Raw genomic sequence first — 72089 nt, 5'->3', positions numbered from 1 at the left:
AATAAGGTCTGCCATACACGGGATCATTTGTGCTTACTGTGACTACATGAATACATTTCTGTATCACACCGGCTAGACTAAGCATTTGTGTTGTCAGATGACAACACTACATATAAATAAGGGCTGCCATACATGGGATCATTTGTGGTTACTTTGACTACATGAATACATTTCTGTATCACACAGGCAAGACTAAACGTTTGCGTTGTCAGATGATAACACTACATATAAATAAGGGCTGCCATGCATGGGATGATTTTTGCTTACTGTGACTACATGAATACATTTCTGTATCAAACAGGCTAGACCAAATGTTTGTGTATTCAGATGACAACACTACATATAGATAAGGACTGTCATACACGGGAGTATTTGTGCTTACTGTGACTACATGAATACATTTTTGTATCACACAAGCTAGACTAAATGTTTGTGTTGTCAGATGATAACACTACATATAAATAAGGGCTGCCATACATGGGATCATTTGTGCTTACTGTGACTACATAAATACATTTCTGTTTCACACAAGCTAGACTAAATGTTTGTGTTGTCAGATGACAAAACTACATATAAATAAGGGCTGCCATACACGGAATCATTTGTGCTTACTGTGACTACATGAATACATTTCTGTATCACACCAGCTAGACTAAACGTTTGTGTTGTCAGATGACACCACTACATATAAATAAGTGCTGCCATACACGGGATAATTTCTGCTTACTGTCACTACATGAATACATTTCTGTATCACACCGCCTTGACTAAACGTTTGTGTTGTCAGATGACAACACTCCATATAAATAAGGGCTGCCATACACGGGATCATTTGTGCTTACTGTGACTACATGCATACATTTCTGTATCACACCAGCTAGACTAAATGTTTGTGTTGTCAGATGACAACACTTCATATAAATAAGATCTGCCATACACGGGATCATTTGTGCTTATTGTGACTTCATGAGTACATTTCTATATCACACCAGCTAGACTAAACGTTTGTGTTCTCACATGACAACACTACATATAAATAAGGGCTGCCGTACACGGGATCATTTTTGCTTACTGTGACTACACAAATACATTTCTGTACCACACCGGCTAAAGTAAACGTTTGTGTTGTCAGATGACAACACTGCATATAAATAAGGGCTGGTTTACACTGGATCATTTGTGCTTACTGTGACTACATGACTATATTTCTGTATCACACCAGCTAGACTAAACTTTTGTGTTGTCAGATGACAACACTACATATAAATAAGGGCTGCCATACATGGGATCATTTGTGCTTACTGTGACTACATGAATAAATTTCTTTATCACACAGGCTTGACTAAACGTTGGTGTTGTCAGATGACAACACTACATCTAAATAAGGGCTGCCATACACAGGGTCATTTGTGCTTACTGTGTCTACATGAATACATTTCTGTATTACACAAGCTAGACTAAATGTTTGTGCTGTCAGATTACAACACTACATATAAATAAGGTCTGCCATACAACGGATCATTTGTGCTTACTGTGACTACATGAATACATTTCTGTATCACACAAGTTAGGCTAAATGTTTGTGTTGTCAGATGACAACACTACATATTAATAATGGCTGTCATACACAGGATCATTTGTGTTTACTGTGACTACATGAATACATTTCTGTATCACACAGGTTAGACTAAAAGTTTGTGTTGTCAGATTACAACACTACATATAAATAAGAGCTGCCATACACGGGATCATTTGTGCTTACTGTGACTATATGAATACATTTCTGTATCACACCGGCTGGACTAAACGTTTGTGTTGTTAGATGACAACACTACATATAAATAAGGGCTGCCATACTCGGGGCATTTGTGCTTACTGTGACAACATGAATACATTTTTGTATCACACAGGCTAGATTAAACGTTTGTGTTGTCAGATGCCAACACTACATATAAAAAAGGGCTGCCATACACGGGATCATTTGTGCTTACTGTGACTACATGAATACATTTTTGTATCACACCAGCTAAACTAAGCTGCGGTAGCGTTGTCGCCTCACAGCAAGACATTGTCATGTTCGATTATCGGCTAGAGAGTCTTCTGTGTGGGGGCATGCGTGAATGGGTGTGCCTTCGTTGAAGGTTGTGCGTCAGGGCTGGTAACTCAGCATGTAAAAATGCACTACCAAACATTAGCGGGCCGGAGTTCCGCTGTGGTGACCCCTAACCGGGATAAGCCAAAAGACACAACAACAACAACCAGCTAGACTAAACGTTTGTGTTGTCACATGACAACACTACATATAAATAAGGGCTGCCATACACGGGATTATTTGTGCTTACTGTGACTACATACATACATTACTGTATCCCACAGGCAAGACTAAATATTTGTGTTCTCAGATGACAACACTACATATAAATAAGGGCTGCCATACAAGGGATCATTTGTAATTACTGTGACTACATGAATACATTTCTGTATCACACCGGATAGACTAAACGTTTGTGATGTCAGATGGCAACACTACATATAAATAATGGCTGCCATACACAGGATCATTTGTGCTTACTGTGACTACATGAATACATTTTGTATCACACCGGCTAGACTAAACTTTTGTGTTGTCTGATGACAACAATACATATAAATAAGGGCTGCCATACACGGGATCATTTGTGCTTACTGTGACTACATGAATTAAAATCTGTATCACACAGTCTAGACTAAATGTTTTTGTTGTCAGATGACAAGGTCTGCCATACACAGGATCATTTGTGCTTACTGTGACTACATGAATACATTTCTGTATCACACAAGCTAGACTAAATGTTTGTGTTGTCAGATGATAACACTACATATAAATAAGGGCTGCCATACATGGGATCATTTGTGCTTACTGTGACTACATAAATACATTTCTGTTTCACACAAGCTAGACTAAATGTTTGTGTTGTCAGATGACAACACTACATATAAATAAGGGCTGCCATACACGGAATCATTTGTGCTTACTGTGACTACATGAATACATTTCTGTATCACACCAGCTAGACTAAACGTTTGTGTTGTCAGATGACAACACTACATATAAATAAGGGCTGCCATACACGGGATAATTTGTGCTTACTGCCACTACATGAATACATTTCTGTATCACACTGCCTTGACTAAACGTTTGTGTTGTCAGACGACAACACTCCATATAAATAAGGGCTGCCATACACGGGATCATTTGTGCTTACTGTGACTACATGAATACATTTTTGTATCACACCAGCTAGACTAAACGTTTGTGTTGTCAGATGACAACGATGCATATAAATAAGGGCTGCCATACACGGGATCATTTTTGCTTACTCTGACTACATGAATACATTTCTGTATCACACAGGCTATACTAAACGTTTGTGTTGTCAGATGATAACACTACATATAAATAAGGGCTGCCATACATGGGATCATTTGTGCTTACTGTGACTACATGAATACATTTTTGTATCACACAAGCCAGACTAAATGTTTGTGTTGTCAGATGACAACACTACATATAAATAAGGGCTGCCATACACGGGATCATAGGTTCATAGGTTCATAGGTTGGTACTAGGATATCAGCCTTAGGGCCTATACAAGCCTAGCCATAACAATTCCCTGGCTATTTCTTCCCACACTATTTATTTCCCTGGACCCATGTCTTGCAGTGCGACTGACGTGATCCCCGGGGTGAATTTCCTTTTTCCCATCCAATCGTCAAGGTTCCTTTTGAATAGGGCCAAAGAGGCACTCTGCTTGACATGTATGGGCAATCTATTCCAGAGTCTGGGGTGTCTCTGGGTCAGGAACCCATCCTTCCAGCATGTTTTGTTTATTGTGATGACAAGGGTTAGATCCCTGGAGTGTGTGGCTCTGAGGGATTGGGATTTCTTTAAGTGTAGCATGTCCAACAGCTCTGGGTTTGACATGGCCTTGTATGTTAAGCAGAGATCGCCTCTGAGTAGACGATATGCGACAGAGTATAGCTGGAGTTTTTTAAGGCGGTCAGCATAGGGCATCTGCTTTAGGCCTGTGATTCTTTTATTGAGGTATTTCTTCGGCCTTTCCAGTTGTTGCAAATGTCTTGAGAGGTACATACCAAATGGGTTGTTGTATTCTATAATGGGTCTAATTAGGGATGAGCCTTTTTTTTCTGGATGAAAAGCCCTTAGTGATGAGGTGTGCCAGATAGAAGGATTTCCTGACTGTTGTGGCAATGTGGTTATCGAAGGTGAGACCTCTGTCCACCTGTGTCCCTTATTTGTTCTTACTGTGACTACATGAATACATTTCTGTATCACACAAGCTAGACTAAACCTTTGTGTTGTCAGATGAGAACACTACATATAAATATTGGCTGCCGTACACAGGATCATTTGTGCTTACTGTGACTACATGAATACATTTTGTATCACACCGGCTAGACTAAACTTTTGTGTTGTCTGATGACAACAATACATATAAATAAGGGCTGCCATACACGGGATCATTTGTGCTTACTGTGACTACATGAATTAATATCTGTATCACACCGGCTAGACTAAACGTTTTTGTTGTCAGATGACAAGGTCTGCCATACACGGGATCATTTGTGCTTACTGTGACTACATGAATACATTTCTGTATCACACAAGCTAGACTAAACCTTTGTGTTGTCAGATGACAACACTACATATAAATCAGGGCTGCCATGCACGGGATCATTTGTGCTTACTGTGACTACATGAATACATTTCTGTATCACACCAGCTAGACTAAACTTTTGTGTTGTCAGATGACAACACTACATATAAATAAGGGCTGCCATACACGGGATCATTTGTGCTTACTGTGACTACATGAATACATTTCTGTATCACACACCAGCTAGATCAAATGTTTGTGTTGTCAGATGACAACACAACATATAAATAAGGGCTGCCATATACGGGATCATTTGTGCTTACTGAGACTACATCAATACATTTCTGTATCACACAGGCCAGACTCAATGTCTGTGTTGTCAGATGACAACACTACATATAAATAAGAGCTGCCATACACAGGATTATTTGTGCTTAGTGTGACTACATGAATACATTTCTGTATCACACCAGCTAGACTAAACGTTTGTGTTGTCAGATGACAACACTACATATAAATAAGGGCTGCCATACACGGGATCATTTGTACTTACTGTGACTATATGAATACATTTCTCTATCACACAGGCTAGACTAAACGTTTGTGTTGTCAGATGACAACACTACATATAAATAAGGGCTGCCATACATGGGATCATTTGTGCTTACTGTGATAACATGAATATATTTCTGTATCACACAGGCTAGACTAAACGTTTGTGTTGTGAGATGACAACACTACATATAAATTAGGGCTGCCATACAAGGGATCATTTGTGCTTACTGTTAATACATGAATTCATTTCTGTATCACACCGACTAAACTAAACATTTGAGTTGTCAGATGACAAGACTACATATAAATAAGGGCTGGTTTAGATGGGATCATTTTTGCTTACTATGACTACATGACTATATTTCTGTATCACACCAGCTAGACTAAACATTTGGGTTGTCAGATGACAACTCTACATATAAATAAGGGCTGCCATACACGGGATCATTTATGCTTACTGTGACTACATGAATAGATTTCTGTATCACACCAGCTAGACTAAACGTTTGTATTGTCAGATGACAGCATTACATATAAATAAGGGCTGCCATACATGGGATCATTTGTGTTTACTGTGACTGCATGAATACATTTCTGTATCACATATGCTAGACTAAACGTTTGTGTTGTCAGACGACAACACTACATATAAATAAGGGCTGCCATACATGGGATCATTTGTGCTTACTGTGACTACATGAATACATTTTTGTACCACACCAGCTAGACTAAACGTTTGTGTTGTCAGATGACAACGATGCATATAAATAAGGGCTGCCATACACGGGATCATTTTTGCTTACTCTGACTACATGAATACATTTCTGTATCACACAGGCTATACTAAACGTTTGTGTTGTCAGATGATAACACTACATATAAATAAGGGCTGCCATACATGGGATCATTTGTGCTTACTGTGACTACATGAATACATTTTTGTATCACACAAGCTAGACTAAACTTTTGTGTTGTCAGGTGACAACACTACATATAAATAAGGGCTGCCATACACGGGATCATTTGTGCTTACTTTGACTACATGAATACATTTCTATATCACACACCAGCTAGATCAAATGTTTGTGATGTCAGATGACAACACAACGTATAAATAAATGCTGCCATATACGGGATCATTTGTGCTTACTGAGACTACATGAATACATTTCTGTATCACACAGGCCAGACTCAATGTTTGTGTTGTCAGATGATAATACTACATATAAATAAGAGCTGCCATACACAGGATTATTTGTGCTTAGTGTGACAACATGAATACATTTCTGTATCACACCAGCTAGACTAAACGTTTGTGTTGTCAGATGACAACACTACATATAAATAAGGGCTGCCATACACGGGATCATTTGTACTTACTGTGACTATATGAATACATTTCTCTATCACACAGGCTAGACTAAACGTTTGTGTTGTCAGATGACAACACTACATATAAATAAGGGCTGCCATACATGGGATCATTTGTGTTTACTGTGACTGCATGAATACATTTCTGTATCACATATGCTAGACTAAACGTTTGTGTTGTCAGATGACAACACTACATATAAATAGGGGCTGCCATACACGGGATCATTTGTGCTTACTGTGACTACATGAATAAATTTCTGTATCACACAGGCTAGATTAAACGTTTGTGTTGTCAGATGCCAACACTACATATAATAAAGGGCTGCCATACATGGAATCATTTGTGCTTACTGTGACTACATGAATACATTTTTGTTACACACCAGCTAGACTAAACGTTTGTGTTGTCAGATGACAACACTACATATAAATAAGGGCTGCCATATACTGAATCATTTGTGCTTACTGTGACTACGTGAATACATTTCTGTATCACACCATATAGACTAAATGTTTGTGTTGTCAGATGACAACAGTACATATAAATAATGGCTGCCATACACGGGATTATTTGTGCTTACTGTGACTACATGAATACATTTCTGTATCACACCGGGTAGACCAAACGTTTGTGTTGTCAGATGACAACATTACATATAAATAAGGGCTGCCATACATGGGATCATATGTGGTTACTGTGACTACATGAATACATTTCTGTATCACACAGGCTAGATTAAACATTTGTGTTGTCAGATGGCAACACTACATATAAATAACGGCTGCCATACAAAGGATCATTTGTGCTTACCGTAACTACATGAATACATTTCCATATCACACCAGCTAGACTAAACATTTGTGTTGTCATATGACAACACTACATATAAATAAAGGGCTGCCATAAACGGGATCATTTGTGCTTACTGTGACTACATGAATACATATCTGTATCACACCGGCTAGACTAAACGTTTTTGTTGTCAGATGACAACACTTCATATAAATAAGGTCTGCCATACACGGGATCATTTGTGCTTACTGTGACTACATGAATACATTTCTGTATCACACCGTCTAGACTAAGCATTTGTGTTGTCAGATGACAACACTACATATAAATAAGGGCTGCCATACATGGGATCATTTGTGGTTACTGTGACTACATGAATACATTTCTGTATCACACAGGCAAGACTAAACGTTTGTGTTGTCAGATGATAACACTGCATATAAATAAGGGCTGCCATGCATGGGATGATTTTTGCTTACTGTGACTACATGAATACATTTCTGAATCAAACAGGCTAGACCAAATGTTTGTGTATTCAGATGACAACACTACATATAGATAAGGACTGTCATACACGGGATCATTTGTGCTTACTGTGACTACATGAATACATTTTTGTATCACACAAGCTAGACTAAATGTTTGTGTTGTCAGATGACAAAACTACATATAAATAAGGGCTGCCATACACGGAATCATTTGTGCTTACTGTGATTACATGAATACATTTCTGTATCACACCAGCTCGACTAAACGTTTGTGTTGTCAGATGACACCACTACATATAAAAAGGTGCTGCCATACACGGGATAATTTCTGCTTACTGTCACTACATGAATACATTTCTGTATCACACCGCCTTGACTAAACGTTTGTGTTGTCAGATGACAACACTCCATATAAATAAGGGCTGCCATACACGGGATCATTTGTGCTTACTGTGACTACATGAATACATTTCTGTATCACACCAGCTAGACTAAACGTTTGTGTTGTCAGATGACACCACTACATATAAATAAGAGCTGCCATACAGAGGATTATTTGTGCTTAGTGTGACAACATGAATACATTTCTGTATCACACCAGCTAGACTAAACGTTTGTGTTGTCAGATGACAACACTACATATAAATAAGGGCTGCCATACACGGGATCATTTGTACTTACTGTGACTATATGAATACATTTCTCTATCACACAGGCTAGACTAAACGTTTGTGTTGTCAGATGACAACACTACATATAAATAAGGGCTGCCGTACATGGGATCATTTGTGTTTACTGTGACTGCATGAATACATTTCTGTATCACATATGCTAGACTAAACGTTTGTGTTGTCAGATGACAACACTACATATAAATAGGGGCTGCCATACACGGGATCATTTGTGCTTACTGTGACTACATGAATAAATTTCTGTATCACACAGGCTAGATTAAACGTTTGTGTTGTCAGATGCCAACACTACATATGATAAAGGGCTGCCATACATGGAATCATTTGTGCTTACTGTGACTACATGAATACATTTTTGTTACACACCAGCTAGACTAAACGTTTGTGTTGTCAGATGATAACACTACATATAAATAAGGGCTGCCATATACTGAATCATTTGTGCTTACTGTGACTACGTGAATACATTTCTGTATCACACCATATAGACTAAATGTTTGTGTTGTCAGATGACAACAGTACATATAAATAATGGCTGCCATACACGGGATTATTTGTGCTTACTGTGACTACATGAATACATTTCTGTATCACACCGGGTAGACCAAACGTTTGTGTTGTCAGATGACAACATTACATATAAATAAGGGCTGCCATACATGGGATCATATGTGGTTACTGTGACTACATGAATACATTTCTGTATCACACAGGCTAGATTAAACATTTGTGTTGTCAGATGGCAACACTACATATAAATAACGGCTGCCATACAAAGGATCATTTGTGCTTACCGTAACTACATGAATACATTTCCGTATCACACCAGCTAGACTAAACATTTGTGTTGTCATATGACAACACTACATATAAATAAAGGGCTGCCATAAACGGGATCATTTGTGCTTACTGTGACTGCGTGAATACATTTCCGTATCACACCGGCTAAACTAAACGTTTGTGTTCAGATGACAACCCTACATATAAATAAGGGCTGCCATACATGGGATCATTTGTGCTTACTGTGACTACATGAATACATATCTGTATCACACCGGCTAGACTAAACGTTTTTGTTGTCAGATGACAACACTTCATATAAATAAGGTCTGCCATACACGGGATCATTTGTGCTTACTGTGACTACATGAATACATTTCTGTATCACACCGTCTAGACTAAGCATTTGTGTTGTCAGATGACAACACTACATATAAATAAGGGCTGCCATACATGGGATCATTTGTGGTTACTGTGACTACATGAATACATTTCTGTATCACACAGGCAAGACTAAACGTTTGTGTTGTCAGATGATAACACTGCATATAAATAAGGGCTGCCATGCATGGGATGATTTTTGCTTACTGTGACTACATGAATACATTTCTGAATCAAACAGGCTAGACCAAATGTTTGTGTATTCAGATGACAACACTACATATAGATAAGGACTGTCATACACGGGATCATTTGTGCTTACTGTGACTACATGAATACATTTTTGTATCACACAAGCTAGACTAAATGTTTGTGTTGTCAGATGATAACACTACATATAAATAAGGGCTGTCATACATGGGATCATTTGTGCTTACTGTGACTACATAAATACATTTCTGTTTCACACAAGCTAGACTAAATGTTTGTGTTGTCAGATGACAAAACTACATATAAATAAGGGCTGCCGTACACGGGATCATTTTTGCTTACTGTGACTACACAAATACATTTCTGTACCACACCGGCTAAACTAAACGTTTGTGTTGTCAGATGACAACACTGCATATAAATAAGGGCTGGTTTACACGGGATCATTTGTGCTTACTGTGACTACATGACTATATTTCTGTATCACACCAGCTAGACTAAACTTTTGTGTTGTCAGATGACAACACTACATATAAATAAGGGCTGCCATACATGGGATCATTTGTGCTTACTGTGACTACATGAATAAATTTCTGTATCACACAGGCTTGACTAAACGTTTGTGTTGTCAGATGATAACACTGCATATAAATGAGGGCTGCCATACATGGGATCATTTGTGCTTACTGTGACTACATGAATACATTTCTGTATCACACCGGCTAGACTAAATTGTCAGATGACAACACTACATCTAAATAAGGGCTGCCATACACAGGGTCATTTGTGCTTACTGTGTCTACATGAATACATTTCTGTATTACACAAGCTAGACTAAATGTTTGTGCTGTCAGATTACAACACTACATATAAATAAGGGCTGCCATACATGGGATCATTTGTGCTTACTGTGACTACATGAATACATTTCTGTATCACACCAGTTAGACTAAATGTTTGTGTTGTCAGATGACAACACTACATATTAATAATGGCTGTCATACACAGGATCATTTGTGCTTACTGTGACTACATGAATACATTTCTGTATCACACCGGCTAGACTAAACGTTTGTGTTGTTAGATGACAACACTACATACAAATAAGGGCTGCCATACTCGGGGCATTTGTGCTTACTGTGAGAACATGAATACATTTTTGTATCACACAGGCTAGATTAAACGTTTGTGTTGTCAGATGCCAACACTACATATAAAAAAGGGCTGCCATACACGGGATCATTTGTGCTTACTGTGACTACATGAATACATTTTTGTATCACACCAGCTAGACTAAGCTGCGGTAGCGTTGTCGCCTCACAGCAAGACGTTGTCACGTTCGATTCTCGGCTAGAGAGTCTTCTGTGTGGGGGCATGCGTGAATGGGTGTGCCTTCGTTGAAGGTTGTGCGTCAGGGCTGGTAACTCAGACCGTAAAAATCCACTACCAAACATTAGCGGGTCAGAGTTCCGCTGTGGCGACCCCTAACCGGGATAAGCCAAAAGACACAACAACAACAACAACCTAGACTAAACATTTGTGTTGTCACATGACAACACTACCTATAAATAAGGGCTGCCATACACGGGATTATTTGTGCTTACTGTGACTACATACATACATTACTGTATCACACAGGCTAGACTAAATATTTGTGTTCTCAGATGACAACACTACATATAAATAAGGGCTGCCATACAAGGGATCATTTGTAATTACTGTGACTACATGAATACATTTCTGTATCACACCGGATAGACTAAACGTTTGTGTTGTCAGATGGCAACACTACATATAAATAATGACTGCCATACACAGGATCATTTGTGCTTACTGTAACTACATGAATACATTTTGTATCACACCGGCTAGACTAAACTTTTGTTTTGTCTGATGACAACAATACATATAAATAAGGGCTGCCATACACGGGATCATTTGTGCTTACTGTGACTACATGAATTAATATCTGTATCACACCGGCTAGACTAATCGTTTTTGTTGTCATATGACAAGGTCTGCCATACACGGGATCATTTGTGCTTACTGTGACTACATGAATACATTTCTGTATCACACAAGCTAGACTAAATGTTTGTGTTGTCAGATGATAACACTACATATAAATAAGGGCTGCCATACATGGGATCATTTGTGCTTACTGTGACTACATGAATACATTTCTGTATCACACCAGCTCGACTAAACGTTTGTGTTGTCAGATGACACCACTACATATAAATAAGGGCTGCCATACACGGGATAATTTTTGCTTACTGCCACTACATGAATACATTTCTGTATCACACCGCCTTGACTAAATGTTTGTGTTGTCAGATGACAACACTCAATATAAATAAGAGCTGCCATACACGGGATCATTTGTGCTTACTGTGACTACATGAATACATTTTTGTACCACACCAGCTAGACTAAACGTTTGTGTTGTCAGATGACAACGATGCATATAAATAAGGGCTGCCATACACGCGATCATTTTTGCTTACTCTGACTACATGAATACATTTCTGTATCACACAGGCTATACTAAACGTTTGTGTTGTCAGATGATAACACTACATATAAATAAGGGCTGCCATACATGGGATCATTTGTGCTTACTGTGACTACATGAATACATTTTTGTATCACACAAGCTAGACTAAACTTTTGTGTTGTCAGGTGACAACACTACATATAAATAAGGGCTGCCATACACGGGATAATTTGTGCTTACTGCCACTACATGAATACATTTCTGTATCACACCACCTTGACTAAATGTTTGTGTTGTCAGATGATAACACTACATATAAATAAGGGCTGCCATACATGGGATCATTTGTGCTTACTGTGACTACATGAATACATTTTTGTATCACACAAGCTAGACTAAACTTTTGTGTTGTCAGGTGACAACACTACATATAAATAAGGGCTGCCATACACGGGATAATTTGTGCTTACTGCCACTACATGAATACATTTCTGTATCACACCGCCTTGACTAAATGTTTGTGTTGTCAGATGATAACACTACATATAAATAAGGGCTGCCATACATGGGATCATTTGTGCTTACTGTGACTACATGAATACATTTTTGTATCACACAAGCTAGACTAAACTTTTGTGTTGTCAGGTGACAACACTACATATAAATAAGGGCTGCCATACACGGGATCATTTGTGCTTACTGAGACTACATGAATACATTTCTGTATCACACAGGCCAGACTCAATGTTTCTGTTGTCAGATGACAATACTACATATAAATAAGAGCTGCCATACACAGGATTATTTGTGCTTAGTGTGACAACATGAATACATTTCTGTATCACACAGGCTAGACTAAACGTTTGTGTTGTGAGATGACAACACTACATATAAATTAGGGCTGCCATACAAGGGATCATTTGTGCTTACCGTGAATACATGAATTCATTTCTGTATCACACCGACTAAACTAAACATTTGAGTTGTCAGATGACAAGACTACATATAAATAAGGGCTGGTTTAGATGGGATCATTTTTGCTTACTATGACTACATGACTATATTTCTGTATCACACCAGCTAGACTAAACGTTTGGGTTTGTCAGATGACAACTCTACATATAAATAAGGGCTGCCATACACGGGATCATTTATGCTTTCTGTGACTACATGAATAGATTTCTGTATCACACCAGCTAGACTAAACGTTTGTATTGTCAGATGACAGCATTACATATAAATAAGGGCTGCCATACACGGGATCATTTGTGTTTACTGTGACTGCATGAATACATTTCTGTATCACATATGCTAGACTAAACGTTTGTGTTGTCAGATGACAACACTACATATAAATAGGGGCTGCCATACACGGGATCATTTGTGCTTACTGTGACTACATGAATAAATTTCTGTATCACACAGGCTAGATTAAACGTTTGTGTTGTCAGATGCCAACACTACATATAATAAAGGGCTGCCATGCATGGAATCATTTGTGCTTACTGTGACTACATGGATACATTTTTGTTACACACCAGCGAGACTAAACATTTGTGTTGTCAGATGACAGCACTACATATAAATAAGGGCTGCCATACACGGGATCATTTGTGCTTACTGTGACTACATGAATGCATTACTGTATTGCACCAGCTAGACTAAACATTTTTGTTGTCAGATGACAACACTACATGTAAATAAGGGCTGCTATACATGGGATCATTTGTGCTTACTGTGCCTACATGAATACATTTCTGTATCACACCGGCTAAACTAAACGTTTTTGTTGTTAGATAACAACACTACATATAAATCAGAGCTGCCATACATGGGATTATTTGTGCTTACTGTAACTACATGAATACATTTCTTTATCACACCGGCTAGACTAAACATTTGTGTTGTCAGATGACAACACTACATATAAATAAGGACTGCCATATACTGAATCATTTGTGCTTAGTGTGTCTAAATGAAAACATTTCTGTATCACATCAGCTAGACTAAACATTTGCGTTGTCAGATGACAACACTACATATAAATTAGAGCTGCCATACACGGGATTATTTGTGCTTACTGTGACTACATGAATACATTTCTGTATCACACCGGCTAGACCAAACGTTAGTGTTGTCAAATGACAACATTACATATAAATAAGGGCTGCCATACACGGGATCATATGTGGTTACTGTGACTACATGAATACATTTCTGTATCACACAGGCTAGATTAAACATTTGTGTTGTCAGATGGCAACACTACATATAAATAACGGCTGCCATACAAAGGATCATTTGTGCTTACCGTAACTACATGAATACATTTCCGTATCACACCAGCTAGACTAAACATTTGTGTTGTCATATGACAACACTACATATAAATAAAGGGCTGCCATAAACGGGATCATTTGTGCTTACTGTGACTACGTGAATACATTTCCGTATCACACCGGCTAAACTAAACGTTTGTGTTCAGATGACAACCCTACATATAAATAAGGGCTGCCATATATGGGATCATTTGTGCTTACTGTGACTACATGAATACATATCTGTATCACACCGGCTAGACTAAACGTTTTTGTTGTCAGATGACAACACTTCATATAAATAAGGTCTGCCATACACGGGATCATTTGTGCATACTGTGACTACATGAATATATTTCTGTATCACACCGGCTAGACTAAGAATTTGCGTTGTCAGATGACAACACATCATATAAATAAGGGCTGCCATACATGGGATCATTTGTGGTTACTGTGACTACATGAATACATTTCTGTATCACACAGGCAAGACTAAACGTTTGTGTTGTCAGATGATAACACTACATATAAATAAGGGCTGCCATGCATGGGATCATTTTTGCTTACTGTGACTACATGAATACATTTCTGTATCAAACAGGCTAGACCAAATGTTTGTGTATCCAGATGACAACACTACATATAGATAAGGACTGTCGTACACGGGATCATTTGTGCTTACTGTGACTACATGAATACATTTTTGTATCACACTAGCTAGACTAAATGTTTGTGTTGTCAGATGACAACACTACATATAAATAAGGGTGCCATACACGGGATCATTTGTGCTTACAGTGACTACATGAATACATTTCTGTATCACACAAGCTAGACTAAACGTTTGTGTTGTCAGATGACAACACTACATATAAAGAAGGGCTGCCATACACGGGATCATTTGTACTTACTGTGATTACATGAATACATTTCTGTATCACACCAGCTCGACTAAACATTTATGTTGTCAGATGACACCACTACATATAAATAAGGGCTGCCATACACGGGATAATTTCTGCTTACTGTGACTACATGAATACATTTCTGTATCACACAGGCTAGACTAAACGTTTGTGTTGTCAGATGACAACACTACATATAAAGAAGGGCTGCCATACATGGGATCATTTGTGCTTACTGTGACTACATGAATACATTTTTGTATCACACCAGCTAGACTAAACATTTGTGTTGTCAGATGACAACACTTCATATAAATAAGGTCTGCCATACACGGGATCATTTGTGCTTACTGTGACTACATGGATACATTTCCTTATCACACTGGCTCAACTAAACTTTTGTGTTGTCAGATGACAACACTACATATAAATAAGGGCTGCCATACATGGGATAATTTTGCTTACTGTGACTACATGAATACATTTCTGTATCACACCGGCTAGACTAAACATTTGTGTTGTCACATGACAACACTACATATAAATAAGGGCTGCCATATACTGGATCATTTGTGCTTTGTGTGACTATATGAATACATTTTTGTATCACACAGGCTAGACTAAACGTTTGTGTTGTCAGATGACAACACTACATATAAAGAAGGGCTGCCATACATGGGATCATTTGTGCTTACTGTGACTACATGAATACATTTTTGTATCACACAGGCTAGACTAAATGTTTGTGTTGTCGGATGATAACACTACATATAAATAAGGGCTGCCATACATGGGATCATTTGTGCTTACTGTGACTACATGAATACATTCCTGTATCACACAAGCTAGACTAATCCTTTGTGTTGTCAGATGACAATACTACATATAAATAAGGGCTGCCATACTCGGGATCATTTATGCTTTCTGTGACTACAAGAATATATTCTGTATCACACAGGCTAGACTCCTCTGTTGTCAGATGACAACAGTACATATAAATAAGGGCTGCCATACACGGGATCATTTGTACTTACTGTGACTACATGAATACATTTCTGTATCACACAAGCCAGACTAAATGTTTGTGCTGTCAGATGACAACACTACATATAAATAAGGGCTGCCATACATGGGATCATTTGTGCTTACTGTGACTACAGGAATACATTTGTGTATCACACCAGCTCGACTAAACGTTTGTGTTGTCAGATGACACCACTACATGTAAATAAGGGCTGCCATACATGGGATAATTTCTGCTTACTGTGACCACATGAATACATTTCTGTATCACACCGGCTAGACTAAACGTTTGTGTTGTCAGGTGACAGCACTACATATAAATAAGGGCTGCCATACACTACATCATTTGTGCTTACTGTGACTACATGAATACATTTTTGTATCACACCAGCTAGACTAAACGTTTGTGTTGTCAGATGACAACACTACATATAAATAACTGCTGCCATACACGGGATCATTTGTGCTTACTGTGACTACATGCATACATTTCTGTATCACACAGGCTAGACTAAACGTTTGTGTTGTCAGATAACAACACTAGATAGAAATAAGGGCTGCCATACACGGGATCATTTGTGCTTACTGTGACTACCTGAATACATTTCTGTATCACACCAGATAGACTAAATCTTTGTGTTGTCAGATGACAACACTACATATAAATAATGGCTGCCGTACACGGGATCATTTGTGCTTACTGTGACTACATGAATAAATTTCTGTATCACACCAGCTAGACTAAACATTTGTGTTGTCAGATGACAACATTACATATAAATAAAGGGCTGCCATACACGGGATCATTTGTGCTTACTGTGACTACATGACTACATTTCTGTATCACACTTGCTAGACTAAACGTTTGTGTTGTCAGATGATAACAGTACATATAAATAAACGCTGCCATACACGGGATAATTTGTGCTTACTGTGAATATATGAACACATTTCTGTATCACACAGGCTAGACTAAACGTTTGAGTTGTCAGATGACAACACTACATATAAATAAGGGCTGCCATATACAGGATCATTTGTGCTTACTGTGACTACATGAATACATTTGTGTCTCACACCAGCTAGACTAAACATTTGTGTTGTCAGATGACAACACTTCATATAAATAAGGTCTGCCATACACGGGATCATTTGTGCTTACTATGATTACATGAATACATTTCTGTATCACACAGGCTAGACTCAATGTTTGTGTTGTCAGATGACAACACTACATATAAATAACTGCTGCCATACACGGGATCATTTGTGCTTACTGTGATTACATGAATACATTTCTGTATCACACAGGCTAGACTCAATGTTTGTGTTGTCAGATGACAACACTACATATAAATAACTGCTGCCATACACGGGATCATTTGTGCTTACTGTGACTACATGCATACATTTCTGTATCACACCAGCTAGACTAAACATTTGTGTTGTCAGATGACAACACTACATATAAATAAGGGCTGCCATACACGGGATCATTTGTGCTTACTGTGACTACCTGAATACATTTCTGTATCACACCAGCTAGACTAAATGTTTGTGTTGTCAGATGACAACACTACATATAAATAATGGCTGCCATACACAGGATCATTTGTGCTTACTGTGACTACATGAATACATTTCTGTATCACACCAGCTAAACTAAACCTTAGTCTAGTCAGAGCACAACACTACATTTAAATAAGGGCTGCCATACACGGATCATTTGTGCTTACTGTGACTATATGACTACATTTCTGTATCACACAGACTAGACTAAATGTTTGTGTTGTCAGATGACAACAGTACATATAAATAAGGGCTGCCATACATGGGATCATTTGTGCGAACCGTAACTGCATGAATACATTTCTGTATCACACAGGCTAGACTAAACGTTTGAGTTGTCAGATGACAACACTACATATAAATAAGGGCTGCCATATACAGGATCATTTGTGCTTACTGTGACTACATGAATACATTTGTGTCTCACACCAGCTAGACTAAACATTTGTGTTGTCAGATGACAACACTTCATATAAATAAGGTCTGCCATACACGGGATCATTTGTGCTTACTATGACTACATGGATACATTTCTTTATCACACAGGCTAGACTAAAGGTTTGTGTTGTCAGATGACAACACTACATATAAATAAGTGCTGCCATACACGGGATCATTTGTTCTTACTGTGACTACATGAATACATTTCTGTATCACACAGGCTAGACTAAACGTTTGTGTTGTCAGATGACAACACTACATATAAATAAGGGCTGCCATACACCGGATCATTTGTGCTTACAGTGACTACATGAATACATTTCTGTATCACACCAGCTCGACTAAACATTTATGTTGTCAGATGACACCACTACATATAAATAAGGGCTGCCATACATGGGATAATTTCTGCTTACTGTGACTACATGAATACATTTCTGTATCACACCGGCTAGACTAAATGTTTGTTTTGTCAGATGACAACACTACATATAAATAAGGGCTGCCATACACAGGATAATTTGTGCTTACTGTGACTACATGAATACATTTTTGTATCACACCGGTGCTAGACTAAACATTTGTGTTGTCAGATGACAACACTACATATAAATAAGGGCTGACATACACGAGATAATTTGTGCTTACTGATTCTATATGAACACATTTCTGTATCAGCACAGACTAGACTAAATGTTTGTGTTGTCAGGTGACAACGCTACATGTAAAGAAGGGCTGCCATACATGGAATCATTTGTGCTTACTGTGACTACATGAATACATTTCTGTATCCCACTTACTAGACTTAATGTTTGTGTTGTCAGATGACAACACTATATATAAATAAGGGCTGCCATACTCGGGATCATTTGTGCTTACTGTGACTACATGAATACATTTCTGTATCACACAGGCTAGACTAAACATTTGTGTTTGTCAGATGAAAACACTACATATAAAAAAGGGCTGCCATACATGGGATAATTTGTGCTTACTGTGAATATATGAACACATTTCTGTATCACACAGGGTAGACTAAACGTTTGTGTTGTCAGATGACAACACTACATATAAATAAGGGCTGCCATACACGGGATCATTTGTGCTTACTGTGACTACATGAATACATTTGTGTATCACACCAGCTAGACCAAACATTTGTGTTGTCAGATGACAACACTACATATAAATAAGGGCTGCTATACACGGGATCATTTGTGCTTACTGTGACTACATGAATACATTTGTGTATCACACAGGCTAGACTAAACGTTTGTGTTGTCAGATAACAACGATACATATAAAAAAGGGCTGCCATACACGGGATCATTTTTGCTTACTGTGAATACATAAATAAATTTATGTATCACACCGGCTAGGCAAAACGTTTGTGTTGTCAGATGACAACACTACATATAAATAAGGGCTGCCATACACGGGATCATTTGTGCTTACTGTGACTACATGAATACATTTGTGTATCACACCAGCTAGACCAAACATTTGTGTTGTCAGATGACAACACTATATGTAAATAAGGTCTGCCATATACAGGATCATTTGTGCTTACTGTGATTACATGAATACATTTCTGTATCACACAGGCTAGACTCAATGTTTGTGTTGTCAGATGACAACACTACATATAAATCAGAGCTGCCATACATGGGATTATTTGTGCTTACTGTGACTACATGAATACATTTCTGTATCACACCGGCTAGACTAAACGTTTGTGTTGTCAGATGACAACACTACATATAAATATAGGCTGCCATATACTGGATCATTTGTGCTTAGTGTGACTACATGAATACATTTCTGTATCACATCAGGTAGACTAAACGTTTGTGTTGTCAGATGACAACACTAGATATAAATTAGAGCTGCCATACACGGGATCATTTGTGCTTACCGTAACTACATGAATTCATTTTTGTATCACACAGGCTAGACTAAACGTTTGTGTTGTCAGATGACAACAGTACGTAAAATAAGGGCTGCCATACATGGGATCATTTGTGCTTACAGTGACTACATGAATACATTTCTGTATCACCCAAGCTAGACTAAACATTTGTGTTGTCAGATGACAACACTACATATAACTAAGAGCTGCTATACACGGGATTATTTGTGCTTACTGTGACTATATGAATGTATTTCTGTATAACACGGGCTAGACTAAACTTTTGTGTTGTCATATGACAATACTACATATAAATAAGGGCTGCCATACACGGGATCATTTGTGCTTACTGTGACTACATGAATACATTTCGTATCACACAGGCTAGACTAAACGTTTGTGTTGTCAGATGACAACACTACATACAAATAAGGGCTGCCATACACGGGATCATTTGTGCTTACAGTGACTACATGAATACATTTGTGTATCACACAGGCTAGACTAAACGTTTGTGTTGTCAGATGACAACACTACATATTAATAAGGGCTGCCATACACGGGATCATTTGTGCTTACTGTGACTACATGACTATATTTCTGTATCACACTTGCTAGACTAAACGTTTGTGTTGTCAGATGACAACACCACATATAAATTAGGGCTGCCATACACGGGATCATTTGTGCTTACTGTGACTACATGAGTACATTTCTATATCCCACCGGCTAGAGTAAACGTTTGTGTTCTCACATGACAACACTACATATAAATAAGGGCTGCCATACACGGGATCATTTGTGCTTACTGTGACTACATGAATACATTTCTGTATCACACCAGCTAAACTAAACGTTTGTGTTGTCAGATGACAACACTACATATAAATAAGGGCTGGTTTACATGGAATCATTTGTAAACCTTACTATGACTACATGACTATATTTCTGTATCACACCAGCTAGACTAAATGTTTGTGTTGTCAGATGACAACACTGCATATAAATAAGGGCTGCCATACACGAGATCATTTATGCTTACTGTGACTACATGAATACATTTCTATATCACAACAGCTAGACTAAATGTTTGTATTGTCAGATGACAACACTACATATAAATAAGGGCTACCATACACGGGATCATTTGTGCTTACTTTGACTACATGAATACATTTCTGTATCACATATGCTAGACTAAACGTTTGTGTTGTCAGATGACAACACTACATATAAATAAGGGCTGCCATACATGGGATCATTTGTGCTTACTGTGACTAGATGAATACATTTCTGTATCACACAGGCTAGATTAAACATTTGTATTGTCAGATGCCAACACTACATTTAATAAAGGGCTGCCATACATGGGATCATTTGTGCTTACTCTGGTTTATAGGTTCATAGGTTGGTACTAGGCTATCAACCCTATGGCCTATAAAAGCCTAGCCATAACAATTCCCTGGCTATTTCTTCCCACACAATTTATTTCCCTGGACCCCTGTCTTGCAGGGCAACTGACGTGATCCCCGGGGTGAATTTCCTTTCTCCCATCCAATCGTCAAGGTTCCTTTTGAAGAGGGCCAAAGAGGCACTCTGCTTGACATGTATGGGCAATCTATTCCAGAGTCCGGGGAGTCTCTGGGTCAGGAACCTATCCCTCCAGAATGTTTTGTTTATTGTGATGACAAGGTTTAGATCCATGAAGCGTGTGACTCTGAGGGATTGGGATTTCTTTAAGTGTAGCATGTCCAACAGCTCTGGGTTTGACATGGCCTTGCATGTTAAGCAGAGATCGCCTCTGAGTAGATGATATGCGACAGAGTATAGCTGGAGTTTTTTAAGGTGGTCAGCAGAGGCCATCTGCTTTTGGCCTGTGTTTCTTTTAGTCAGTTATTTCTGCGGCCTTTCCAGTATTTGCAGATGTCTTGAAAGGTACATACCAAATGGGGCGTTGTATTCTATAATGGGTCTAATGAGTGATGAGTGCAGTGGGACAATGACCTCCTTTTTTCTGGATGAAAAGCCCTTAGTGATGAGTTGTGCCACATAGAAGGATTTCCTGACTGTTGTGGCGATGTGGTTATCGAAGGTGAGACCACTGTCCACCTGTGTCCCTAGGTCTCTTATCACACTTTTGGTGTTTAGTGTACTGCCATCTATATGGTAATTCATGGCTACATGTTTTTTTCCCAAAGGGGATAACTATACATTTCTTGGCATTGAGCTTGAGCCCATGCCTCTGGCACCAAGCATCTGTTTCTGTAAGGCCCTTTTGTAGAGTATCCACATAATTTGGGGATTCAATAATGGCTCCCAGTTTGCAGACATCTGCGAACTTTGTTAGCCAGGGTCCCTTAGTGTTGGCCTGTATTTCAGAGAAGTAGATGCTAAACAAGAGCAGTCCCAGGACTGAACCCTGGGGTACTCCGCTTGTCACTTATCTGGAGCTGGATTTGGAGTCGGCTACTTTTACCGTGTGGGTTCTATCAGAAAGCCAGTTAGCAACCTATTAGCTGACGTAAGGACTAATGCCCAGCTTAGTAAGTTTATCTATGATTCCAGAGTGGGGTATGGTGTCAAAGGCCTCGGCAAGGTCTAGATTGGCTGTGTGGACTACCTTACCCTTATCCATGGCTCTGGAGACTGATTCAAAGAAGTCAATCAGTGACTACATGAATACATTTTTGTATCACACCAGCTAGACTAAACGTTTGTGTTGTCAGATGACAACACTACATATAAATAAGGGCTGCCATACATGGTATCATTTTTGCTTACTGTGACTACATGAATACATTTTTGTATCACACCAGCTAGACTAAACACTTGTGTTGTCAGATGACAATACTACATATAAATAACGGCTGCCATACACGGGATCATTTGTGCTTACTGTGACTACATGCATACATTTCTGTATCACACAGGCTAGACTAAACGTTTGTGTTGTCAGATGGCAACACTACATATAAATAATGGCTGCCATACACAGGATCATTTGTGCTTACTGTGACTACATGAATATATTTCCGTATCACACCGGCTAGACTAAACGTTTGTGTTCAGATGACAACACTACATATAAATAAGGGCTGCCATACACGGGATCATTTGTGGTTACTGTGACTACATGAATAAATTTCTGTATCACACCGGCTAGTCTAAACGTTTTTGTTGTCAGATGACAACACTTCATATAAATAAGGTCTACCATACACGGGATCATTTGTGCTTACTGTGACTACATGAATACATTTCTGTATCACACAACCTAGTCTAAACGTTTGTGTTGTCAGATGACAGCACTACATATAAATAAGGGCTGCCATACACGGGATCATTTGTGCTTACTGTGACTACATGAATACATTTCTGTATCACACAAGCTAGACTAAATGTTTGTGTTGTCAGATGATAACACTACATATAAATAAAGGCTGCCATGCATGGGATCATTTTTGCTTACTGTGACTACATGAATACATTTCTGTATCACACAGGCTAGACTAAATGTTTGTGTATTCAGATGACAGCACTACATATAAATAAGGGCTGTCATACACGGGATCATTTGTGCTTACTGTGACTACATGAATAAAATTCTGTATCACACAGGCTAGACTAAACATTTGTGTTGTCAGATGACAACAATACATATAAATAAGGGCTGCCATACACGGGATCATTTGTGCTTACTGTGACTACATGAATACATTTCTGTATCACACAAGCTAGACTAAATGTTAGTGTTGTCAGATGACAACACTACATATAAATAAGGGCTGCCATACACGGGATTATTTGTGCTTACTGTGACTACATGAATACATTTCTGTATCACACAGGCTAGACTAAATGTTTGTGTTGTCAGATGATAACACTACATATAAATAAAGGCTGCCATGCATGGGATCATTTTTGCTTACTGTGACTACATGAATACATTTCCGTATCACACAGGCTAAACCAAATATTTGTGTATTCAGATGACAACATTACATATAAATAAGGGTTGTCATACATGGGATCATTTGTGCTTACTGTGACTACATGAATACATTTCTGTATCACACAAGCTAGACTAAATGTTAGTGTTATCAGATGACAACACTACATAAAAATAAGGGCTGCCATACACGGGATTATTTGTGCTTACTGTGACTACATGAATACATTTCTGTATCACACAAGCTAGACTAAATGTTAGTGTTGTCAGATGACAACACTACATATAAATAAGGGCTGCCATACACCGTATCATTTGTGCTTACTGTGACTACATGAATACATTTCTGTATCACACAAGCTAGACTAATCCTTTGTGTTGTCAGATGACAACACTACATATAAATAATGGCTGCCATGCACGGGATCATTTGTGCTTACTGTGACTACATGAATGCATTTCTGTATCACACAGGCTAGACTAAAAGTTTGTGTTGTCAGATGTCCAGTCTGTGTCCAAGTTTTTACTAAGTCATTTTGTTTCCTTATACAGTCCAAATACATGCTGTAGATGAAACACCATCATCCTAACTGGCGATTCTGGCTATAAGTCTCCATGTCAATCGTCTGTGTGTGTGTGTGTGTGTGTGTGTGTGTGTGTGTGTGTGTGTGTGTGTGTGTGTGTGTGTGTGTGTGTGTGTTTGGGTGTTTGTGCATGTTTTTGTGTCTGTCTCCAACTCTTCATTCAAGGGTAGAAAGGTGTAATTTCTCTTTCTTACATCAAGTGAATGCCGTTATAAGCTTCAGCTCCCTTATAACCGTAAAGTGATTAAGTGTACAAATGAAAAGCAAATTATACTTTATGTATTTAATGTGCATTTGTTTCATACAGCTTGATTTGCTGTTGTTCTCATTCCAAATAATTATAAATGACATCTTTCTCTGGAACATTATATGAACTGGCTGCTCAAGAAATAATTTATTGCCTCAAGCGCATACATTCTATGAATGTTTTTTATTTTTAGTTATACTTTGCTATACTTCACACTTCATACTTAGGCTTCTTATCCCCCATAATACATTTCATTATCAAACTCATATCCTGCCTTTGCTCACTCTTTGAAGAAATAAAATGTTTTTTTCTGCTGGCTCTACCTGTCAGGAAAACCAATAAGGAACACAGCACGTATCTAACCATTTACATTAACCGGAAACTAATTAAATGGACTTCTATTTTTAAACATCATGCAGCCGCCTGTAATCTTTTTCAAGTATGTATCAGTATAGCATGACTGTCAGTCAGGTACTTATTTTCATATATTTTCTATTCCTCCATCATCACCTCATGCATGTAAATCATAAGTGGACTTCAGTCATACAAATAATGTCTCCTCTCTGCATCTAGAAATAAATGAAAAAATCTAGAAGCGAAAAAAAATCTTCTTTCTTTAGGCCCAACCTGTAATATTTATCACTCACCTTCCATATAATTCCCTCCTCTCTGATGCTAGAACTTTTCTTAAATGTATCCATATCAATTTAATCAACAAGCTGCTCTCTAAATTTAAATGATTTGGATGCTCCATTACTATGAAATTCTTAATGTTGCTTAAATAAAGATTATATACTAGTTAACCTTTTCGTTATACATCCCTCAGGAAATAACCCAAAAACCCCGCAAATAAGTAGTAACAACCTTCTTTCTCTATAGCACAGAGGGATGGAGCACTGACTATGACCCAGGAGATGGTGTCTGATTAGCTGCCCAGGCACTTGATGACCCAATGTATATATATTTACACACACACACACACACACACACACACACACACACACACACACACACACACACACACACACACACACATTACATATAGGAAGTAGAAAACATTTCTGTTTGGCTTACCAATACAATCTCAGGCTACAGTTTGAATAATGTATTACAGCACCTTCCTGTGGCCAAATATTTGAACATTTCTAATACTTTGTTTTCATACATGAATACACACACATCGTTGTGTGTATATGGGTGTATGAGTGGATGTATGTGTGCACGTGTATATTTTCCCTCTTTGACTGCTAAACCCTCTGGCCGATCCACTGATCCATTTGTTCCTCCAGGGGTGAGAACATTATGACCTATTCATTCCTCTTGAGATGTGTCATGCATGCTGGGAGTGATGTCATCATCATCATCATCATCATCATGAAGATTTTTTTTCAGTGCTCTAGCATTTCTTGCACATACAGAGTGATGCTTTTGGACATGCAATGGACATTGTGCAGGACTGTCATTTGCTTCCATAAAGGTAATCATATTGTAGATATCCCCACACCTCCTTTAAGGTAAACACTTCTGTTGGCTCTCAGATTTCCATTTACGAACTTAAATGGAGTACATGCACATAGGCATGCAGCCCTCCTTTCCTACCCTGATAGTAGTGGGTGACCTTCTCTTTTCCTCGCAGCCCCATTCAGTGTTTCCTGCACCAGGACTGCTATATCAGTCATGGATCATCTTGGCTGAAGTCAGGCCCTATCCCTCTGAGAAGATGTACTGCGGATATTTAATGTGTGGCTTGTTTGGTCAGCTTGTTTTTCTATTACTTTCATTCTAATTGCAAACAACATATCTTTCTGTGGAATGTAACATGGGTATGCTGTCCAAAGAATAAATAAGCTATTCTGCCCATAAGCATCCACCAGTTGTTCCTTTCTTCTTCTTCTTCTTTTTTTTGAATAAAAAAAAAGAAACATTCCTTCACTGGAATAAGCCGTTGTATGATTTGATAGCCTACTATGTTCTAGTACCCAGTATTATGTATTTATTTATTTATTCTTTGTTAACCAGGTAGGTATTCTGGACAACTGACACTTTTTCAGCCATAATCCAAGCCAATGGTAAATACAATGTCAGGGATTACAAATATGTAACACTGTAATAACATAGATTTGCCATTAGTATACACAACGTGTAAATAAACAGAATAATGTATGAAGTACATGGAAACATATAATAGCAGAAAGAAAACATACAATATAATTGTAGTACCAAGCAATAAAAATATGATGCAGTGCATTGTTATGCTTTATTTCTGCAATTATATGTAGTGTATCTGTAATGCATATGTAAAACCACTATAGTCACAAATGGATATGTGACATGTGAGTGTTTTAACTACTCACCTAATGTATTTACTGTACTTGCCATAGGATTATGATAACGGATTATAAGGTGATTTCAGTTAATGAAACTCACATCAGTTACACTTTTCTGATATCAAGTTTGCTTATCCAGTGTTGAACTCAATTTGTGGGTGTTATTATTCTCGGTAATGTGAAGAAGTAAAAGAAGAGAATGTATCTAACTCTTTTTGTTTATAACAATGTTCTGAAATAAGGCACAGTTTTACATTATGAACAGTCTTATGGTGATTGCATAAATTAAACTATATAGCAATGTGGCTAATCTCTTTCTCTTACAACAGACTTCTTGTCAGGAACATAAAACCGAAGTATCTGCACTGCATACAAGCAGACCTAACACACAGTAGCACCTTATGAGGAAGCATGCAAGAATATAGAAACATTTTCATCTTCCAGACCAACAACTTCCATATGGTGGCAGCTAAATGAGAAGTAGGTTCCTGAGCTCTCTCTGTGATCAGGAAAAATATGTATTAAAATCAGATAAACTTTGTCAAGGAAACAATTCACCTAATGGGTGGTCCACTTATGACAGCTACAAGAAGACAAAAGAGTAAAAAGAGGGTCAAAAATGGAACATTTTCTGAAGTGAAAAGCACATAAGGGACCTGTAAGCAGCAACATGCTCCCTCAGGTGGGAAAAGAAATGGAAGTCCTGACTGTGGAGCCAGTGGCTAGACTCAGCCTGAAAGAGAACATCACTTAGATACACACTGATATTTTAAAAATTAGTGGGTCCTTAAAGGAGTATGTGGCACAAAATAATAAAAACAAACAAAAACAAAATAGTGGAGATAGAAGACACTCTGTCCAGGCACTCCAACAAACTAATGAATATTCGGAAGATGCAATTGGAGAAAAAGACAGGTAGGCAATGCAGGAGACATTTCAAGAAGAGTTATTACAGAAAGTGAAAGAACTGGAGATACATCTTGTAAAGAAAAAAAAAATAAGATTAATTGATATACCAGTGACAGTTGATGGGACAAATTACAAGAAATAAATGAGAGAATTAATTAGTGGATGGACGTATATTCTGGCCCAGGATATACACATAGAAAGGGTGTACAGGGTCTATTCACTGCGGATATCAACTACAAAACACCCAAGACAAGGGGGCTTCCAAGATGATCACACACTGATCAACAGCTGTATTTCATGCACTTCCAAGATGGCTACACATTGAGTAACAGCTTAACTCTAGCTTTCCCAGTGTGAAAACAGAAACTCAACAGAGAAGGCCAATATACTTCTGTATTTATGGGTAATTTTCAGTAACTGGCTAATAAGTGTACCGCCTGGATGCCAGGAAAAAAGAAATACAGAGCACTTGGGAAAGAAATCAGCTACAAAAAGTGAGGAAGAAACACTGTCTGACTCCGTTTTTTGTAGCCTTTTGTTTGTGTTGATATACTCCATCAGTGTTTCATTTATTTTAACCAGGTTTGTGTGCAGTTGTCTTAGGTCATCCTATAGGTTACTAGAAGTCATGTCTGGAAGTTGCATTGAATTTTGCTGAACAGCTGCAGAACTTTCCCCGGTCAGTGTTTCTTCCTCACTTTTTGTAGCTGATTTTTTCCATGTGCTCTGTATTTCTTTTTTCCTGGCATCCAGGCAGTACACTTATTAGCTAATTACTGAAATGTACCCATAAACTCAAAACTCTATGGAATTCTTTGTTGAGTTTCTGTTTTCACACTGGGGGAGATAGAGCTAAGCTGTTACTCAATGTGCAGCCATCTTGGAAATCCATACAGGCTCATTTTAATACTAAACTATGATTATAAAGTGTTCATGTCTATAATGCATAAAAGAATGGCAAAACTAATGTCAAAATTGATAGATATGGATCAATGTGGTTTTGTGGAGGGGAGGCAAACATTTGACAACATTAACAGAACACTGATGATCCAGAGGGAAGCAGAATATAAGAAAATGCCATTGTTGTTGGCGTGTCTTGATGCAAAGAAAACATTGACAGAGTAAGCTGGGATTTCATGAGCAGGGCAATGGAAGCATTTGAATTTCCTGAAAAAATTATAAGGTTGATTAGGAGGATATATGAGGGATTAAAGGGGAAAATTAAAGTGGGTGGGTCTTCTCCGACAATTTCTGCTTGAGCAAAGGAACCAGGCAGAAGTGTCCTCTTTCCCCTTTGTTATTTGCATTATATTTAGAACCACTGGCAGAGAAAATAAGGGACTCAGACATTCAAGGATATAATTGGCATGGTAGCCAAGAAAAATGGCTTTATTTACGGATGATATTATCTTATATCTGACAAAACCAAAAAGAGACATTACAGTGTCCTGGCACATTGTGAGACAGTTTCAAATATTTTCAGGATACAAAATTAATGAAGCTAAAACAAAGGCAATAGCGGTAAATTATGTACTCACATATGAATTGGTTCAGCGATATCTGTATTTATGGGGACATGATAAAATGAAGTATTTAGGAGTTGTTGTTGTTTGTCTATCGGCTTTTCCCGGTAAGGGGTTACCACAGCGGAACTCCAGTCTGCTAATGATTAGCAGTGGTTTAAAAATGATTCTGGTGTGGCAGCTAAGAATACATGAGAAGAGACTAATCAAAAGATAATACAAAAACTGAGAAAATGGAAACTTTGTTATATGGATATGGATAGTAAGATATAAGCAGTTAAATTTTTTAGTCCCATTAGTCTTATACACAGGTCAGGCATATTTTTATCAACCAGAGGAGAAGTTATGAGTAGCAATTACTAAAGAGATGAAGGACTTTATCTGGGAGGGGAAGATGGCAAGAGTCAAGTTCAGTAGAACAGGGTGGATTGGGATTACATGATTTGAAAGGGGGTATTTCAGGGCTACACAGTTAAGGGTTCTATACACAGCACAAGCTGAAAACTATAATTCAAAGTGGAAAGAAATGATGATGAGATATGGGGGGAGCTCAAGAAACAAAGAGAGACTGGGATTTTGGATGCAGGCCTTGAAGGAGACAACAATAATCATGCAGAATATTATATCCATAAATTAGCAGAAGGTATTCTGAGAACTAAACCAACACATGAATGGAGAAAGGAGATTCTACAAATAGGGATAACTGCAACTAGGGTTGCAGACAATAGGCAAGAGGGAGCCAGAATTTATTGGAGAAAACTGGCAAAGGAACCATGGTATACTGGGAGCAAATAACAAGAGAGGAAAATATGAAATAATGGGAAGACACCAAGAATGTATTTGGACTGCAGGTTAGAGATTGCCTTTCCTATCAGGGATTGATATCAGAGTATAGGCAAAGAGAAAGACATAGGGGGGTCCTAAATGAAAGACCAGCACTGGTAGAGTTTTTAATAGAATCTAGAACAGAAGCTGCCATTAAAAAAGGAATAATTAGTAGACAGTATAAAATATTACACACTAACTATAAGCATCAATCAGAGGAGGTTAGAAAGAATTGGGAAGAGAGATTTGATAAGGAATTCACAAAGAAACAATGGGAGGATATATGTATGTTTCCCAAATATGCAACAAAATCTAGAAGATTTAGGATTTTTGCCTGGAAATGTTTACATAGATATTATTATACCCCAAGTAGACTCCAGAGCATTTTTCCTCAGGTAGACAGTAAATATTGGAGTTGTAAAGAGGCAGATAGAGGTAATTGGGAACATATTTTCTGGGAGTGTGATAAGTTGGCAGACTTTAAGGTTTCCCTGCGGTATGCACTGTCAGAGATGCTGGGTGGGCAGATTGGTCTGATGAGGGAAATGATTTTTCTGAGCTATGATACAGAATCAGAACTGCCTAGACATGGTAAGGCCTCGCTATGATTAATAATGGTGGCTGCCAAAAAAGCAATTACTAGAAAATGGAAATCAAAATCTAAACCAACTATACTGGAAGCAGTGAATATAGTAACATAGATAAAACAACTGGAACTGAGATCTTTAGAAAAGGGTAGGAGCAAACTACATAGAAAAAATGGGAATTGCAGGAACAATACATACAAGGGAGGAATGAGGCTTAAAGGCAGAAGGACTTAAATGAGCTATATAATGTTTGCGTGAGAAAGATTGGGTAGATTATAAGTGGTGTATAATGTTTGCAACTGGGAGTGTGTCAGTATGGTTTATGATGTAAAATGCTTGTGACTAGGATTGTAATGGTGTGGTTTGTCTTCATTTATAGAAATGTATGATTTGTTATGTAGTAAGTGATGGTTTATTGAAGATGTTTTTTTGTTTAAAAAAATCAGGAATTGAATAATTTATGTAATATTGCTTAGGTTGTATGATATATAGCAATATATGTGAAGTATAATGTTTGTTATATTAATATGGTTTGCTTACTTTTATATGAATGTAAATTTGCCTATGTCACAAGTAATAATTCAATAAAAGTGTTTTAAAAAAGTAAGATACAAGCAGTTAAAACGTTTTTAGTCCCATTAGTCTTATACAAAAGTCAGATATATTTTTATCAATCAGAGAAGAAGTTATGGCTAGCAATTGCTAAAGAGATGAAGGAATTTATCAGTAAGGGGAAGACAGAAACAGGCAGGTGGGATAAGTGGATTCTTCCAGTAGAACAGAGTGGATTGGGATTACCTGATTTGAAAGGGGTATTTCAGGGCTACACAGTTAAAGCTCCTATATATAGCACAAGCAGAAAACTATAATTCACAGTGAAAAGGGATGATGATGAAACATGGAGGAAGCTCAAGAAACAAGGAGAGACTGGGATTTTGGATGCAGGCCTTTAAGGAGAATAACAAAGTTTGGTATCTACTTCTCTGAAGTACAGGCTAACACAGAAGGTCTTTGGCTAACGAATTTCGCAGATGACTGCAAACTAGGAGCCATAATTGAATCTCCTAATGATGTGGACATCCTACAAAAGGGCCTCACTGAGACAGATGCCTGGTGTCAAAGCCATGGCCTCAAGCTCAATGCCAAAAAGTGCATTGTCATCCCCTTTGGTAAAAACTCTGTACCCATGAACTACAACATAGGCGGTAGTATACTTAACGTGGAAAGTGTGATAAGAGACCTTGGGACACAGGTGGACAGTAGTCTCTCCTTTGATAACCACACCGCCACAGTAGTCAGGAAATCCTTCTACGTGGCACACCTCATCACAAAAGGTTTTTCATCCAGAAAAACAGAGGTCATTGTTCCCCTCTACTCATCACTTATTAGACCCATTATAGAGTAAAATGCCCCTTTTGGTATGCACCTCACAAGACATCTACAGCAACTGGAAAGGCCGCAGAAATACCTCACAAAGAGGATTACCGGCCTCAAACAGATGCCCTATGCAGACCGTCTAAAAAAACTCCAGCTTTACTCCGTCGCATATCACCTACTCAGAGGTGATCTCTGCCTAACATACAAAGCTATGTCAAACCCAAAGCTGTTGGACATGCTCCACTTAAAGAAATCCCAATCCCTCCGAGCTACACGCTCTAGGGACCTAAACCTTGTCACCACAATAAACAGAACATGCCAGAGGGATAGATTCCTGTCCCAGAGACTTCCCATACTCTGGAATAAACTATCTATCTATATCAAACAAAGCTCCTCGTTAGCACTCTTCAAGAAAAATCTTGATGATTGGATGGGAAATAGGAAATTCACCCTGGGGATCACCTCTGTGGCTCTGCTCGACAGTGGCACAGGAAAATAATTTTCTTGGGTGGCAAAAGCCAGGGTACCTTTTTGGCTGGGCTTGTATAGGCCCCAGGGCCGATAGCCTAGTACCTACCTATGAACCTATGAAAAATCACACAGAGCATTTTATCTATATAGTAGCAGAAAGTATCCTAAGAACTAAGCCAGCACAGGAATGGAGGAAGGGAGATTTTGCCGATAGGGATGACTGCACTTAGGGATATAGACAACAGGCAAGAGGGGGTTGGAATTTATTGGAGAAAACTGGCATAGGAACCAAAGTATTGGGAGCAAATAACAAGAGAGGGAAGGATGATAGAATGAGAATACACCAAGAATTTATTTGAACTGCAAGTTAGAGATTGCCTTCCCTATCAAGGATTGATATCAAAGTATAGGCTAAGAGAAAGAAGTGGGGGGTGGGTCTTTAACAAAACACCAGCACTGGTAGAGTTTTTAGTAAAATCTAGAACTGCTGCTATTAAAAAAATGAATAATTAGTAGAGCATATAAAATAGCTATAAAAATCAGTCAGAGGAGGTTAGAAAAAATTGGGGAGAGAGATTGGATAAGGAATTCACAAAGTAACAATGGGAGGATATATGCATGTCACCCAAATATGCAACAAAATCTAGAAAATTTAGGATTTTTAATTGAAAATATTTACATAGATATTTTTATACCCGAAGTAGACTCCAGATAATTTTTCCTCAGGTAGACAGCAAATGTTGGAGATGTGACGGGGAAGAAAGAGGTAAATGGGAACATATTTTTTAGGAGTGTCATGAGTTGGCAAAATTTAAGGATTCCTTGTGGGATGCACTGTCAGACATGCTAGGTGGGCAGATTTGTGTGATGAGGAAGATGTGTTTTCTGAGCTAGGATATAGAATCATCATGGAACTTATAAATAAAGACATTGGTAATCTCCAAACTCTGGACCCCACCCAGTTCGGGTTTGTAAAAGGCAGATCATGTCTCCTAAACCTGATAGACTTCTTTGAAGCAGTCACCAAAGCCGTAGACAAGGGTAAGATGGTTCATACAGCCTATCTAGATCTTGGCAAGGCTTTCGACACCATCCCCCACTCTGGAATAATAGATAAACTCACTAAACTACGTATAAATCCCTATGTCACAAGATGGGTTGCCAACTGGCTCACTGACAGAACCCACACTGTGAAAGTAGCAGACTCCAAATCTGACTTCAGACCATTGACAAGTGGAGTACCACAGGGTTCAGTCCTGGATCCTCTCCTGTTTGGTATCTACTTCTCTGAAGTACAGGCTAACACAGAAGGACTTTGGCTAATGAAGTTCGCAGATGACTGCAAACTAGGAGTCATAATCAAAACTCCTAACGATGTGGACATCCTACAAAAGGGCCTCACTGAGACAGATGCCTGGTGTCAAAGCCATGGCCTCAAGCTCAATGCCAAAAAGTTCATTGTCATCCCCTTTGGTACAAACTGTGTACCCATGAACTATAACATAGGCGGTAGTATACTTAACACGGAAAGTGTGATAACAGACCTTAGGACACAGGTGGACAGTAGTCTCTCCTTTGATAATCATATCACCACAGTAGTCAGGAAATCTTTCTAAGTGGCACACCTCATCACAAAAGGTTTTTCATCCAGAAAAAAAGAGGTCATTTTTCCCCTCTACTCATCACCCATTAGACCCATTATAGAGAACAATGTCCCTTTTGGTATGTACCTCACAAGACATCTGCAATAACTGGAAAGGCTGCAGAAATACCTCACAAAGAGGATTACCGGCCTCAAACAGATGCCCTACGCAGACCGTCTAAAAAAACTCCAGCTTTACTCCGTCGCATATCACCTACTCAGAGGTGACCTCTGCCTAACATACAAAGCTATGTCAAACCCAGAGCTGTTGGACATGCTCCACTTAAAGAAATCCCAATCCCTCCGAGCTACACGCTCTAGGGACCTAAACCTTGTCACCACAATAAACAGAACATGCCAGAGGGATAGATTCCTGTCCCAGAGACTTCCCGTACTCTGGAATAAACTACCTATCTATATCAAACAAAGCTCCTCATTAGCACTCTTCAAGAAAAATCTTCATGCTTGGATGGGAAATAGGAAATTCACCCCGGGGATCACCTCTGTGGCTCTACTCGACAGTGGCAAAGGAAAATAATTTTCTTGGGTGGCAAAAGCCAGGGTACTTTTTTGGCTGGGCTTGTATAGGCCCCAGGGTTGATAGCCTAGTACCTACTTATGAACCTATGAACCTATGAATTGCCTGGACATGGTAAGGCCTTACTGTATCTAATTACGGTGGGTGCCAAAAAAGCAATTACTAGAAAATGGAAATCAAAATATAAACCAACTTTACTGGAAGTAGTGAATATAGTAGCAGAGATAAAATAACTGTAATTGAGATATTTATAAAAGGGTAGGAGAAAACTACATATGAAAAAATGGAAATTGTGGGAAGAATACATATGGGGAGGAATGAGGTTTAAAAGAAGGCACGACTTAAATGATCTATGTAATGTTTGACTGAAAATGATTGGGTAGACTATAAGTGATGTGTAATGTTTGCAACTGGGAGTGTGTCAGTATGGTTTGTGACATAAAATGTTTGCAACTATGATTGTATCTGTGTGGTTTGTTTTCATTTATATAAATGTATGATTGCCTACGTTGTAAGTGATGGTTTAATAAAGACATTTCTTGTTTAAAAAAAGGGCAGGAACTGAATACTTTATGTAATGTTGCTTAAGTTATATGATGTATAGCAGTATATGTGAAGTATAATGTTTGTAAACGTGAACTTGTTAATGCAGTTTGATTACTTTTATATAAATGTAAATTTGCCTAACTTACAAGTGATAATTCAATAAAGGTGTTTAAAAAAACAGCTTAATTTCAGCACTGCCAGGGTGAAAAAAAACTGAGAAATAAGAGACAATGATATTGTCAGCTTGAATAAAATTCAGTTATTGGTTATTAAGTACACTGCCTGGATGCCAAAGAAGACATTTAGAGAACCTAAAAGAAAATCAGACAGAAAAGGAAAAGAGAAAATACTGTCTGGAAAGAATACTATAGCTGTTCACCAAAAAGCAGTTCAACCTTCAGCTTTGGTATAAGAGATTGCTTCCAGTAATTTAAAGGAAGAAAAATAAATCAGATGTGATTAAAGTAAATGAAACATTGAAGAATTATCAACTCAAATAACAAAGGCTGGAAAAAACAGAAGAAACTTTAAATAGCTTTTTAGATTAAATGATAAAACTGCAAAAAAATCATTTGGTGAAATGAAGAAAAGGCTGACTGAGTATGAGATTGCTCAAAATGAGCTGTTTAAAAATGGTAGAGTTGAGGACAGAGCACACAGAGAAAACCTAAAGTTTTCTCCTGTACCAGAGAAACCAAAAGGAAAAGACTGTATTCATTTTATGAAACCAGAAAGAACAACTGGACTGGTATTTCACAGCAAGATTTGTTAACTGAAAGGGCTCATTGAGTATATGTTCCAAACCTGGCCATGAGAAAGCAGCCAACACCTGTATTAGTAAAGATGCAATCATAGCAGAAGAAAGAGTTGATCCTCAAATAACTATGGCAGATGGGCAAAATATTGAGTCTGAGCATATCTAAACAATCCTATCTTGGTTTGTCATTTATTTAGCTTTACTGTTAAAAAGAAGTGCGACTGCAAGCGATAGTGAGCAGAAGCTACTGCATGCGACATAAAGGAATCATTCTTTTCTTTTGCAATATTTTATTCATTTGAAGCTGAATATGGATTCCTTAAATGAATATGCAATTAACAATTTGCTAATGCACAAATATCTTGTACAGTGTAATAAATCCTATAAGGGTAACAGCTGATAACACTGGTGATCTGTGCTCCTCATGTCAAAAGTTGGATGATTTCCTTACCATTGTTAGAAGTAAATCTAGACTTGATGATGATTCTACTTGTGCAATTTGCATGGCTTGAAGAACTGCTGTTTCTAGACTGATTAACTAAATAATTTTAGGCATAGAACAAACAGAACACATTTAAGAAATGATGCATCTATTTTCTGCAAAGATCATTCAATCCCCTATGAAACAAGATGATGCCCCTGACAACTTTGGAATCCTGAATGCAAGTATTCAGCAATCTGAGGATCCAGTTTGTTTAGAAGGAAAGAAAGAAAGAAAGAAAGAAAGAAAGAAAGAAAGAAATTCATAACAAATAACAAGGAAGAAAAAGAAACTGACTAATGACTGTAAAGGAAAGAGAATACGTAGTAAAAAGGACACTGCTTTGTTATGCAATACACAGGTTACAGGGAATGGTGATATTTTTATATCAGAAAACCTTCAGTCTACAGAAAAAAGCCTAATTTTTCCAACTGAGAAGGTAGAAAAGAGGCAAGGGGCGGGTGAAAAGGAAGAAATCAAAATTGAATGTGGAAGGACTGAAGAACTTTACTGTAAGAAAAAAGAAGAGAAAGACAGATGTTGACCACGTGTCTCAAACTGTGGATTTATAATACCAGCTGGATGAGAATTTAATACACAATGAAAACAGCAGGATTAATAAAACTAATAGTGATGAAGATCTATCCTTCTTAACAAATGATAGAGCAGATATTACTGTATTAGAAGCTGAAGATTCTTCAAAGCTGGACAGCAAAGATATTCTTGTAATTGGAGATTCAATTATTAGAGGAACTGATACTTATATTTGTAGAGATGATAATAAACATCAAATAGTATTATGCTTACCAGGAGCAAAAATAGAAGATGTGAGACAAGCCTTGGAAAGCCTTAATGTAAGGAAGTATGGTTCTGTTTTTATTCATGTTGGTACAAATGATGTCACCCACAAGGATTCTCTGACTGTTAGTAGGGAGCTGACAGCCCTCTTAGATAGTATAGCTTGTACTGGCGTTAGGATGTATTTTTCACAAATCACCTATAGAAAGGATAATCAGGTCACTGTGAATTAAAAGATTTTTTAGGTAAATACCTACATGGAAAAATGTCCTGTTTTAAAAAATGGAAATGTGTAGAGCATCCACGCCTAGTTTTGGGCACACATGTTCAGACAGGATGGTGTGCATTTGTCAAGATCAGGGAAGAGAATTTTTGCAGCAGATATTCTCCAGTATTTGACAAACACTAGACAGATTTTTGCCAGGTCAAAAATTTAACATTTCACAGATAACAAAATTTGATGCATCTCTGATGGTTGTTAATGCTAAGAGCATTAATACTATTTTTTTTTTATTGGAACATTTGCTACTTTCCCATAAGATTGATGTTGTTATTGTTTGTGAAACATGGTTAAAAAACAATGACAGGAAACCAGTTCTGTCAGGGTGTAAATGTTTTTACTGTAACAGACATTCTAACAAAAATCAGGTGGAGGTGTTATGATAGGGATTAAAGATTATTACATTTTCAATGATAATACCGATACTATAGACTGTGTAACTGTGATGATAAAGACAACCCTGGAACATATAACAATTGTTGGAGTGTATAGACAACCAAAGCCAAGTAAGATGACCTAGAGGAATTCTTACATTTCTTACATGAAACACAGGCGGGAAGAATAATATTAGATGGGGACTTAAATTTACCAGAAGAAGACTGGAATAATATTGATTCAACAACATTAGTAAGGAAATTTTTACAGCGTATATTCAGGAACAACAATTGCTTCAGATTGTAAAAAACCTACCAGGGGACGGAACATACTAGACATTGTTTGTGTTCCCAAAGAAATTACTGTAACTTCAAGTCAAGTTTTACCACCATCGATGTGCAATGATCATGGGGTTATAAAGGTTAATTTGTGCCTAGATAATTCTGCCAAACTGAAATCTAAGCCAATGCACAGAAGGTTAATTATAGATTATATTGAAGCAAATCAGTCATTATGTAATACTAACTGGAGTGAGGTGTTCAGTGGAAAATCTGCAGATGGAATGTGGAAAGTTTTGAAAGAGAAATTGCTTGAGTGCAAAAAATCAAAAAAAATGTTTAACACCAGGATCTAGGCATATAAAATCAGGGGATATATTTCCATAAGAGCAAGGAATCTGATTAAGGTGAGAGACAAAAAATATAAGAAATGGAAGAGAGGTTGAACTACAACTTGAAAACTGAAACAAACAAGCTGGACAAACAGATTAAGCATAGTGTGAGACAAGATCAAGAAAATTTTGAAGAAAATTTATATAAAGATATTGAGCATAATAAGAAACATTTGTATCGATACATAAGATATGGAAGGAGTAAAGACACACAAATTGATAAACTGTGGGCAGATTCTAATATTTATTCTCAGATACAACAGATTATAGATATTTTTACAAAATCTTATGCAAAGCAGTTTGGCTCCACAAAAGGGGTGATAAGTTGTATGAATGACATCCAGGTAACTCCAGATACTGGAATCAAATTAGATTATATTGAAAAAGAACTGCGCAAACTGGATCCAAACAAAGCACAGGGAGGAAGTGGAATTAGTAACAATGACCTGAGAACACTTCCGCAAGAGCTTACAGTTCCATTATATCTATTATTCACTAGGTCATATAAATATGGAGAGAGTCCTCAAGACTGGAGAGATGCGCTAATTAAACCTGTCTTTAAGGGAAAGGGAAATAGGACAAATCCAGAGTCATATAGACCCTTAAATCTACTTTCATGTTGTGGAAAAATAATGGAGAAGGTAATATTGGATATGTTATTTTCAGAACTGGATAGTTTGGGACATGAAGCCATATATCAGCATGCATATGTTGAAAACAGATCTATTACCACCCGTGACATGATGTTCTATAACAATATAACAGCTATGAATGAAGAATTGTGCTGCAATGTAATTTATATAGATTTAACTTCAGCATTTGACAGGGTTATACACAAAGCACTGATCAATAAATTAGTACAACTAGGTATTGATGTACTCTTGATAAGATGGATATGTGCATGGTTTACAAATAGGACATGTCAAGCATCATACAGCAACTGGACAGGTGAAATCCTTGGTTACAGTTAGGGTGTCCCAGAGGACTCTGTCCTAGGCCCTTACTTGTTTAGATTGTATCTTTCAGACCTAACTTTTTCATCTGAGGTGGTCTATAGTCTATATGCAGATGACCTGAAATTGGGTAAACTGATTACATGTGTTACTGATAAGGCATGTCTACAAAATAACTTGACTAAATTGACCATTTGGGCACAAGAGAATAATATGCTCATAAATACATCAAAAACTAAGCATATGAGATTTGGGAGACATAAATTGAAAGGTGAATATTTAATACAGCACACAGTGACTGAAACTGTAGACTCCTTTAAGGTCTCATTTAAGGACCTGGAAACTACAGACCCACAAGTCTCACTAGTCTTATATGTAAAATCATGGAAAGAATTATCATGGAGATGATCAGTAGATTTATAGTAAACCTCCAGACACTGGACCCAACACAGTTTGGTTTCATCAAGGGCAGATCATGCCTATTCAACCTGGTGGACGTCTTTGAGAAGGTCACCAAAGCAATGGATGAAGACAAAATCATTCACATTGCCTACCTTGACCTGGCCAATGCATTTGACAATACCCCACTCAGGCATTCTTGACAAACTCAGGAGGTTAGGTACAAATCCATATGTCACCTGGTAGATAGTCAACTAGCTTACAGACAGGACCCAGGAAGTTAGAACTGGGGTGTCCACCTCTACAAAGAGGCTAATCACAAGTGGAGTCCCTCAGGGATCAGTCCTTGGACTGCTCCTTTTTGACATTTCCTTCTCAGAAGTCAAGGTCATTGTCACTGTGGTCTCTGGCTGACTAAATTTGCAGATGATTGCAAATTAGGAGCTGTCATTGAATCTCACACTAACACAAATTTTCTCCAGGAGGGGCAGACACAGACAAATAACTGGTATCAGAGCCATGGACTAAAACGAAATGCCAAAAATGCATAATAATATCCTTTGGAAAGTCATCCATCCCTGGCAACTATCATATTGACAACACACCCCTTATAGTTGACCCAGTAGTCAGGGACTTAGGGACACATATAGAATATATAGTAATCTAGTCTTTGATCATCACATGTCTACAGTGGTGAGGAAATCATTCTATGTTGTGCAACTTATAAACAAAGGTATGGCATCTAAGTCCAAGCAAGTCATTGTTCCACTGTATTCAGCATTCATCAGACCTATCATTGAGTATAATGCACCATTTGGTATGTACCTAAGCAGGCATATCCAACAACTGGAACGTCCACAGAGGTTTCTCACTAAAAGAATCGAGGGAGTAAGTAATATATCCTATGCAGACCGCCTCAAGGCCCTATCCCAGTATTCTGTCTCCTACAGGCTTTTGAGGGGAGATCTATGCCTAGCATACAGAGCATTGTCAGACCCCACTCAGATGGACCTCCTGCATATCCACAAAACAAACAGTACCAGAATTACCCATTCAAAGACTTAAACCTTGCCTGTGATATAAATAGGACCTGCTGGATAGATAGATATGTATCCCAGAGACTACCCCATTTATGGAACAGGCTCCCCATCCATGTGAAGCAGAGTTCCTCCCTAATGTAGTACAAGTACAACTTGGATGTTGGATGGGAAACTGGAAATTTATCCCTGGTTTGGCACCTATGTCTCTAATGCAAACAGGTAACCTGTAAATGGTTCATCTCCCAGGTCCATGCTTACACTTATCAAGGGTATCAGAAGTTGTCAGAGATTTGGGATGCATGGCTAGGCTTACAAAGTCCCTTATAGTCATTAGCCTAGTAAACACCTATGAACCCATGAACCTGGGTATATGGGTAAATTCAGCTATGAGTTTTTCTAATCATGTCAACCAATTGGTTAATGATTGTTATAGAACTATAGGTTGTATAAAAAGATTTATAAAGTCTAGGAAATCAAAAATAATGAAGTCATTGTTTCTTAGTTACTTTAGACCCAAACTTGGGTATGGAATAACAATAGGGAAACCCTATAAGAAAACAAGCATGCGTAAACTGGAAAGAGTACAGTGGAAATATACCAAGGGCATCCATGGATGTGAAAATTTTAATTATTGTGAAAGACTAAAATATCTGAACTTGTACAGTGTCTCTTACAGATATCTAAGAGGAGATCTTAGAGACGCCTACCTCTGGAAATGTTTGGGGTTATCAAAAAGTACTAGAGAGTCATCAGACAACCTATGTAGAAGATTCTATAGGAATGAGAAGTGTGCTAATTGGTTCAGTGACAGAGTAGTCAATGCATGGAACAGACTACCAAATTACATTAAAGCAAGTACTAGTTTAGATATTTTTAAGAACAGACTGGACACTTATTATGGGAACAAGTGTTTTGGTATATTGGCAAGCTAGATGGGCATTAATACGTATGCTTGAAATATTTGTACATATGTAAGTATTAAAAACTGGAGAGAGCAGAGTGTTTGTGGAAAACTATTATTTGCTCTACAGCAGACAGAAGAGAAACACATTTATCCTAACAATCAGAGAATTTCAAGAAGCAGGTGCAAGATTCAAGCTGCTGTATCCAGCCATCTTTAGAATATTTTTTTCTTGGGAGATCAAAGAGAATTTTTTTTGTCTTCATTAATTTTTTCAAAACACCTTTATTGAATTATCACTTTTCACATAAGCAGACTTAGATTTATATAAAATCAGTCAAACCATATTAACAAGTTCACATTTACAAACATTATACATCATGTATGTTTTTGTATATTCTACAATTTAGGTGACATTACCCAAATTATTCATTTCCTGCCTTCTCTTAAACTTCATTCCTCCTCCAAAACATTTTTTCTGCATTTATTGTTTCCTCAATTTCCATTTATTTTTTTTCTATGTGGTTTACTGCTACCCTTTTCTAAAGATCCTACCACCTATTATTTTATCTCCGTTACAGTCTTCACTGCTTCAAGTATAGTTGGTTTAGATTTTGATTTCCATTTTCTGCTAATTGTTTTTTGGCAGTCACTAGAATTAAGCTTATTAAAAATTACTATTTCTAGGCAATACAAATCCTGTATCCCAGCTCAAATAAATAAAAAAAACATTTGCTTAGTTACACTCATTTAATTGTCCAGTATTTTCAACAGAGTATTCTGTACATTAGTTTTAAAGCCAGCCAACTCATTACACTTCCAAGAAATATGTTCTCAGTTACCTCCTTCTTCCCTATCATACCTCCAGCATTTGCCATCTAGAAAATTATTTGGAGTCTGCTTGGGGTATGAAAGTATCTATGCAAACACTTCTAGGCAAAAATTCTAAATCTGTGAGACTTTTTTGCATATTTGGGAGCCATACATATGTCTTCTAAATGTTTCTTTATGAATTGCATATCTAATCTCTCTTCCCAATATTTTTTACCTCTTCTGATTGATCCCTATAGTTAGCATGTAATATTTTATATGCCCTGCTAATTATCCCTTTTTTAACAGCAGATTCTTTTCTAGACTCAATTTAAAACTCAACCAGTGCAAGTCTTTCATTTAGGTTTTCCCTATCCTTTTCACTTTGTCTATACTCTGATAGAAAAGGCAGTCACTAACCTGCAATCTAAATGTCTTCTTGGCCTCTTCCTATTCTATTATCTTTCTATATTTATCTATATTTGCTAGCTTCCTGCAGAAAATTCCATGCCCCTCTTGTCTGTTCACTGTAACCCTAATTGCAAACATCCTTATTAGGAAGAATATCCTTTCTCCTTTCCCATATTTTCTTAGATCACAGTTTACTTTCTGCTACTATATGAAAATTTTCTTTATGACTGTTGCTTTTCTCCTTACCTGCATCCAAAATCCCATTTTTTCCTTACATTTAGAATTACCCCCCTGCCTGGTCATCATCCATCTCCCCTTTGAATTGTATTTCCTTACTTTCTGCTTCCGTCTGGATCATCACCGTTCTATTAATGTTGTCAAATGTTTGCCTCCCCTCCACAAAACCAATTGGTCCATATCTATCGATTGTGGCATCACCTTGCCATTCATTTAGTGATTATAGACATAAACACTTTATAATCATGGTTTAGAGCTGAAATGGGCCTATTATGAAGCCAGATCAGATGGGTCTTTTACATCTTTAGGTAATACAGCCCACCACAGCTTTTTTCTAGGATGTTGGTGTCTCCCCTTCTTTTAAAATACTGTTAAACAAATCCTTCCAGATCTTTATCACTTTCTTTCCTCCTAACTTCCAGACTTCCAGTGGAAGTTTGATTATACATCACAGTTTTTACCTCATCACCTCCTATCTTAACTGTTAGTCGTTGAGCCTCATCTACCTTTACCCTTGGCATAATAAGTCTGCCATAAATATTTCCATCTCTGCTTTTCCTTGATTTCCTTACCTCTCTGCTTTATTCAGATTTTCAGAACATTTCTCAAATATCTGTAATACCTCTACAGGAACACTGGTTAATTTTCTTTGCTATAGGCTCCATAAGTTTGGCAACAACCCTTTTGACTTTCTGTTGCCTAAGGCATTGTGCCAAAAGTTTTTGTGCACTGAAGTTATTATTAAAAATAGTTACTTAACAGCAATATTTTTAAACTCACGCATATTATCCAGGTTCTCCCTTATTTTCCCTTTAGCACTCTGCAAATGCACTTCGTCTTGTTCTGTGAGATTCACCTTATTTAGTAATGCTTTAACCTTTGTCAGTCCCATTAAATAAATCTTATTTCTTAACCAGATCTGTTTTTCTTTTATTTCTTCCCTATTTTTAAACTCTGCTTTAATTTTATCCCACTGACTAACTATAACTTATGGAGTATTTTCTCTTCCTAATATCTCCTGGAAAATTTGAACTACCCATTCCTTAAATCCTCTCTTTTTAACACATAGGTGGGGAAGTGCCAGTGTCTCATCTTTGCTTCATTATCCTGCATTTTTATCTTAGTAATTATTGGTGCATGATCTGGAACAGTTATTGCATGTGTATCAAAGTTCTCAATTAAATAGACATGTTTCTGAGAAATATAATTTCTATCAAATCTAGCCCAGTTATTGTACTCTGGGAAATAATATATAAATTCTCTCTGTGTTCCTGCTACTGAATCTACATCTTTCAGACCAAATATTTTTATAAATTTCTTTAGAAATCTACCCTCTTGTTACATTTTCCCTTTTAGATCTTCCAAATACATCCTTCTTGCTGAAACTCAAATTCCATTCCCCACCTATAAGTAAGATTCCCTGCTGGAACCTGATTATTTCTCCCCAATTTTTTTAAGATCCAGAATAGCAGTTTTAGATGGAAAATAAATACATGCCAGTGCAATTATCATTCCTTCCCAGTAGGGATCTATATTACTTAGCCGAAAGCCTTATTGAGAGAATCACTTATCATAGCACTCAAATCAGTAAAGGATCAATTAAGCGAACGGCCGTTCCAGCCAAATATTTCCTAGGGAAAAAACTAGAAGGCCAGCTACCATCCAGAACAAATACAAGAAAATTTAAAACCCTGCAAAGTGGGGGACTTCACCCAGCACCCCCAACTAAATATACCAACTCTGAGATTGCACTACAGTGGAGAAAAGGGTAAATCCCTGATGATGGCCCACCATGTTCTTTCCCTAGGAAAATTTTCACTGAAATTTGCCTAATTGAGCTTTTGCTGAATAGGGTTCGATGAATATTGATTCGCTCAATTAAGCATTCGACAAACTGATATAGACCCACCAGTAGCCCCTTACAACTACAAATCTGTCATTATTATCTCTTTCTCTCTTCTATCACTACTGGAGCTCCTCTAGCTATTAATATAAGTACTCCTATTTTCTTTTGTCCCTGATATTCTGCAGAATATCCATCTTGAAATATTTTCTTTATCAAATTCACATGGTCATTTTTTTCCATATGTGTCTCCTGTAGCATTGCTATTTGCACTCTGCATGTCTTAATCTAGTTATGTATTCTTTCTGTTTTGCCTATATCTGTGAGATCAATCACATTTCAAGATAGTGTGAAAAATGTTACCATTATGATAAGAAATCATTATTCCCACCAATTATATATGGCAGCTTTTTTAAATGTCTAATTCCAGCTTTTGTAATACATACACACATTAATGTTTGGCAGGTTAATCCTTTATACATTTTTTCTTACTATCATCATTGGAACCCAAGTCACATTTTACAGGACTTTTTGTTTTATTAAAAGTCCTCAAACAAACAAAAAACACACACACTCATAACAACGCCAGAAACTATTAACTCAATACAAACACACATAACTATGTACATAATCAAATAATAGGCGGTGCAGTGGTGCAGCAATTAACGTTGTCGCCTCACAGTAAGATGTTTTCCGTTTCAATTCTCAGCTGGGGTGCCATCTGTGTGGAGTCTGCATGTCATCCCTGCATTTGTGTGGGTTTCCTCAGGGTACTCTGGTTTCCTCCCACATTCCAAAGACATGCATCTGAAGCATTTCTCCCCAGGCCTCCACTGAAAATAGGCTCTATCTTAGTCGGACTTTCTTGGTCAACAGATGTTAAATAAATAAATAAAAATAATGAAGTTTAACCAACCTAAGAGGAGCATTTGTGCAGTGGTGCAGCAGTTGCGTTCTTGCCTCACAGCAAGAGGTTCTCCAGTTTGATTCTCAGCTTGGGTGCTTTCTGTGTGGCATCTGCATACCCTCCCTGCATTCATGTGGGTTTCCTCTGGGTGCTCTGGTTTCCTCCCATGTTACAAAGACATGCGTCTGGAGCATTTTTTCCTGGGCCTCCGCTGAAAATTAGCTTTGTTCCAAGTTGGACTTTCCCAGTAAACAAATGTTAAATAAATAAAAAATAAGTAAAAAGTGGACACCTGCTAACACAGGCCCTAGTTAATCTGAAATTGCGGTTATCCATGCTAAGATGCATGTCATTGCCTGTGCTTCCACTTACACCAAATAGTGTCTCTTCATTTTTTATCTTTATTCCCCCTCCTACAGATGTGAAAACTATTTGTACACTTTTAGAAATCATTTGCTTATAGTCTTGAAGAAACCAGTGTTCGGTCTTTTATTGCCCTATTATCAGCTTGCATCCATGGAAAAGTAAGAAACAAAGGAAACATGTATTCCTCTGTTCTAGCTTGAAAGACATGCTGAAACACTTATTGTTAAAGGAATACTTATCATTATATTCAGTGTTCTCATATTTACTAGTACCCACTTAAAATTCATTATTAGATTAGGCCAAGGGTCTTAATCCAGACAACCCACCTGTGCAAAAGTAAGACAAAACATATCAGCTTTACATGTATTATGATCTGTGAACTTTTACATCCCATCTCTTTTCTCAGCATCTCAAGATTACATCCTATTAACTTAAATATGGTTTTGTCTAGCATTTCCTATCTTTTTGCTCTATAATGTTTAATACCAAAAAAGAAGAAAGAAAGAGAATAGGAAGAAAAAAAGACATTTGTTTACTTTAATAACTTTACCCCATAAAAGAACAACTAAAAATACTTTACTATAAAATATGCAATTTATTGTGTGAAATGCTTCATAGAAATGCCGTTAAGAAAATGAATTGTTTTACTTACAGTTACCTTTTCCCTTTCTCCACCCCTCTCCTTAGAGTCCTTCCTAACATTATTTTATTTATTTATTTATTTATTTATTTATTTCACATTTGTTTAATGACATAAAGTAAGGCAAATGCTCTTCAGTTCCTCACAAGTTTAACAAAGTTAACAGAAGTCCACTCTTTTTACTCATACTTATATAGCTATATTTCACAAATATGAATGATGCCTTGCAGTCTCGCATTTATTCACTAATTTCCATGTTGCTGATCTTCTTTCCGTTCATCTCCATTTCCCAACTTCCAATTCTTGTTCAATTTCCTGGTGCTCCCAATTCTTTTAGTCAACTCCTGTGCCTTTCTCTGTCAATAATTTTCCATTGGAGCACTGAAAATGTATCACTGACAAAGTCTCTCCGTGTGCTTTATTATCAGAAGAATGAGAAGCAGAGTCCCCTTCTGCTTGATGGCTCACTTTTTGTTGGACAGACGTTTGCATTTCTTCCTTAGCCTATTCTACATCAAAAAATGACTGAACCTCCAGGAAAAATATTATAAAGACAGATAAATACCTGCCTCTTGACATTCTCTGATTACTGGAATACATTTGTTTCTCTTCTGCCTGATGTTCAATGAATAATCATTTCCACCAACACTCCACTGTCTCCAACTTTTAGTAATTTTCCCTTGTAACATACATTTGTCACTATCAACTCTTTCAGCTAGTAGGTTTGGATCTTTACTAATGCAGGTCTTGGCTGCTTTCTTATGGCCAGATTTGGAGCATGCACACTGTATGCCCTTTTAATCAACAATTCCTACTGTGGAATACCAATCCATTTGCTTATTTGTTCCTTCATACATTTAATATAGTCTGTTCCTTCTATTTTCTCTGGTACAGCAGAAAATGTCAGATTGTTCCTATGTGCTCTATCCTCTAATTTTACTATTTTTTGAAAGATCTTTTCTTGATCAGTCCCATAATCAGCCAGCCTTTTTCTTCATTTTGACCTCTGAGTTTTGCAGTTGTATCAGGTCATCTAATTATGCATTTAAAGCTTCTTCCATTTTCTCCAGCCTTTTGTTATTTGAGTTGATATACTCCTTTAGTGTTTCATCTATTTTAATAATCTCTGAACACATTTGGCTTATTTTTTCCTCTAGATTACTGAAAGATGAGTATTGTACCAAAGCTGGAGCTTGAACTGCTTTTTGATGAACAACTGAATGATTCTTTACTGTCAGTGTTTTTTCTTTACCTTTTCTGTTGATTATCTGTCAGGCTCTATTTGTTTCTTCTTTGCAGGCATTGAGATAGTATATTCACTAGCCAATAACTGAATTTTACTCAAGTTGACAATATCTCTGTCTGCAGTTTCTCAGTTTTTGTTTTCACACTGGGAGAGATTGAGTGAAATTGTTGATCAGTGTGCAGCCATCTTGGAAGTCTGATGAAAGAGATATTTTTGATGCAGAACAGGCTAAAGTGTAAATATAAAAGTTTATCCAACAAAACATGAGCCAGCAAACAGAAGGGGACTCTGCTTCTTATTATTCTAACAATAACGCTCATAGAAAGCTTTGCCAGGCATATATTTTCCAATGTTCAAAAGGAAATGCTTGAGAGACAGAAAAAAAGCAGGAGTTGACTAAAAGAACTATGAGTGCCTTAGACTTGAAATAGAGTTTGGTGTTGGGAGATGGAGATAAACAGGAAAAAGACTACTAACACAGAATTAATGAATAAATGGGTGACTGTAAAGCATCAATCACATTTGTGAAATATGACTTTGCAAGAAAAAGTGGCAGAGAAAGACAAGACTTTTGTTTAATTTGTGAAACTTGTGTAGTGGACTATAAAGCATATACCCCATTTATGTCATTAACGTTTAGAAGGACAATAAAAGAGGAAAAGGTAACTGTAAGTAAAACTAAGTTTGTTTTCCATATTTGTATAACAGATCTCATGATTTAAGCTGTGTACTATATATAGTAAAGCAGGTTTGTGTAATGTGTAGCTAGGGGTATTTTAAATGTGTAGGGAGTCTCTTCAGTGATTGTTCTCTGTGTTAAAGATATACAAATAGACAGGTGTTTTTGGTTGTAGGAAATATAGGCTTTCCAGTTTAATAATAGATGAAAGGTTGAACAAAAGCATGTTTAATGTTAATATGGTGTGGTCTTGGGTTGCTTGGGTGGGGGTGGGATGTAAAAGTGCACCAATTAATTATATACAGAATTAAGGTACTTTTCCTTATTTGTACAGCAGTGAATTCCGTGATTAGTGCCCTTAGCTAAAGCTACAAACAAGTGTCTTTTGTAAGCAAGTGGACTTGAAAAATAAGAAAAAAAAATGATGAAGGCCAGAAAAAAATGCAAAGCTTCTTACATCTGCTTCTTCTTTTTTTTTCATTGGCAAATGTTTACTGGAAGTTAAGATGCCTGCTGCTAAGGCAGCTGTACATTCTATTCTGAATGAAATTTACAAAGATTCTTTACTGACTACTTTTGTATGGAGATGAGCTGTCTGCAGGTACAAACAATTAATCTTGAGAGTTCTGAATGTTCTTTGTTGAGGGAAATGCAGAATTTAAAAGTATAATGGCAAGCAGTTTAGTGAGAATATAGTTTGAAACTTAGAAATTATGGGAAACGGATGCCATATAGTAGCTTTTCTAGCAGCCTTAATATTTTAATGCATTTAATAGAACAGTGTACAATTTAGTTTTATTTAAAGATAGCCAGTATTTTTGGGGGAGATAGACTGTATAAGTGTTACTTACAAATAATTGGAAAATATCAGAAACAGAAACAAGATAAGTGACAAAAAAAAGACAACAAAGGAGAACTACTTTATATCCATGGTGGAAAGAAGAGCTGAGAAAAATTAGGTCAATCAGTATAGATGATGGAATTGAATATATTAACATGGAATGTTAATGGGTTAGTGGTTGGGAATACACACACACACACACACACACACACACACACACACACACACACACACACACACACACACACACACACATATATATATATATATATATATATATATATATATATATATATATATATATATATATAAACAAAAAATAAAAACAAATGTATTAACATATACACATTGAAGTAGCGCTCATATGATTGTGTTACAGGAAACACACTTAACAACAAATGAACATTCAGCCCTAATTAAAAGCAGTGGCAATGTAGGATATACAGCAGAGCATAGACAAGAGTGGTGGCAAATGGGGGGGGGCATAACAATGATAAGGAAAGGGGTTCCTTTAACAGTGGATGAAGAAAAGAAAGATGATTCAAGGCTATTGGATAGGCCATCACATCATCTTGGCAAATGTATATTTGCCACCTAAAACAAATTTAAGAGAAATTAAACAGGTGATGGGGAGATAGTTAATTATAAACAAAGTGTAATGTTATCGGCAGGAGACTAGAATACAATTTGTGAGGAAGGAGATAAACTGAGAGGGCTAAAGAGAGAAAGAGGACAAAAGGAAGGAAGATAATTGAATAAGTATTTCAGGTTGTTTGGCTTTGAGGATGCTACAAGGATACTAAACAAGGAAAAGGAGTATACCTACTTCTCTATCAGAAATGGGACATGAGCAAGATTAGATAGAGGGTACATTGAAAAAGAGCATATGAAAAGGCATATAACATATCTGATTTTACTTTTGGACCATGCACCAGTCATGACTGTAATAAAGAAATTAGTTTATATGACGGTAGAACAGCACTGACAATTCCTAGGGCATTTCTTAGGCAAACGATCTTTAAATGGGGAGATAAGGAGGAGGTTTTCACGGAATAATTAAAGAACTTGAAGCCGAGATTGATAGCCTCTTCAAAAGTTGGAATGAGCAATAGATACATGAAAGAATGGGTCTCATTAACAACAAGGAACTATTAGGAAGAAAGGAATAACAAATATGTAGAATGGCACTATAAGACAAAAGAGATACAGTCAAGAAAGGAAGTGAATAGTGAAAGATTTATGGTAGAACTAAACAAGGCTAAAGACAATTGAAAGACTATTTATAGAGTAAGTTGGAATATGGAAAGGCAGCCTTAGGACAGCTATTCAATGAACAAAATCCAAAAACTGAAAAACTATTAGCCCATAGATTAAGACAACAAAAGGTAGAAAGACTAATTTTAACTGTGAGGGTCACGGTAATGGGAGAGAAGTAAAAACACAACTGCAGATATTACAGACTATGTGGAAATACTTTGAAAAAAATGTATGCAATATAATAGAATAAGCTGGATGAGGAAGGAATATTAAATGACATTTAAATAAACTGTAGTTATCAGAGCTAAGGGAAGAAGAAGCACAGGATGTAGTGTAAGAATAACAAGTGAGGATTAAAGGGATCCTTAAGGGGTTCAGCAGTGGGTAAATCACCAGGATCAGATGGAATTCCATAGGGACTGGTGAAAAATGTAGTAGTACAGCTTTGGTATAAAATGTTTAATGAATTTTTGAGGGGGTTATCCAGGACATGGAAACAGGCAATAATAGTAGTAACACACAATGAGGGGAAAAAGTTGCAGATATTCAGGCTCTTACAGACCAATTTCAATCTTAAACCATGACTATACAATCTTTACAACAATACTATCAAACATTTATCAGTACTAATGCCACATCTTATAGAGTTAGAGTAGTGTTGGTTCATTCAGGAAAGGCAAATGTTTGATAACATAAATAAACATTAATGGTACAAGAAAAAGTAAAACAAAAGGCAAGAAATTACTACTTTTGGAGTTAGCTGTGGAAAAAGCATTTGACAGTGTGGATATGGTATTCATACAAAATGTTATGCAAATTAGCTAGTTCCCTATGACATGGATTGACCTTATATGATGAAGCTGTGGCCTGTATCAAAGTTTATACATGCATATATACAAATATTTCAGGTAAGGCAATGATGCCCTTCTAGTCTGCCAATATAGCGAGACAGTCATCCCTGTAATAAGTGCCCAATTTGTTCTTAAAAATAGCTAAGCTAATATTTGCTTTAATATAATTTAGAAGCTTATTCCATGCATCAGCTATTCCTCAAAGAACCAATTAGTACATCACTCATTCCTATATAATCTTCTACAAAGGTTGTCAGCAGTTTGAGTTAAGAAAGGAAACAAGGTAAGGCTGTCCTCTTTCTCCACTACTCTTCGCTCTGTATTTATAGCTATTAGCTAAAGAAGTAAGATAATCCTCTTTTAGAAGCTACAAATAGCAGGGTCAAAAAGTAAAGATCTCTTTGTTTGCAAGTGATATTCTGTTATATAACATGGTAAAGGAACAGGATTTAGATAAATTATTTAAGATTTTGAGAACTTTCCATAAAATATCAGGTTACAAAATAAATAAATGGAAAATAAGGGCAATAGGTATGAACTATACCCCAACTTTTGGTCTGGTGCAAATATACCCATACTAATAGGGTTCTGATAAGAGTAAATATTTGGGAATTTAAATAGGAGATGATATGGAGCAGGCTGCGAAGGGCATGTGGGAGGAGCAAGGGAAAGGATATCCAAGAAACCAGGGAAATCGAAGATGTTTAAGAGTACATTTCGAGTGATCAAAATATTTATAGTGCTCTGATCTTATGTTTGGGACTTGTATATTTTTACAAACCTGAGGAAAATTATTGGAAAACTACAAACAGAATATTAAAAAACGTTTTGGAGTGATAAGAAAATGAGGATAAATTGGAAAATTTATTATGACAGTAGAGCACAGATGATTGGATTTATTAAACCGAAAGAGATACTATAATGCTACTAGACTAAGGATACTTTACTGGTTCAGGACTGCACGTATAAATCAAAATTAAGTGATATGCTATATCACTAAGGAGATGAGTGTATGTTAAAGCCAGTTACAAGATACTGAAGACTAATCCTACACAATGCAGGAGAAATAGATTAGCCAAGCTATAACTCATTCCACACCTTTCGGCCCCAGAACTTGGACCGAAGCTCCAAAGGTGGTGGTGTTTGCATATTCATAAAGGATGTGCACACCTCTAGACTGGTAGCTCAACATAATGCATCACAGATACTTCAGGTGCAGCTATCATTGGGTAAGACAGCGATTCAGGTCATAGCCTGTTATTGGTCCCCAACCATGTCCCAAGACACTCACTCTATGTTCCTAAGCACCCCGGAGAATATTAGGGTCCAACCTAACACACTTATACTGGGTGACTTCAACTACCCCTCCATTAACTGGGAAAATTACTCATGTACCAATACACTTGCCCAACATTTCCTAGAATTCAATAATTCCAATGCCCGGACCAACTCGTTCTTACCCCCACTAGAGGTAGCAACATCCTTGACCTGGTCATTACTAACATGGCCAACCATTGCTCTACACCAATAGTCAACTCCTCCCTAGTTAGATCCGACCACAAACTAATCACCTTGGAAATCCACCCCCCCCCCACAAAGGTAACCACCATGAAAAACTTCTCCAAAGCTAACTTTGCACTCCTAACAACAGAAGTGGCTAACTTCATGGCACAGCACCCATGCAAATGGAGAATAGTTGCATGACCACCAAATCATACACCAATGTACTGTACGAACACATAGACAAATGCATGGATCTCGCCATACCCAATAGAACCAAGATGGTCTCCTCCAAAAAAAAAGAAAGCCAATCCAGTGTTCCCCTGCCATAAACAAACTCTACAATAGAAGGAGGAAACTGATGCGGAATAAGGTGAAGTCCCAAGACTGGAAAAACTCCCTTATCAGCCTCAACAAAAAGTTGAGATCCCTCATCAAATCCTCTAAAGCTAGCTATGAAAACAGAATTGCAGCAGATAGTAAAGACAACCACAAGGCCTTCTATAGTTATGTAAAGAGCCTCCACGGCAATACCCAGATTTGCTCTGAGCTACTGCACAATGGTAGCTCCTATACTGAGCCAAGAGATATTGCCAATACAGATTCAGTGCCAACTCCCCCCCCCCCAGGACCAATCACAATACCAGTAGATTGCCAGGCACCCAGTATTACTGCTGCACAGGTTAAAACAGCACTGTGAAAGGCCAGGAATACAGCTTTTATGGGACCTGACAATATCCCTGGCTGTGTTCTACATGAACTACAGAGTGAACTGGCTCCTCACCTGTGTGCCCTGTTCAATCACAGCCTCACCTCAGGCTTTGTCCCTACTGAATGGCGCACTGCTATAGTCATCCCTCTCCACAAAGGAGGAGCAACTACAGACCCTGGGAACTGTCACCCCATTAGCCTGACAAGTCTGATATGCAAAGCTATGGAATGCATCATCATGGACCTAATAAACAAGGATATAGGGAATCACCAAACTCTGGATCCCACACAGTTTGGTTTTGTGAAGGGTAGATCATGCCTGCTCAACTTGGTCAAATTCTTTGAGTCAGTTTCCAGAGCTGTGGATGAAGGCAAGGTGGTTCATGCAGCCTCCCTTGATCTGGCCAAAGCCTTTGATACCATTCCCCACCCAGGAATCATAGAAAAACTGGGTCTATATCAAAACATAGAAGTATTAAAACTTCAAATGTTCTGATATCAAACACTATTCTGTGAACGCTAAGAATAGTGAAGCTGCAGAACAGTGAATTCTTTCCTTGAGAAAGAATTTGGTTGGCCGTTTCTGTGGCTTCGCTATTCTTAGCGCTGTGGTGGAAAGTTACGGGTTGGGTTCAGGTAAGTGGGCGATAGTTTGTACATTAGGGTTACGGGCAGTTTAAGTGAGTAAGGGTTAGGGTGCAGGTTAGGTGAGTCTGCGATAGTGACGGACCTTAGGGTTAGGGTTTGGGTTAAGGTAAGTGGGCAGATAGTAGTGTATGATTAGTTTAGTGTAGTGTTAGATGTAGGAATTTAAGTGTATGTGTGTGGTTGCTGTTTGTTTGATGTGCTTGTGTTGTGTGTATGTGTTTCGGAGCAGCAAATTGTTTCTATGGGAAAAATTTTGCTGTTCTGAATGTTCGATATTTTCATGTTTAGATGTTTTGGGGCCGATGAAATAGCGTTTGCTATTTTCATCTTTCGATAACATGATATAAATGCAAAAAACTCACTAAACTAGGCATCAACCCCTATATCACTAGGTGGGTTGCAAACTGGCTCACAGATAGAACCCACAGTGTGAAAGTAGCTGACTCCATGTCAGACTGTCGACCAGTCATGAGTGGAGTCCCACAGGGATTGGTCTTGGGTCCTCTCCTGTTTGGTATCAACTTCTCAGAAGTCCAGTCCAACACAAAGGGGCCCTGGCTGACAAAGTTCGCAGATGATTGCACTGAACACAGAAGGCATTATAAGAGATCTGGGAACACAGGTTGACAGCAACCTCTCTTTTGACCAGCATACTGCCACTGTGGTCAGAAAGTCCTTCTATGTGACACATCTCATTACTAAGTGTTTTGCATCCAGGAAGAAAGAGGTCATTGTCTCCCTCTACTCTTCCCTCATTAGGCCAATCATCGAGTACATGCCCATTGACATGTACATCACTAGACACCTGCTACAACTGGAGAGGCTGCAAAAGTACCTCACAAAGAGGATCCTAGGCCTTAAACACTTGTCCTATATGGACAGACTCAAAAAACTCCAACTATTCTCTGTCTCATATTGCCTACTTAGAGGCGATCTCTGCTTGACTTACAAAGCCATGTTTGACCCAGCTCTGTTAGAAATGGTACATCTAAAGAAATCCCAATCCCTCCGCACCACACACACCAGAGACCTCAACCTCATTACCACAATCAACAGAACGTGCTGGAGGGACAAGTTCATAACCCAGAGACTGCCCATACTATGGAATAGACTTCCCATACATGTCACTCGCCCTCTTCAAGAGAAATCTTGATGAGTAGATGTGAAATAGAAAATTCACCCAGAGGATTACTCCAGTGGCTCTACTCAACAGAGGCACTGGAAACTAAGGTCAGGTGGCATGATACCAGGGGGTAATCCTACAGGCTGGGCTTGTAAAGGCTCCAGGGCCATTAGCCTAGTACACACTTATGAACCTATGAACCTATGAATATATATACATAACATGACAAACGGTGTACTGGGGAAGGGAAATATTAAAGATAGGAGAGAAGATATATTGGCAGTTGGTGCCCAGGAAGAGAGGGTACAGGGAATAATACGAAGCCCAGCAGCAATGTAATGGTCCACTAGAACTAAAGAACCAACATTCAGGGAACTGGGGACAACATGGATAACTTGCTGGACTGGTGAGAAGTAAGGCAGATTTACTGACTAACAGATGGAGATCAACTGTAATATTTTGGGATGATAATAGAAAGAAAGCAGGATAAACAGTCAAAAGGAAAGGAGTGAAAGGCCAAAAGTAGTGTAACTTTTAATATTAAGTAGAACAGACCTAACAAAGAAAGAAAATTATTAAGTACAGTGCATCAAATAGTGATATGTAACTATGAGATAAGCTGAAGAAAGAATGTAGTTAGGAAAGGTTTATATAAAGGATCAATGGAAGAATATTTATATGGCTCCTAGGCAGGCAAAAAATCTAGGAAATTCAGGATATGCAGTTTGAAGTGCTTATACAAGTAATTTTATACTCCAATCGGACTACAAAAAGAATATCCAACAGCAGAAGATGATGCTGGTAGTATAAGGATTATACATCAGCCAAATGGGAACATATATTTTGGAGTTGCACCAGATTACAGATTTTCAAGTATAAGATTCATACAGTTTTGATTGCCAAATATGGTGAGGGAATAGAATTAAAAAATATATATATTTTTTCTAGGTTGGGATGCAAACATAAAAAACAAAATTCGGGGTAAAACTTTTCTAGGATTGCTTATGTTGGTAATTAAAAAAGCTATAACTAGAAGACTGAAAACAGATCAGACACCCCAGCATGGCTGAGGTAAGCAAAATATTATCACAGTTAAAGGTGAATGAAATTCATAAGCAGAGGCACAAAATGAGTAGGCTTATAACAGTTGATGCTGAGTTTAATATTTGATGGGAGAGGGGACAGAAAGATGATGAAATGACTTGTTTCTTTAAAGCATGTTCCTTTGACCGTGAAGAAAAATATAGAAAGGCTTAGTTCTGCCCACACTCAAAAGTATGCAAATGCTGGATATTCTTAAAATTTGGCATTGTTGTTATAATCTAAATTTCAAGTTCTTATTATTAAAGGTTTGCTGTTTTTTGTCGAAATGTGATAATGTATAGAAATGTTTTTGTTTGAAATAAACATCTGAATAAAAAAAGAATACAAAAACATTTGTTTGCTCCTAGCACTTTGTTTATTTAAACATTAAGAAAAAGCCTACATGGTCTTTTTTACTATGTCAGCATCATGCCACGCTGTTTACATGAACGTAAGCAGGTTTGCGATCCAGTAAGCACTTCTGGGTGGCACGCATGCACACTGCAACATGGGAAGTTCTGTGGCATGCAATTCACCTCATAAGCAGGTGAATCTCATGCAAATGAGGTAGGTAGAGCAATCCAGCATGTAGATAGGCAGCCCTGCAGACCTTGTGTCAGTGTACATGTACAAGAATGTAGACAGACAAAAAGGACTATAAAAGTATAGATAGATGGGCAGAAATGGCATACCACGCACAGATATGAGCAAAAAATATCCACTATGTGTCTCAAAAGTTACAGAAAATATGTTAAAATATATTTTTAATATTCTGAGCATGTTTACACGGCTTGCCATAGTGCACAACCATGCCTTAAAAAAAATGGAAATAACAAAATTAATATTATGAGACAGAAATGTATTACAGGACCCTGTGTGGAGTATCTACAATAGTGCATTGGTGCTGTTGCTAATGTGGTAGGGCTTGGAAGTATGTAGTTTCCAGGTTGTGAGTACGGATCCCTATAAAAATGAGGTGGCATTACTGAATAGCATAATGGAGTAATCATGTCCGCATATACCCTCTCTGTAGGTAGAGAACCATGTTAGTGTCCACACAGGAGGTAGATGACATCAGGAGAGGGTGGGTCCAATAACTACTAAGCTGATTGGAGCTTAGCTGTGCCTGTTTATGCGGAGTGCCGCCATGCTGAACATGGAAGACTGGGTGTGTGTGTGCACTGACTTCTAAGCTTTGTTTATCTACGGGTGTGTGTTTCCATTTGTTTCAGTGATGCACTGATGTACTGAGCGTGAAAGTCTGCAGGAGGTGTCCACTGACTGCCAAGCTTTGTTTACCTATGGGGCACGCGTTTGCGTGGTGTGCTGCATTGCTGTGAGTATCTAAAAGGCAATGATGTATTAATTAGTTTTGACCCTTGTTTAACTTAAACTAGGGCCATTAAATGATGTTAATGATATACTAGGCAGGTCCAATGCATCATAGGTAGCCAATCACGCAGGCAGCATCTACAGTAGAGCACTATAAAGTATGCATACCACCTACAATCTGATTTTTCTCCCATACTCTGCACCATTGGAGTACAGACTTGGGAATTTTAACTGAAAGAATGCTAGGACTGCTGCAGGTCTGCTACATCTGTATGCGCTACATGCTGAAGTCAGTGCTGCTGCTGGTCTAGGCAGAGAAGGAGAAGAGTGTTCAGGCCCAGGGTAACCTTCCAGGAGCTACATGAGCTGGAGATTGTAGAAAGCTACAGGGTGGACAGGAACATACTAGAAGAACTCACTGAGCTCTGCCACCCTCAACTCAGTTTCAGAGCGAACAGAGGGGAACCCATCCCAGTGTAAACAAAGGTATGTATAGCACTTAGGATAATAGTCACAGGTACCTCCCAAACACCAACTGGGGACATGATGGGGGTCTCACAGGCATCAGTATCCAGGGTAATCTACCAGTTCTTGGATGCCATGCCATGCTATCACATGCCAGTGAGCACATTTATTTTCCCCTCACCCTTGAGGTGAGGGCCAGCAATATGCAAAACTTCTGCCATTAGCACACTACCCTGAGGTACTGGGTGCCATAGATTGCACTCATGTACACATCAAGGCACCACCAAGTGAGGAGGATAGAATCTACGTCAACCACAAGGGGTACCACTCCATCAACTCCGAGGTCATGTGCAATGCCCAGGGCATTATCATGAATGTATGTGTTGGCAGTCCTGACAGTTATCACAACTCCCATATCTGACATGCATCACAGCTCTATCAGATGTTTGCTAGGGGTGACATCCCACAAGGCCATTTACTGGGGGATGCTGGCTACACATTGGAACCGTGGATGATGACACCCATCAGAAATGCATACACACCCATGGAAGAACGCCATAATGAGGCACATGCACAAATTAGGAACAACATAGAGTGTGTGCTTGGGCTGCTGAAGTCACAGTTCCGGTGCCTAGATATATCTGGTGGAACCCTGCAGTACTGTCCAGCCACATGTACATATAAGTTCATAGTATGTGCCATGTTACACAATATGATCCTGTGGAAACAGATGCAGCAGGATCAGCAAAGGGGAAGGGATACACAACCTCCCCCCCCATTGCCCAGGTCACCTCAGCCACACTCACAGGAAAACCCGGAGGAGGAGCCCCCTGATGATGTCCCTGTAGGCAGACATAGGCATGAGACAATGCATAGCACATTCACTGACAACCTAGGGCCCTAGGGGCTGACACCTTACTCCTACTCACATACATATATTAAAATAGCTGATGCCAGGCAACCCACACAACCTGTATATATCCATGTATTGCCTGTGTATTGCTTGCATCACACAGAGTCAGCCCTGAACTACAGGTCTGTCAACTGCTACATTTGCAAGGTAAGTCTCTAACCTACACACTAATTGTAAGGATTACTATAATATGGTATCATATGTATGGATCTGCTGCTGTTATGCAAGGAAATATAGTGGGCTATTTGGGCAGATGTAATACCCATGTGGGACTACAGATACCCAGTCCAATAGTATGTGGTCATTAATATTCACTAGACCTCATGGTTGGAATAGTCACGACATCAGGCAAGGGAGATGTTAAATAGTGGGCACACATGATATATGGACAACTGTCTATCCAAGCTAATCATGTGCTGTTGCTACCCCACACCCAACACAGCAGTGTACCCATATAACTGCTTTAACAGAAAATCAACTATGGTATATCAGTGGACCAGGCAATCTCAGGGCTGTAACATAGATATCACACATTGTATCTCTCTCTTCATGCAGGATAACAATGTACATATTTATGCTGTTGATTGTGTGATGAATGACTCCTCTGTTTAGCGACCTGTGTGGCTCAGTGGACTAGGAAAGCTAGCATGGGTGATGGCGTTGATGGTTCTAATCTGGAATTACTCACATCTTTTGCATGTGAGATAGTACTATGTTGGTGTTTTCACAGACATACATCTCAACCTCTTAGTGCAAGAAATCTGGACAAAGTCAGAAAGATTCGGGGGGGGGGGGCAGAGACCCAAACATAGGGGCAGCTTTTAAATTTTGTTCCCATAAACCTAGAAAGTTGCTGGAATTAAAGGTGCTGCATTATTACATATTTTCTGAAGGATATAAAGTCTGAAACACAAATGTTTGTCTGTATTTAGTATAATGTAGTGACGTCAATATCCAGTAATTTACCAGAAGACCACAAATGTATGATGGACAGACCAAACATATGAGACAAAACTCTGAACATTCTGTGAAAATCAGGTCAGTTGAGAGGAATGCAGACTGTCAGTCTGTTGATGGTGTAACATAACCAACCTCAGTCACATATTAAGTACAGCACACAGCTGGGGAATGCCATGGACATTTTGAGCGAAGTGCAGTACTGCAGAAACGTGTTGATGTTAATGTGTGTAACATACAAAATCCCAGACTGGAGTACAGGTATGTGTGGTCTGGAGTCACTTTATCACTATTGACAGTCCCACTGGGCATGCCCAGACACTTGGCGAAAATAAGCTCAATTCTGTTGCGCCTTCATCAGAAATTACTTATGTATAAATGTCTATACATACAGACATATACATATCTGTCTGTCACTACCTCTCTCTATCACATGCATATTTTATCTGTTGCTATATAGTGTCAAATATATATATATATATATATATAGATATATAACAATATATATATAGCTATATATTAAAATGATACATACACTCCCCATATATCTACATAACACATATACAAAGCACACACACACACACACACACACACACACACACACACACACACACACACACACACATACACACACAGCTACATTTATATATACATCCCTGTTATATACAGAAATATGTGTGTGGATGTATGTATTGTCCGACATATCCTAATAATGATGAGTAAATCTGCACTATCACACAGCCAGACTGTTGTTCAAAGGATCCAAACTAAGGGTGCAACAGTACATAATCCACTTACCTACAGACCTCTGTGCCTGCTGGGTGTCACCACATAGACATATACAGGTGAGCAGGTGGTGCAGTGTATAATATTGTCAACGTACATATGGGCAAGGCACATTGTCCCTGCCTACAGGTTCACCAATGTAACTGCAAGCAGCCACATATGGCCTTACTAGTAACTGTACACACATAGCTTGGATAAAAACAGTTATCTCACTACTAGGATACTAGATACAGATAACAGTTTGAAGCAACATCACTCTGCAGGCCACAGATGCTGTTCAGCTCAAGTCAAATTTGTGTAATGCACAACTACTGTGTCGGCAATTACATATATGACAGATGAAATCTGTGGCACGTGCGATAAGTACTGTGATCTGCAGTGTTTAAAATTAGATCGGTAGTGGATCTAATCTCACTCCAGCCCACTTGGTGGATGTGTGTGTGTGTGTGTGTGTGTGTGTGTGTGTGTGTGTGTGTGTGTGTGTGTGTGTGTGTGTGCGTGTGTATTCCCCTGCAAACCAACGGACATGCTCTCATGGACTATCCACTTGCAATGGTTTTGCACTTTTTGGGCCTGTAACTTGCTGCTGGCTTCCAAACTGCCCTCTTCTACAAGGCCTAATGATGTCAGCCACCTTAAGACTACCAGCTGTAGTATCAGATGTAAGCTGTAGTGCATGTAATAAGTACTGTGATCTATAGTTTATAAGACTAGATAGATAGGGGTTCTAATCTCATGCCAGCCCACTTGGTGTGTGTGTGTGTGTGTGTGTGTGTGTGTGTGTGTGTGTGTGTGTGTGTGTGTGTGTGTGTGTGTGTGTATATCCATATGGCATAACCTTGGTAACCTAGACATAGGTAGGATTTTGCAGTGTTTTACTTGCTGTGGTGATGTGGCCCCCTCAAAGGACTGAGCACAACAAGGCCTGCTTATGTCATCAAGCATAATATGTCCTAAACTGATAGTACTAGCAGACATGAGGTGTGTTGTGTGCAACACGTACTGTGATCTGTAGTATGTACCATTACATAGGTAAGTGTTTACATCTACATACAGCCAACTTGCAATACATGTGTGCCTTGGGGTGTCCTGTATACAGTGATTGGGAGTACTGCTAGCCTCAATGTAGCCATGTTTGTGTGTGAGCCTGTTAGAGCATTGTACGTCATGTTATGGAACCATAGGATGTTCGAACTTAACTAGAATAATGGCCATACAGCCCTCATGATCATAGACATTGTCATACCCATAGTTACAGGATCAGCACATATTGCCCCAATCCAATAGGGACACAGGCAGATGCCCTCTGTTGAGAAGATTGTCACCCAGCCAATCAGAAAGATAGCATGTGCTGAGGTGCACTGAGGTGCTCTGTGTGCCATTAGGCAGATTTCTGTTCCAAGCGTATGTTTCATCTACTAGACAAATCTCTCCCACAAGCATGTAGTACTAACGTCACATACTAGGTTAATTTCCTTACAGTGAGTCATCCATCTACTATGATATACAGTCAATACAACATCATACAACATAAGGTATACAAATGTATGTGGTGTAATTATGACAAATGTCAGCATAGAGTATCTGTCAGTAACCACTACAAGTGGCATGGTGAACCAACACTGCATTACACAAGTACATATTAACTAATATAGTCATTGTGTTCATCAGACACATAGCTTCATTTCCCTGCATCGATGGCGAGGATGACAGGGATGTGGCACAGGTATCGTCACATGCACAGGGTGTTGTGTCGGGGTGCAGGAAGCCTAAGCTGGCCCAAACAGTAGACAGCATGTGTGTGAGTCAGGAAGGGAGCATGTAAGATGGACCATGGAGAGGTGCCATGTGTGTCTGTAGATGGCCTGCATTTGACAGTGGTGTGTGAGTGTGTGCATGTACACAGTCAAGCTCACTGCTAGCCCTACACATGTGTATGTTGGACAGCTTTGGATTGTAAATGGTAGAGATGACAGTTCACTGTCTCTGGCCCCAAAAATGGGAACTGGCTCTGCCAGGAGTTGGACTGTCACCTCCATGCCCAAGGTCAGAAGCAGTGCTAGTACCTGATGGTGACTGCTGTCTGCTGGGACCATGTCCCCCACGGGACCACCCAGGACCATGAGCCCATGGCCTGCCACATTGTGATGTGGACAGCACAATCTCCTCTGTAGCGCTGGATATACTGCCACTATGGGAGTGTGAGTATGCACAGCCATGATGACTCTCAGCAGATGGGGTTTCTGACCTACGTCCATGGGTCCAATGCTGATCGCCAACCACACATTCCAGCACAATGTGCAGTCCAAGACATACACTGTCTCAGTCCACTGTCTGTCCACTGCATCAGTGAACTGATCCAGGTTGCCCCCAATGTGGTGGAGGCAGTCACGGATGTCAGACTGTGCTGCATCCATAATCCGAAGAATACATCTGGTGTTCCATTCAGAATGTGCCTGTGCCTCCATGATGGCCCAAAACATGCACTGACTGACCCATGATGTGACACCTGCAACAGGTGGTGGATGGACAGCAGGCCTCCTACAAGTACCCCTGTCAATCCACCTGTGTAGGACCTCACCAGCTCTCTGGCTATGGCCAATGTCTACACTCACTGGAGCCATAGTTGCCACACTTTCCTGTTCAGTGTCCCCACCCGCTGACTGTCTAATATCTGTAGCCTCCCGGGATGAGTATGTGTGGGCATACAGACTGTGTGCGGTGACAGTGGGGGAAGAAGAGGGATGTTTACCTCTGGGACAGATTCAGCCCCCAACACCCCCACCTGTGTCTCAATGTGGCCACCATCATCATCAGAGTCCGAGGAGACACTGACCTCAGGTTGTGTAGGAGATAGATACCAACCACCAGGGTCACTTGCAATAAGAAAGAAAAAAGCAGTACATTGATACCTACACTACTGTGTATGAAAAACCTCCAAGACTCATAACAACAAAGACCCACAACTGGATTAGCAGTCAACCAACTTTCTTCTCCGCTTTCTTCCACATAACACTTCCTCGGAACAAAATACAAATTCAACTCATGACTTTTATAACAATCACTTGAAGTAAATCAAGTAAAACATGGCCAGTAATATAGTAGCTTTTACTTAATCAGTATGACACTATACTTGATAAAACAACACATAAAAACCCAGTAAAACTCTCTTAACAAATATATGGAAATATACATTTCACTGCCTAATTTATTTACCTTCAATGTGCTGTATTTTAAAAGGCATTTTAGATTCCTTGCCTCATTTAAATTAGGCGCCTTATCTGCTCTTACCTGTAACTGTCAAAGTGCATCTGTTTGCTGAACTACACTCTTGTGACTACCCCTTCTAGAAACCTTAGGTACCTGTTCCAGGCTGGAATTTAAAAACATCCTATACTGTTTACACACATAGTTATGTTTACATAGGGCATTATTCTGGCCCTTAACCATACTAGAATATAATTGTTCCTTAACAAAACTAGTGTCATGCTTGACAGGAGCAGGACCACAGCCTTGGGCAATACCTGATGGACTTGTGAAAAGCTGAGGGTGAGGTAATGTCAGTACCTCCACATGTTGCAGCACAACAAGGTAATACGTCCATACATCTCACATTTACAATAGCTACTGTGTTACTTGTTGTATTGGTCACAGTCTGAGTATAAGTGCATAACTGAGGTTAACCCCCTCCAAAGAACAAAGACCTGACACCGACATAAAAGAAACTACAGCCTGACACATTGACTGCTACAGTATTACAGTGCTGATCACAGTAAACTTACCTGCATGCTCCTCAGATGTGGAAACTGTGGCACCCACCTCCATGATGTATGCTGTGATGGATGCCAGGGAACTGTTGAGTGTGCCTAGGTACACCAGGAATTCCTCGGTGGTGAGAGTGGTTGTTCCACTGCTGGCCCTCCTGGCTGCATCTGCTGCCCTTTGTCATGCAGAATTTATCATGTCGGTTGCCCAGTGTCGAACCTGCTCATATGTCCTGCCCTGCTGGCCCTTGCCATTCACATCATGGACAAGGTCTGCCCACAATGCAGCCTGCTGTTCCCTTCTTTGTCTCCCCCTGGATGTTGCCTTAGTGCTTGCAGTATAATTTCATTCTCTGCATCTGAGAAGAGTACATAGTGTCTACGGTACATAATTCCTGAAAGAAAACAAAAGGGGAGCACATTACAGGATCACATATGTGGACGTTCACTATGTACAGATACAACAAGGCCAAAATGGCTGGCAATAACCACTGCTTGCTCACAAATGTAATACTCCACAGTGTGCAAACAAAGTGTGTGGATACAACTGAGATAGTAGCAATAGTCAGGTATTCCCATGTGTGCCATATTATCATACACCCATCACTCAGGTCTACTGTGGTGTGTCCCCTATGGGGAACCCCTCGATAATATGTCATACAAACAATGCCACACAAAAAACAGTGTGCTATTACAACCACTATAAAGGGCCAGTCCAACAAGACCAGTGTGTCACAATGACAAAGGACAATGCTCCCTTGATGCTCTGTACATACTGGGTAGGTGTAAGACAGCAGGAGGTCACTGACATGTCATTATGACAGGTCTAAGATAGACTTAATGCTGTAATCACTTTTCCTCGTAAGTCTTTTTCACCTATCTGCAACCTGTTGTAGACAAAAACATTTACATACTTGATGGAGTGCAGTACTCCTCTGTTGATATGTGGTGATAGTATAGTTGTTACAATGGAGTGCTCTGTATGAGGAAGGTTTCATACAGAATGGTTTTCCATAGCCAGCTGCTTGCCTTTTAAACATGCTTCCCAGCAGCAGGTGCTTACCTCTAAAGCAATCTGTGGTTCTGAAATGCTAATTGTAGCCAAAACAGCTGATTTCCGCTATCATCAGCCAGTGACATGCAACCACTGTAGATTAGGACCCTTTTCTGATATATTGTGCTGGACATTACTGGGTAAGGAGACTTCATTGTCACAGATGGTAGGTCTGCAGCAGATACCTTTACATAGAGATGGGTGTGCTACAGGCTACAGCTACTGCTGCAGGTAATAGACACAGGCAGAGTGTGAAGACTCTGGAGGACAAAAACTGTAGGACTAACTGTGTGAGCTGTGTCAGCCTTCTTGTAGAGCCAGGCCCAGAGTGAGATTACCCTCTACATGCCAATGAAGGCATGTGTTTAAGGTAAGTTTGTTAGGCAATGGTATCAATAACAAAATTCTAGGTAACATGTTCGGTGCGTCCTTGAGCAAGATAGGGTATATATATGTGAATAAGTCCACCATTTGGTCATCTCCCAGGCCATGAATTACAGTCTGGTAGTAATTTGCAGTGTGTATGAGGGCAGTCCTTGTTACAAGGAGGACTTCAAATATCTATGTTTGTTGTTCAGCTGTGGTAATCTGCACTGTGACTCTGACAGGATTGTGTGGTGCACTCTGATAAAAGTGGCCCTCATTCACAGTACCTGAGTTGACATTCTCTGTGAGTGCATGTTACTGCATGACATGACAATTTATGCACATACACATTTGCTGTAGGGATACATGAAGTGTGTTCCTACCTGCAGGCCTGTGACTTCCATCAATTAAAAGCAGTCAATTAATTTGACAGGAATTGTATGGATAAAGAGTGCATGAGTCTGTCATTAATTCCTGGCTTCACAATACTGAAAATACAATGCTAAACACCACTGGATTTGAACCAAGAACTGTGTGTGGCAAAAATGTACTGTTTATGAGGCATTTAACTTAACAGACTGAGCTACTGTGTCCCTGCTGTAGCAGGTGTATTTACAAGACATATGTGCACACCTATAGGCTTTGACAACCATGTTCTACATCCATATGTGCAAGGCTTTATATGGATGTATTTCTGCACCAGGGTCTCAGTTGCACATGTATTTTTGCCATTAATGCCTTAGCAGGTGTCTTTCTACATGTTGCTGGTAAAATGGCACATGTACCTGTTATCAGAGGCCTTACTTGCATCCATTATTATGTGTTTGGCTTTGTAGTTATGTACTATTGCACCAGAGTCCTAGGAACACTCCCATGTTTTCCATTAAGTTATATTCAAGGTTGCATGGTGCGGTACATCATGCAGCCATGCTAAAATGCACTTAATGATTGTAACTGGCAATTACTATGTTTTTTAAAGTACCTATTTTAAGTAAGAGTTGCGTGGCATGGCAATTTAATGCACTGGTCTGTAAGTGTGATGGTTTCAGGTTTGAAACATGGGACAGTTGTTTATTTTGTAAATGTGTAATAGAATTTTAAGTCCACATATAATCAATATAGCTCTATTTAGCTGAGCTTAGCAAAGCTGCAAAACACGGCTCATTGTGCAGCATCACACTAAAAAGATATAAAGAAAAGAAAAATGGGGAGATAGGAAAGTGGTGAAAAACACAGTGGGGAAAAATTAGTGGAAGGCAGGTAGGGATGTGCAGAAAAGGTATAGGAAAGAACCATGGCTATCCATTTCTTGTACAGCAGCAACTGTGCACTTTGACAGAATATGTACATGGATTTGAACTCTCACCCTCAGAGAGAGGACTGAGGACAACATAACTGCATGGTCAAGCCAATTGGACCAAATTATTCGTGACCAGTGGGCACGTGGGTGAAATAGAGAGCTATGTATGGGGCAATATTTTTTTTGGGACAGGTGCCCATATTTTTTTAAGGTGTGAGTGGAATGTTGGGGAAGGGAGATAGGTATGTGTGGGGGAGGTGAGTTGGGTAGGTGAGGATGCATTTGCAGACAGACAGGACAGCAGACAGGGGAGGTGTGTGACACATGAGGGGGGGTGAACATCTTAGAGAGGGAGGGTGTTGTGGAATCCAAGTCCCATGTGCCTCCAAATGGTAACAGTGTGACTCACATCCCCACTCAATTGACTGTTGGCACTGATCCTTCACTGCCCTAAGGGTGGCAGTGCTGGAGGGTGGGCACCAGGGCAAGGCTGCCCCACCAGGTTGGCCAGCATGCCCTCAATCTGGCACAGGCAGTGGTCAGACCCACAGCAGACTATCCTATGAACCAAGACTGGCAGCTCATCCCAGGTGACCGCACCCCCTCCATCACTGCTCTCGGGGGGCATTCCCCATCCCATGGGCTGGTATTACCCAATGCCACAGGTAATGCAGGGGCAGCAGTGGGTGCACCACAGGTCTGGGATCAAGATGTGCTGGGACCCGGTGCCACAACCAGTTGAAGTAAGATAGGGGGATCAGCTGGAACTGGCCTACCTTGATGTGCTGTGGTGATAGAGGTATAGCAATAGGTTAAGGTTATTAATAACCAAACCATTAATAGTATTAACAGAATAGAACATCATTTTAATTCATACAAATGCATATTAATGGATAGTATGTGTAACATAACAGTAAATAATGTAACAGTCAGTGTGGTAACACCATACCAGTAAGAAATAAGCCATAAGGGCAACAAAATAGTTAGTTTAACAAAGTATGTTAACAGTGAATCATAATAACACATAACAATATTACATTGCATTTTGCAAAAATATAGTTAATTTAACAACATATATTAATATTAAATCATAATAATAAATAACAGTAATAAATAAATGAAGGTAAGGGGTGGGGAGAGAGGGAAAAACATTCCATTAGTGGCATTGCAGATTATATCTCTGAACACACTAATAACAAACACTCTACAGGTGTGTCATGACAGTTTTGGCACAGTGACTACAATTCTCCTATAGATGATGTAGCACGTAAATACCTCTCAAGCTTTTGGCATGGGTCAGTATGGGCCAAGCAATGACAAATGCTGGTACACAACTACAGAGAACAGTTTCACATAATGTGGACTTATATAACTACCAAGGTGTTCTGTAAGTGGATTTGGTAATACATTGCATTCCAGGCAGTCTTCCTCTGGTAATCCTGTGACAGATTGGGCAGTTTTAATTACATTACAAGAAATCGTGACATTTGAGAGGCATATTTGTGTACAGTACATAAACTAGACAGCCGTCATGGCTTAGTTGGGAGGCATGGGGATAGAGCCCAATAGCTGTGACTGCAGGGGACATCTGCCAATAATGTAATAATTGACTGCAGCAAATTAGTACAGACATGCAAGGAATGCTGCCATACTGCAAATAAACAAATTTATTTATGAACCAACAATGTTGGTGAACACTTTCTTGCTAGTGATTTTAAACTTCTGTGAAATCTAAACACAATATCTGCTCATAATATGGGCTGCCTCACCCATATATCTTTTATTCCTGGGGAGAGAGAGAAAATGTGAGCATTATGTGACTGATACTGAAAATTTAGTGCTACATACCACTGGATTTGAACCCAGGACTGTATATGAAAAAATGTACGGTGTTTAAGGAATTTAACAGACTGAACTACTGAGTCACTACTGACTACTAAGTGACTGATACTGGCCTAGATATAGCCTGGAACCATACTATGAGCTGAGCAATACAAGTTACAGGACATTCTTCTTGCATTCCAGAACTATTACAGTGTTATGTTTGACTACAGTGACTGTAGAACACACATGCATTGAATACAACCATACTAAATATATTAATACAGCTTTATTTTAGAGTCAACAATGCTAGTGAACATTTTTATTGGTATTGCTTTGAAATATCTGTGAGGTCCACACACAATATCTGACCATGGAGTGGGCTACCTCACCCATATACCTTTATTACCTGAAGTAGGAGAAACAGAGAGCATTATGTAACCAATATTGGCCTGGAGACAGCCTTAGATAGTACTATGAGTTAAGCAATACAGTCTGCAGGCCATTAGTTTTGCATTCTACAGCTATTCCAGTGTTACACTTGACTGCAGCAACCTTACCATAGACAATCAATGCATACAGCTCTACTGCAATGGTTATGACAACACAATACTGCTGTACATGAGTCTGCTTACTGTTATTGGTATTTATTGTTTATTGCACTACAGTTGTTATTGTTCATTTATTGCACTATATCTCTAATTGCCCATTTATTCCATTACAGTTTTTCTTGTGTATTCTTTATTGCAGTAAATGCTTTACTCTTTCTTGCTTATTGCACTACAGTTAGCATAATACATCTGTACTTACCATACTCACAGCACAACCTGGCCAGGCGCCCTGCATGGGACTCAACATTGCGAGCCCACTCAGCTGCAGCTGTTGGGAGAGAAGCACACTATTATGCATACCAGTTTTGCAGAAATTCAGCTTGCATATTGGTAAAACAGAGGACAAATTACTTACATATTAATGGGGCATTCCCTGCTCTAGCTTCTTGAACTCAGGTGTCCAAGGTTCCCCTCCTTCTCCTCTTCGGGTAATCATAATGGTAATGACACTGCTCACCTGTGCGGGGGATGTGAGTAACACTGATGAGTTCCCTGGCCAAATGGTCCTAGGCCTCCACCTTATACTCAGAGCCCTGGAAATTGCTCTGCAGCAGCCTACGTTTGTATTTTTTACCAGGAGCTCAACCATGACCCTGGACTTCTGAATACCACACTTCTGCACCTGAAAGTGCCCACCTTCACCAGCAATGCCTGCCATATCAACAGTTGATTGACCTCCAATGAATAGAGCAGAATGATTGAACTCCAATGAATGGAACAACATTTTTGCCTATTTCGCTTAATATAGGCTGTTTTCCTGCCTTTAAACATCATTGAGTAACATTCAAAAAAGTG

The sequence above is a fragment of the Protopterus annectens genome, chromosome 2.part2 (assembly GCF_019279795.1).
Source record: "Protopterus annectens isolate FY-2018-M chromosome 2.part2, PAN1.0, whole genome shotgun sequence".
Classification (NCBI taxonomy): Eukaryota; Metazoa; Chordata; order Ceratodontiformes; family Protopteridae; genus Protopterus; species Protopterus annectens.
This window is presented reverse-complemented; position numbering follows the sequence as displayed.